The sequence below is a fragment of the Oryx dammah genome, unplaced genomic scaffold (assembly GCF_014754425.2).
Source record: "Oryx dammah isolate SB20612 unplaced genomic scaffold, SCBI_Odam_1.1 HiC_scaffold_2, whole genome shotgun sequence".
NCBI lineage: Eukaryota > Metazoa > Chordata > Mammalia > Artiodactyla > Bovidae > Oryx > Oryx dammah.
In genome coordinates, this window is record NW_024070186.1 from 12,484,266 (window position 1) to 12,547,429 (window position 63,164).

At 53.4% G+C, this 63,164-nt stretch overlaps 2 protein-coding genes across 5 annotated transcripts in view; one reads left to right on the forward strand and one right to left on the reverse strand.

Annotated features, from left to right (window-relative positions):
- FAM207A (family with sequence similarity 207 member A) overlaps window positions 1-7,739 on the reverse strand; it is a 25,282-nt gene extending 17,543 nt beyond the window's left edge. For 2 of the 4 annotated variants that reach the window (XM_040264976.1, XM_040264968.1), the window contains exons 1-2: window positions 6,703-7,321; window positions 3,842-3,950 (exon numbers count right to left, since the gene is read on the reverse strand). In XM_040264976.1, coding sequence (XP_040120910.1) covers window positions 3,842-3,950; window positions 6,703-6,891 — 298 coding nt within the window. In that variant the 5' untranslated portion in view covers window positions 6,892-7,321. Of the gene's footprint in view, window positions 1-3,841; window positions 3,951-6,702; window positions 7,322-7,443 lie in introns of those variants that run through there. The other 2 variants (XM_040264987.1, XM_040264981.1) reach the window with 2 other exon arrangements.
- Window positions 7,740-29,239: 21,500 nt separating this feature from the next.
- Window positions 29,240-60,107, forward strand: ITGB2 (integrin subunit beta 2). The gene is made up of 16 exons (XM_040265000.1): window positions 29,240-29,435; window positions 42,342-42,402; window positions 42,740-42,828; window positions 48,209-48,389; window positions 49,379-49,549; window positions 49,709-49,950; window positions 50,790-50,945; window positions 51,951-52,046; window positions 53,806-53,895; window positions 54,605-54,745; window positions 56,201-56,388; window positions 56,474-56,718; window positions 56,914-57,133; window positions 57,317-57,519; window positions 59,278-59,444; window positions 59,631-60,107. The coding sequence occupies exons 2-16, from the start codon at window positions 42,345-42,347 to the stop codon at window positions 59,691-59,693; spliced, it is 2,310 nt and encodes a 769-aa protein (XP_040120934.1). The 5' UTR covers window positions 29,240-29,435; window positions 42,342-42,344; the 3' UTR covers window positions 59,694-60,107.
- Window positions 60,108-63,164: the final 3,057 nt, after the last annotated feature.

Genomic DNA, 63,164 nt, shown 5'->3' on the forward strand with positions numbered 1-63,164 from the left:
GCTGAGTCACTGGACACCACGTTCCCCACGACCTGTGTCTGCCCTGGCCACCAGTCCAGCTCAAACCCGGGGGGCTGCCAGGCCCAGCGCCCAAGGGAGCCAGGGCACGGGCCAATGCAGAGGCAAGTGGGCATGGTGACAGACACCTGCCACTGGGAACCGGGCGCCTCAGACAGCAGAGAGGGGGTCCACTCAACGGGACACGTGGGCAGTCAAGCCCACAGCTTCACCATCCTAAGGCCAGGCCCAGGCACCATTCCCAATATTCCATTGTTACAAACTTGTCTGAACCCCAACACAGCAAGTAAGGCCTGTTGTTACCCCGACCCCCAGCGGGAGGCTCCTCAGCACGCGGCCTCAGGCCACCCACCCACCTTCTCCACCCTCAGCACTGGGGCTCTCGGGGCTCTGCCAGCCGCAAGGCCACAGGCACAGAGCCCACTGCTCTGAGCTCCAAGCTCTGAGCCCTCTCCTCCTGTCATTCTCCTTTAGCTTTCTGAACATTATGACATTTTTTTTTTTTTGGAGAGACTGCTTTCCAAGAGCCGGCCAGTCCCCATCTTCTGCCTCCTGGCCCTGCATGCCAGCCCCTCGGACTAGAAGAGAAATTCTCAGTGCTCCTTCTCCTGACCAGCCCATAGAAGAAAACACCTTCCCTTCTTCTCTCCCTGCCCCTCACGCACCCCTGTGCTTTTTAGGCCACGCCACTCAGATTTTAGTGTCCCCTCCACCTCGAAGTGACACCTCACCCTTTCTGATCAGCCATGCTCCCCGGGCACCCCACGCTATCTGTGACGGCCTTTCCGACAACCCCTCAGACTCAGTGTGAAGGCTCAGGGTAACTGAGTGTCTCCCGCACACAGAGATGGTTCTATGAGCACAGGCTCTCATGCCCACAGGCACGCGCCAAGGCACTGCCACCTCAGAGACAGCAACCAGGACCACGAGGACTGCTCAGGAGACCTGATAACAGCCCATCACAGCTCAAGACCAAGAGGACCCTGGGGCTGGGAGGAGATGGGCACTTCTGTGCTCCCACAGATGAGAGGTGGGACCCGCCAGGCTGTGGGCCAGTATCCTAAACCTGGCACCATCAGAGACTCCTGGAGGGGTGTGTGAAAACAAGGTTCAGCAGGTCTGGGATGGGCCCCAGTAGTCCTGGTGCCAGCCCAGGACTCCCCGAACTGGGTGCAAAGCCTCAGACCCACCCCACCCATACGGTGCATGGGGGAATGACAGCAAGAGCTGAGACAGCACCGCAGCTGTGCCAGGGGCAGGCCCGCAGTCACTCCCAGGGCGGGCTGCGTGCCTCTGAGCTCGGCCACGTCGCCTCCCCCACCCCCAGGTACCGCAGCCTCGTCTGCACAGGAGACAGTGCGTGTGCATCAGTCCCTCACCAGCATGAGGCTTAAGGGGCCTGGACGAGTCCCGAGCAGGCCCACAGCACACCTGCCCAGCAGATGCCACGCTCGCCTGATGGATGCAGTCAACAAACGCTCAAAATCCAGCAGCCAGTGGAGCACGGCCCTGTGTCCCCTCCACTCCCTGCACACCTCAGGGACACCAGTGGCAGCACGGCTTCTCTGCTGGGTCCCCTGAGCCCCACGTGGAGGTCCCGCTACAGGGAGGTCAGAGGCAGGCCCTGGGTTGCGGGCTGTTCCCTGCGGGACCTGCCCTCTCGGGTAAGCGGGGAACCATGCGCGCTGTGCCCTTGTGGACATGGCTCACAGCGAGGGGACGTCTGTCAGCTGCCGCAGGAATGCAAGCCTCCCGCTCAGCAGCCCCTCCCCTGAGCCCCGGACAGGTGAGATGTCCAAGTGCCATGCTGAGCACCAAGTGCCCAGCACTTGCCAACGGACAGAGAGTGAGAGAGACAGAGGCATGCAAGAGGCCAGGGACGGCAGCACCCATCAGCTCCCTGGAGGACTAGCTCCCTCAGCAACTCAAAACTCTGGAAGTTTTTGCCCAAAATGATAAAGAGCTGCCCTTCACAACACATAAGAATTCTTCAGGATTAAGAAAAGCGATCAACACTGCCCAGTACACAAACCACAGGAGAACCATTTACCACGCAAAACTGCTGGGTCGTGTGGGTCACCAAAGGGGCCTGAGTGGCTGCGACTCCAGACCCTTCCTGCCCTCCCGACGGCAAGTCCCCATGGTGCCCCCCGATCCCACCCCTGAGCACGGGAAAGTACTCGGGCAGGACGCAGCCAGAGCTCTGCAGGATCCAGCCCAAGAAGCAGCAGGAGGGTCTGGGGGCGAGAAGATGGTGCTGAAAACACACTGCTCTGGGTGCCTGGATTACTCCGGGCTGGAGCCAATGGAGCCGGCAGGTTGCGACTCCCCTCATCTGACCCAAGCCGGGAGCTTCTGAGATGAGGACTGCCTGGGTCCCCTCCTCCAGGGAAGTTTAACACCATGAGGACGCCAGAATCCGGAGCACAGGGAGCTGCACACACGAACCTTCCCCCACGTGTTCACCGCCCACAGCACTACTGCTCCCCGCTGAGACACTCCAGAGGCCCAGGTTCTCACCACGCCTCTGAGCTGTCACTGAGGCTTGGGAGAAGCCTGCACACGGTCACGGGATGTGACCTGCACACAGCAGTTTTTCTGTTTTTCTCTTGTTAATCTGTCTTCTCTTAGTCTAACCTGCAGGGTCCTAGCCAAGAATCTAGGAGGGCATAGACGAGGCTTCCCTCCCTACAGTCTCAATGTACAAAGAATAGCAAGGAGATTCGGATAAACTCTCCAGTGAAATTAAAAAAAAAAAAATCCAAACCAAGCTGCGAACATCATGATCTCATGGGAAACACTCGACATAGGCATACCTGTGAAATAACTACAACTTACAACTCCAGCAGCAGTTCACAGACTGTACACAGAAATTCAGAAAACTTATGCTGAACACTGGAAGCCCTGCCCTGAAGGCCAGAGTGCTTCAACAGGACTGAGGATGCTTCTGCTCTCAGTCGCTCAGCCATAAACACGCAGCTAGCATAGGCGGCATGAAAGTTTCACCGGCCAAGAGCAGATGAGGTGTGGCTGCCCAGGGCTGGAGAGCCGCCCCCTGCTCCAGGACCAGCCCAGACGGGACACCGGGCCAACAGTGTCACAAAGCCCGAAATAGGGGGCGTGCTGTCGGAAAGAAGACCTGTCCGCATGGTACAAAAGTGAAGGAAGAGGGGTTTGGGGGCCACAGTGCACCCTTGATCCTGACTGAGGCAGCAGGAAGATGGGGGCTCCTTCTACACTGCTCACTGGAAATAAGGTTATTACAACCGATGCGTTCAGGTGTGCTAACAGCCCTGTAGGCGTGCACGTCTTTTTTTTCTAAGAGCCCTAAGAAATTCAGACTAAAAGATTCCTGATGAAAATGCTGTTTGCCTCAAAATAGCCCAGCGCTGTGTGCTAAAGGCAGGAGATGAGCACACGGAATGTTTCATACCATCGGAAGGCAGGAGATGGGCACACGGAATGTTTTATACCATCGGAAGGCAGGAGATGGGCACACAGAATGTTTTATACCATCTTTCTGTTCAGCACATCTTTAAAACTTTCCACTAATAAAAAAACACCTCTTGGGCTTCCCTGGTTGTCCAGTGGCTAAGACTCTGCGTCCCCAATGCAGGAGGCCTGGGTTCCATCCCTGGTCAGGGAACCAGATCCCACATGCCACAACTAACACCACAGCAGCCAAATAAATAAATAAAAATACCTATAAGGTGCACAGGCCGACTTGAGCTGTGCTCTGGCCTGTGCCTATGAGCATGTGGAAGCTGGCTTGCACTGAAAGCTCCCCACCCCAAGGTCCACCCTGTCCGCTCTCAGCTCTCACCTCTCCTGACGGAGGTTACGCTCCTCGTCTCCAGATCCAGCTTCTGCACCAAGGCACTGGGTTCTATCGTGGTCCCAGCAAACACATTAGCGTGCACGCAAGCCAACTCCTGAAGAGGCAAGAGGGGAGACTTAAAACTCGCTCTGCAGCTTCAGAGACCTCTCAGCGAGGGCCAGACCCTGGCTTCTCCAGAGCAGGAGTTGGAGAGGAACCCGAGCCCCCACCCCCAACCCCAGGCCCCAGGACTCTCAGGTCACATACTCCTTGCAGCCTCAGCTCATCCTCCACCCTGCAACCCCCGCCCCTGGCCTGGCTCCAGCCTCAGGATCATCTGAGACCAGACCCAGGATCAGTAACAATTACAAATCACAATCTCAACATTCAGGAGCCCCCATGAGGGGACCCAGGTTTCCTCCCAAACCTCCCACCATCTTACTCTTCCTGTCATTCATGGCTGTGCCTCTACCTCCATACTCTCCCAGCAATCTCTGGGTCTCTGACCACATTCATCCCACACCAAGGTCTTACAACCCTCCAGGTCACTCTGCCCAGCACACCATGCTACCCCAGACCCTGCCTCCAAGGCCTGGCCGCCTCATTCAGGTCCAAGCTCCAGGACGGGGGCCTTGGAAGGGGCGTCAGTAACCCAGCAACTTAGGCACAACCTCTGAGCAGACACTGGCCAGGCATCACACTGCCCTGGCCTGGGGGCAGCTTCTAGGAAGCAGCATGACGGCAGGTTGGAGGCAGTGTGAGCTCCAGGCTGCACTGGCTCAGGAGTGACCAGCTGGACTTGCAAAGCCTCCAGTCCCTGCTGAAGGTGGGACGGGACTGTGAAGGCAGCCTCCCAGCACACAGGCACATCCAGCGGTAAAGGGCAAAGGTTTCTATGGCCACGGGGGCTGAAGCACAATCTGACAGTGAGAGGCTTGCGCCGACCCAGGCTGCCAGGCTACAACACAAAAACAAGAAAACATAATGGGCAGACAGGAGGGTGCACACTGGTGCGGAATGGACTCAGTTACATGGGAGCTGAGCCAGGCCAGGAAACAACCGAAATGACCTGCAAACGTCAGCCCAGTCAGTGCTGACATGCACGACCGAAGACAGCCAGCTTTCAAGAACAACAGAGCATGACGCACACAGAGAGACTGGGAACAAGACCTAGGCAACAGAAGCTGTGTCCGAGGGGCCCACGTGTTGGACTTGGCAATGGCCTCATCTCAGCCACAGGACTGAAAGACAGCATGTCTAAAGAACCAGGAAGTATGATGACAATGTCTCATCAGAGAATACCAACAAAGAGACAGAGCCTTAACCAAACTGCTCAGACTCCCCTGAGATTTTCAACTAAACCCTGACATCTCACAACACCCAAAGGACAAGCAACAAGGGAAAACAAGAGAAACTGATGTTACAAAAATTAAAAACTCTGTGCTTCCAAGGGCAATTTCAAGAAAATAAAGACAACCCACTGAAGTGGAAAAAATATTTGCAAACCGTATTTATCTGATAAAGTTTAGTATCCGGAATATATCTCTTGACAACTCAACAGAAAGAGAAAACAACGACTTTTAAGTGAGCAAACGACTTCAAAAGACATTTCTCCAAAGATAAACAGCTAACAAGCCCAGAAAAAAAATAATCAACATTACTCATTATCCGTTAGGGAAATGCAAATTGAAAGAGTGAAATACCACCTGACATCCAGCAGGATGGGTATAATCAAAAAGACAGACAACAACAATTGCTGGTGAGGATGCGGAGAAATTGGAGCACTAGTGTATTGCTGGTGGGAATGTAAAATGGTGCCACCATTGTGGAAAGTAAACTGGCAATTCCTCAAAAAGCTCAACTTAGAATTCTGTACATCCTAGCAATTTCATTCCATGAATCCACAGGAAAATTAGTACAGAGCAGTAGCATGACAGCCAAAAACTGGAAACAATCTATCCACCAACTTATGAATGGATAAACAAAATGCAGTGTGGTATGGTTTATTCACACAATGGCATATTTTTCAGCCATAAAAAGAATGAGGACAACAGAGAAATAAGTGCTACAAAAATAATGCTATAAGAACAAACCTCAAAAACATGCTCAGTGAAAAAACCCTGACACAAAAGGCCACATATCATATTAATTCCATTTATATGAAATGCCCACGAGAGGCAAATATATAGAGACAGAAAGCAGATTTGTGGTTGCCAGAATGACTGATAGTAAGTATGAGATTTCCTTTTGCGGTGACAAAAACGTTCAGAAATTGGTAGTGATGGTTGCACAAATCTGTGAATATTCTTTTTAAAATGCTCAATGAATTGTACACTTTAAATGGATGAATTTTATGACATGAATTCTATCCCAATAAAGTTTTATGAAAGCCAGGGCACTGATGCCAGATCCTGGGATCACACATCAGCTCCTCCATCAGCAGCTGAATGCCCCTGGTAGTTCATTTAAACTCTCAGTTTTTTCCCTGCAAAATGAGGGCTGGGACTGTTACAAAGATGTAAGGTGACTGCTGCTGCTGCTGCTAAGTCGCTTCAGTCATCTCCGACTCTGTGCGACCCCACAGATGGCAGCCCACCAGGCTCCCCGTCCCTGGAATTCTCTAGGCAAGAATACTGGAGTGGGTTGCCATTTCCTTCTCCAATGCATCAAAGTGAAAAGTCAAAGTGAAGTTGCTCAGTCCTGTCCGACTCTTGGCGACCCCATGGACTGCAGCCTACCAGGCTCCTCCATCCATGGGATTTTCCAGGCAACAATACTGCAGTGGGTTGCCATTGCCTTCTCCTGTAAGGTGACTGGCACATAGCAAATGCTTAACAAACATGGTTGTTCTCTTCAGCATTACTGACCCAAAGCCACTGTTCCCACAAACCAAGAGGATTTTGTCCACTGCCCAGGGTTGGCTCCTTGACTACAAACACCAGTAAATGCTTCCAGGCAGCTCCAGGGTCAGCACCTGGATAAACAAAACACGGTCTAACCACACAGTGGAAGGTGATTCCACCATAAAAAAAGAATGAAGCATTGTTAAACATCATACAACCTGCGTGAGCACTGAAAACGCTGTGCTAAGTCCAAAAAATCAAACGCAAAGGCGGAAACCTACACGACCCCATCCATGTGAAATGTACAGACACAGGCAAAGTCGAGCGGCTGCTCAGGGCCGGGAGGGCTGAGGGGACCGCCGAGGCACGGGGTAGGGGAGGAGGAGGGAACAGCTCCAGGGTACAGCGCGATCTCTTCCCTTTTTTCCTTAATCCTGGGAATCCCCTTTCCTTTCCTTGGAGCGCAGCTACGACGTAAAGGAATATTTACCTTTTTCGCGCAGATTTCTACAAGTCGAGGTGGAAGGTTTCTGGTTATCCCTCGCAGAACTCCAGACGCGGAGCAAGTCAACCTCTTGCTCCGAGCCTGACGGTCCACGGAGGCCACGACACTTCGTGCACCGGGAAGGCTCACAGACTGTGCGGCAAAGCCCGCCGAGGGCGGTCCCGGGGCCGCACAGTGTGGCGCCCGACTCCGGCCCGCGGCCCCCTTCTTCCACCCGCTCCCCCTTCCCACCCCTACCGCCCGCAGTATCCTCAGCTTACCTTCCCCGCGACTCCACCAGTCGAGGCCTGCAGAGGGGCTACCTCCTGGGCGGGGGACGCGAGGCCGGGCGCTGCCTCCCCCGTGGGCCTCACGGCAACCTGGTGCACCCGGGCCCTCAGGCTCCTCACTTTCCCCATCTTCCCGGCGAAGACTCACAGCCGGCTAGAAGCCGCGGGGCTCAGGCAGCACACGCTGCCGGAAGTTGGTCCGGCACTCTGCCTGCCGGGCGGAAACCGGAGTCGCGATCCCGCCCGCGCCGGCTGTTAGGCTTCAGAGAGGAGTAGGGCGGGGCCACAGAGGGGCGGGGCTGCGGGGCTGACGGCGGGGTCGTGGGGCGCCTCGGCCCGCCTTCGGCCCGCCTTCGGCCCCGCCCCGCTACCCAGGGCAGCTGTGGTTGGTTAATCGCAGCCTCAGTGTGATCTGGGGAATGATGGGTTAGAACGCTGGAGGGGATCAAGTGTGTTGAAGTACACGAGTGTGTTTGCTTGTGCCTGTCAAAAATGCCCTCGGGGGAGGAAGAGAGCAGAGGACTGAGGACTACAGGCACCTCAGAGACATCATGCCAGGACTTATGGGGCGACTTCACAGCACGGATCTGGACTGGGGCTGGAGAGAAATGTCCCTGGAAGAAGCCCCAGAAGCCAGCCCTCAGGTCCGGCGCTCCCACCCTGTCTGTAGTCCTGCTATCACCGCCTCTGCAGGGCCAGGGTGGGTGTCTGACCTGTGCCTGCTAGACCAGCTTCCTTTGGCTAGAACCTGTTGCCAGGCTGTGACCAAGACTAATGGAACTGCTGGGGAGGCTTCCGGGAGCGTGGAAAAGGTCGAACCCACCACCCAGTCACATCCCCACCCATCTGCTGGCACCTGCAACTTCTTTAAGCTGTGTCAGGAGACATTCTCTGGTTCCGCAGCTGGGCCAGGCCTAAGGAGTGAAAGTGAAAAAGTGCTAGTCGCTCAGTCATGTCCAGCTCTTTACGATTCCATGGACTGCAGCCCGCCAAGCTCCTCTGTCCATGGAATTCTCCAGGCAAGAATACTGGACTGAATCGTCATTCCCTCCTCCAGGGATTTCTGACACAGAGATCTGAGCCAGGGATCGAACCCAAGTCTCCCACATTGCAAGCAGATTCTTTACTATCTGAGCCACCAGGGAAGCCCTGATCTAAGGAAGACAGAGTAATGACTGTTGGGTACACTTAGGGCGGGGGTGCATGCAGACACCATGCTAATCCAGCTGGCATCCAGGAACGACCTCCTGGCAGCCAGTGCCAAGACGCTGGGAGACGCATTCTAGGAGCAGCTCTGTTCTATGGGTCCCAGCATCACTGGACCTGATCATCAACACTTGGATCCTCTGCATCCAATCAGGCTTGTTTCCTGAGCCATCTAGGCAGGGAGGCCCCGGGCTTGGCCCCTGGCCTGGAGGCCTGCTCCCTTGCCTGACCCCCAGTGGCTGGGCCCCTGGCCAGCTCCAGAGGCCTGCAAGGCAGCGTGCATTTCAGGTTTGCTTTTTGCCCTTTCTGTGCAGTCCATGCTTTCTCAATTAAAGGAAAAGACTGTCCAGCTGCTGCAAAATGGATATGTTAGTTTTTAATCCTGGGGTCCCTTCTGTCTCTGCTTTCATCTTCCTGGGTGATGAGGTCACATCCCAATACCCTGACATTGCAGCCTCCACCTCTCTCTGGGTCTCCACCTGAAACTAAGGGAATCTTAAAGTGGACTTCTTGGTTCCCTTCCCAACCTGCCCCACCACCCCCACAGTATATCCCCCTTCAGAAGAAATCACACTAGCACTCACATAGCCACCCAAACCCCAAACCAGGGTGCCACCTTGGCTTACATGTCACCTTGCTTGCATGCAGTCCCCCTGTCACATCAAACCGAGCAGCCTCCATATCAACCCTCCCAGGCTCCACCCCCACTGGGCTTCTGCCCTAGCCACCTCTCTGGAACCTCTTGCCCTCTGCCTCCACCCCTGACCAGGATGGAGCCCCTTCAGCTTAACAGCAGCCTCTGCCTCCCCAGGGGTCGCGGCCATGGTCACCCTGGAAAGCCTATCCCCGGCTTTGCCCTTCCCAGGACGCCCCCCTCCCTCAGCAGATCTACCCTTCCCAGCGCTGAGCCGCAGCTCCTCTGTTTCCTCTGAGGGCCTCCCAGCGGGACCTCGCGGTCTTGATGGTCCCTGGACAGACCCTGCGCCTCGTGCTGGTGGTGCTAGTTAATTCTTCTGTCGCGCGAGGGCGCCCACGGCCCTCATGGGTTTCTGCAGAGGCGTTGGGGCGCGGAGGCCGCAGACGCGGAGATGCTGGGGGTGGGGGGATGGATGGATCCCAGCGCGGGCCCTTCCTCGGCCCCCGAGCGCTCTCAGCCTCCGCAGGACGCGGTCCTCCGAGCGGGTCCAGGGGTCCCACGCAGTCGTGGAAGGATGCGGGGCAAACACCCCGCAGTCCATCCTTGTCCACTGGGTCCTTCGGGGCCCGCCGCAAGGACTTCCTGATGACCTCCAGCCCCTAGCTCTGCCTTCGGGATTCCCAAACCCCACCGGGCTGCACGTGAGAGCGGACGGCGACCTGAGAACAGCCGGGCTGCTGCCAGGCTCTGACCCGCTGCCCCTCCCAGCGCCCAGCTCCCTGCTGCGTGGGCGCCGCCCTGGCCGGCGATCTTGCTGGGACGTGAAGCCCGAGGGCCCAATACATCCGGACGCTGGCCAGTGCCTTGTCCCTACGCGTCTCCACGTGCCCCGTGTCAGGACGTCCGTCCTGGGTGGGCCTGCTGCACCAGCTCCCCGCGTGATACAGATAAGCCTGTCTTAGCCCTGCTGAGCCCCGGGATGCGTCCTCTCTGCCCCCTCCCCGGCCACACTCCTCTCCGCTCAGCCCCTGCCTGGCCTCCCCTCAGAGAGGAGGCCCGGTTCACGCTCCCCCGGGGAGGTGGCCAGTTTCGGAGGTGACCTGAGCAAGGTAGGAGCCTGTCTCCCCATCACTACACTGAGTTGCTGTAGGGGTTCTTTGAGGCCGACGGGTAAAGCACCAGGAAGCACCTGCGGGCGGCCGATGCTCAGATTGCAGGGCCTCGAGCAGGTGCGTAGCACACGCGGCGGAGCGTGAGGCTCAGGGTCTGATTGTCTGCATCCGGCAGGTCGCCCCGCGGCAGGCGGAGGCTCCGCGCGCGGGCCTGGGGACGCCTGAGGCAGGCGGGGTCAAAGAAAAGTCGCGAGTGAACTGCAGACCTTCCTGCCCCGCCCCGAGGGCCCCTAAGGAAGGGGTTCCGGAAGGAGGCTCCAGCGTCCCGGGGCTTGCGGCTGAGACCCGCCCAGGCTGCGGAGGAGTGACTCCCCCCACTGGCTACAGACTGCTAGACTGAGCCCGGCATTGGAGTTGAAAACGGTCGATTTGGGCCTTTGTGGGGCCATTTGTCGTCTGAGCATCCCTGAAAGAGGACGAATCCCTCTTGGCCGGGGCCCCACCAGTGTGCCTCCGCGGGCGGCCACCGCGGGGCTAGAGGGTTGTACCCGTCCACGCCCAGCAACACGACAGGAAGGTCTGATGCAAACTATGGGGGTGGTGGAGTTGCTGCACTGGGAAACTCTTGGGGTAAAATAGTGCGCCCTAAATGTGGTCGCCGGATGGCAACCCACTCCAGTGTTCTTGCCTGGAGAATCCCAGGGACGGGGGAGCCTGGTGGGCTGTTGTCTCTGGGGTCGCACAGAGTCGGACATGACTGAAGCGACTTAGCAGCAGCAGCAGCAGCAAATGTGGTCGCCGGGGTGATCGGAAGGAAGTGGAGAGGGAGGGGCGGGAGGATGAGGCAGGCAGTAGGTTTCCCACCTGACTCCGCGGGGTCCCTGGCCCATCGCCCCCAGGCCCTGGCTTCCAGCTAGGCTCATTTTCCTGCTTCCAGCCCTCCCGCAGCTAGGAAGAGAGCCCGCTGATGGGGAAGAGGGTGGGTCCCTTGGTTTCTCTTTTTCCATTTCATAAACTTGATTTATAGTTGCATGCTTTTCTGATTATAAAATTAATACGTGGCTCTCATAGACAATTTGGAGAATACAGAAATCCATTTCTAAAGTGAAAACCCCTTTAATCCTATTTCCCAGAGGTGCCCATAGTGTCCAGGCGCCTGCAGCCTCTTTCCTCTCCTGCCCCCACCCGCGCGGATAGTGCAGCCTTAGTCAATAGGAATTTTGATAATGGCTGGATGGCATCACCGACTTGATGGAAGTGAGTCTGAGTGAACTCCCGGAGTTGGTGATGGACAGGGAGGCCTGGCGTGCTGCGACTGATGGGATCGCAAAGAGTTGGACATGACTGAGCGACTGAACTGAACTAAATTGAACTGAAGGGATTATATCTCCCTGGTACCCACCCAGCACGTAGCCCAGGGTCGGCTGGCTGGCCTGTCAGCCAGGCCGGCCTCCCACCCACGTGATTCCTAGGGTCACTCCCTGCAGGGCGGTGCCACACCCAGATCTAGGCAAATGTTCCTTCCCTGCTTGCCCTCTGCCTCACCCCAGCGGTGGCTGCCTTCTGGGTGTCACACTCTCCCCTCCTCCCCTCCGCCCTGCCTCCCTCAAAAGCCTGGCTGGGCTGGGACCTGGCCTTGGCCCTGACCTCGCCCAGCCTCCATGTTCCTAGGTTCTGCTGAGAGCTTCCTGCACTTCATCCCAGCTTCCTGAGAGGGGGACCCCACCCTCATTTTACAGATGAAAAAGGGCACCTTTGAGGAACTGGCCTAAGACCCTGCAGCTGCTTGCCCTGGGGGGGAGGGGTGTACCTGGTCCTCCCCCCCCGCGCCCCCCCCCCCCGACCCCGAGCCCCCCACTGCTCACTCACCCTGGACCTCTGGGTGCCAGCAGCAAGGCTAACCTATGGAGCCCATGCAGCTAGTTCCTTGAGCAAGAAAACATAAGCAGAAGTCAGAAAGCAGACTCCCCCCCGCTCCCACTGCCACCCTGAGCTGCAAGGGCTTCCCAGTGATGGAGGGTGCGAGATCTTTCTGGAGAAGTCCTTCTGGGCCAAGAGGCTGCCACTGGGCTGGCACCCAGAACCAGAGAGGAGGGAGGAGGAGGGGGAGGGAAGGAGGAGGAAGCAGGTATGCAGAGGGGGCACATGGCCACTTCCTGGAAGATGCCTGCAAGGGTGCCAGGGGAGCCCAGTGGGCCAGGCACAGCAACATCCACCTTCAGGTTTCAGTGGGAACCGGGGAGCCAGTAAGGTGCTGCAGTGGAGGAAGAGCTGTGTGTGTGCTCAGTCATGTCCGACTCCTTGTGACCCTGTGGACTGTAGCCTGCCAGGCTCCTCTGTCCGTGGAATTCTACAGGCAAGAAGAATACTGGAGAGGGTTGCTGTTTCCTCCTCCAGGGTATCTTCTCGACCCAGGGATCAAACCCTTGTTTCCTGTGTCTCCTGCATTGGCGGGTAGATTCTTTACCACTGGTGCACCCTGGGAGGTTCTGGGTGGAAGAGGAGGAGTCTTGAAATGACAAGGAAAGCCAAGAGAGGTTTCCAAGACAGAAATGACCCTTGGGGTCCGTTCAGTGTCGGGTGGTCTCAGGCTCTGTTCCCACCTCTCCTTCCTCCCCAGTGCCTAGCACCTTCCCATGCAGGCCAGCATGGCATGGGACTCAGGGTCCCATTCGGGCTTGTCCCCCCTGCTGATGACCTGCCACTAGGTTCTGTTACACGGACACCCGGCCCCACACTGAGTCTGATCCAGTGGGTTGGACAAGCATCCACTGCATTCCCAACAGGCACCCAGGTGCTCCTTCCCCAGCCCCTCCCCCAGTGTCCCCACTTCCAGAGAACTGCTGGTCTCTAGTGAGTTCTGGAACCCCAACCCACAGACTGGCCCTCTGCCCATTTTTAAACCCAGTTGCTTCTTCACAGCATGATGGGCTGTGGCTGTCACACCACAGGTCACATGGCCAGCCAGGCCAAAAATAGGTGCTGTATGCTCTTCCCCAGGAAAGTTTGCCCCTTGCCACCCTCCAGACCCACTGCACTTCCTCTGTGACCATGTGGCTTGCAACCCCATGCTGGGTGACAGCACTGTGATCAGTGTTCTCATTGGTGGGCAAGGGTCTGGCTTCAAGTCCGAGTCCCAGGCCACACACCCAAGCCATTGCCCTTCACCTCTGCACAACCAATGTGACACCTGCCTCTAAAGTGCCACTTGGGGCCAGAGGAAGGGACAGCTCCTGACCAGTTAGGAACACAGCAGGGACAAGGGGTCCACAGGCCAGCAGGGTTTAGGTGGGACCCTTCAGGATGGAATGTGTGGGTGGGTGGGGGATGGTCTCATAGCCCACCATGCAGGTGAGACAATATGGATGACTACAAGGATGTGGCAGGTAATCAGACGTGGCTGAAGCCTGGGATCCCCGTGGCGGAGAATGGGTTGAAAGTGGGCTTTCATGGACCTTCCCAGGGATCCTGGCAGGGAGCGGGGAGAGAATTCTTCAGATGTTCCCCCGAAATCTCACAAGTAGGCAGGAGCCAGTGGTGCCACATTCCCGCCCCCCAGGAAGGCCTCAGCTGCCAAGCTTTCCTCTGCCTCCTCCTTAATACCTTCTCTCAGCTCATGGAGCCAGTTTCACCTTTGCACTGCATTTCTGGGAGGGAAGGAATAGAGAATCTGATCCCTGTTATCACATGAAACCAATGCAAAGAAGTTAAATTGTTCCCCCAAGCTCAACGTTAGGAAGTAGAAGCAGGACATTTAATGAGAAATTGCTCTGTAAATCCAGATATAGACCCTCCCCTCAAAAAAAAAAAAAAAATCTGTAATGTTTTCAAAAGCTCCATGAGTGGGACTTCCCTGGTGGTCCAGTGGTTAAGAATCTGCCTGCCATATCATAGAGCAATTATCCTTCAATTAAAAATAAATAAATTAGGACTTCCCTGGTGGTCCACTGGTTACGAATCTACTTGCCATTGCAGCGGACACAAGTTCAAGCCTTGGTCCTCGAAGATTCCACATGCTGCGGGGCAACTAAGTCTGCATGCCACAACCCCTGAGCCTGTGTACTGCAACTCTTGAAGCCCCTGCAGCTGAGAGCCTGTGCTCTGAAACAAGAGAAGCCACCTCAATGAGAAGCCCAGGTACCGCAGCAACAAAGAGGATCCCCCACTTGTGGCAACTAGAGAAAGCCCACGCATAGCAACAAAGACCCAGCATAGCCAAAAATAAATTAACTTAAAATAATTAATTAATTAAAAAAAAAGAATCTGCCTGCAAGTGCAAGGGACATGGGTTCGATCCCTGGTCTGGGAAGATCCCCCATACCAAGAGGCAGCTAAGCCTGTGCACCACAGCTGATGAAGCCCATGTGCCTAGAGCTCGGGAGCTGCAGTTCAAGAAGCGCACATGCCCTAGAGCCCGTGCTCTACAACAAGAGAAGGCATTGCACCGAGAAGCCCAGGCACAGCAACTAGAGAGGAGCCCCTGCTTATGGCGACTAGAGGAAAGCCTGCACAGCAACAAAGACCCAGCACAGCCAAAGTTATTTAATTAATTAAGTTTCAAAAAAGAAAAAAGCTACGTGAGTGCTGGGACCTCGTCTCATTCTTCTCTTTATGATTTAATCTTTACATTTACTGGGCACCTGCTGTGTGCCAGGCCCACTGCAGGACCCTTTCCCATGTCCTCACTTAACGCTCACAACCTGGGGGACAGGGAGATTGTAGGAAACCAAGGCCCAGAGAGAAACATGGCGAGGGGCCTGAGCTTCCACCACTAGTGGCCCAGCTGTTAGACCCCAAGCGCAAGGGCTGCCCTTGCCTCAGCCTCCAGGCCCACAACTGGGCCCCCAGGACAGGAGAAGCCCAAACAACGAATGTAGGAACTGAGCTGCTCCATCCAGGATGGAAGATGCAAAACCTGCTTAGATGGAGGCAACCCAGACTTTCCATGGACATGCATCCACAAAGATGTTCTCAAATGAAAACACAAACTGAACAGGAAATGGTGATGTGACAAGTCCCAGGAAGGAGAAGAATTGATGCCTTCCCCCGACCTGTGGGTGCCCCACAGATCAGCCCGGCCTTTGTGCTGAGGGGAGCGGTATGGGAAAGCACTGTGCCCTTCCTGTTCTAGTAGAGGAGGTGATAGCGCCTCACACCCCCACCCACGCCTCGCCTCTGGCTGGAGCTGTTATCACAGTTTTATTTTTAACCTGGCTCAGTGCTTCCCTTCTTCTGACTGTGTAAATGTGCACTGCTGAGCCAAGTGCACTCACAATAATTACATTTTCATCTTGGCACAGCTTTCTGGTTTTCCCTCAAGTTGATAGTTGCTTAACGTTTCTGCTGGCTCAGTCTCCTTTGAACTTGGAGCCAAGTCTTCCTCTGTCCACCAGGGACTCTTCTCAGTGTGACCTTCCACACCGTCGAACCTGTCAGTTCATCTCTGTGCTTTGAGGAGGGTCCAGCAACCCCTGCCCAGGCCAGCCCCCACCCCAGCCTCCCTGGGGTGCTCAGACACCCTCCTTTCAGGCATGCCAGGGAAAGAGAGAGTCACCTCTTCAACTTCCTCCCACAAACAGAGAAAGCTACAAGGAGGAAAGCAAGGAGAAAGGGCCCTCTGTTTAGATGTGGGAAGTGGGGCCGGCAGTGCTGTGGCCAGTGTTCAGGACAGGAGAGTTAGGAACAGCCCCAGGCTCTCAGACCTCTTCTCCTTTCTAGGTTCACTTGGCTACTCCACCACACACACGTGGCCTGGATTAGACTGGGCATCTCCATCACCCTGGCTGGGTGACTTCTGTCTGTTGGTGTGGATTTGTGGGGATTCAAAGGGGCAGGAATTGTTTAGAGCACCTGCATGGCCAGTTCTATTTCCTGTTCTGCTCTCCGCACCCCCAGTGGCATGTGCCTGCCCCCCCCCACAGCTGCCTCTACCAGCGCCTCCCACCCCCGCCTCCCCACAAAAGAGCAGCAGCTGAATCAACACTCAGAAGGAAGTTACTGGTGGGAAGAAATTTAAAAAGAGAAAAAGCGAAGATGGGGGGAAGGGTTGGAGAAGACGATTTGGAGTGGAGGAGGAGCTGGGGGAACTTGCAGGCCAGTTGGGAGGGGGTTGGCAGAGGGAGGCAAGATGGTGGCACTGCCTGCCAGGAGCTGGGGGCTAGGGAGGGCCTGGGAAAGAGCTGCCAGCAGCCTCGCTGTTCACTTAAATGCCCGCTCATCACATGGGGCTAGTTCTCAAGGGACTGCATTCTGCCTTCTGGGCGCTGGGTGCAGGCTCTTTCTTTCTCCAGGTCTCATGCCTCCTCGTCTGCCCCATGGGCACAGCCTCATGGGCTGCAGTGTCTGATGCCAGCTGCCCCGCCACGGAAACCTCTGCACAGTGAGCCTGGAACCCGTCTCATGGTGCTCCATCATTGAATATTTCTTAACCTACACACTGTCACAAAGGAGCCCGCTTCTTGTGCTCTCGGGGTGTGTGTTATGGGGACGTGACTGGGTGGGAAGGGGGCTGGGGCACCCAGGCTGATGTTCAGGACCTCAAGGGGAAGGCATCTCTCCCTTCTTTCTATACTCACCTGGCTGCCTCCTGCTTGCCCACCTCCAGGCCTGGAACACTGGGGGCCCCCTCATCCTGCTTTGTGTCACCATGACACGCTTGCCTTCTCACAGGCCCTGATGTTCTTAGCGCACAGCCATGGACCTTCTGTGCTTAGAGTCGGGCTCCAGCCCTGGAGTCCTCAATGAGCAGTTGATGAAATAAAGTCAACTGTCTGGAAGGTGAAGGCGAAGGTGCCTGCAGATGGACTTTCTTAGCTGACCTAGGGGAGAAGATCGTTCCCAGAATCCTGCTACAGAAGCTCACTTGTCCCTGGCTCCAGTTTTCCTTACAGTGCAAAGCCCTGTCCCTCTTGGTCGCTCCCCACCAAAGCCAGGGATGTCCTCTGCTCCACGTTGTCAGAGCTCCCTGTCTGCCTTCTTGCTGCCAGCAGTTCAACCACTTCAGTCCCCTAGCACGGATGTGCCCAGGGTTTGCCGAGGCCCCATCCCTGGTACCAGATGGGATTTCATGACACTTCGTGTGAATGCTGCCCCATGAAAACACAGACCCCACAGTCACCCTGTGGGCATCCGGCTGGGGTGCTGCATACCAAACAGGGTGAGCGTTGTACACCTAAATACAGAATGCTGCACCCCATTTCCTCATAGTCTTTGTATTTCAGATCCATCCCTGTGATGGTTGGAAAGGGATTCTCACTGCAGTTTTGATGTTAACCTCCCCTGTGCACACTGAGTCTCTATCCAGCCTTATGTGTTTCCTCCTGGCTTTCTTCACTTAGCACAATGCTTGTGAATCATTCATGTTGTTGGGTCTCATGGATACGTTTACTGCTGTGAATTTCCCTCTACACATTGCTTTTGCTGCATCCTACAAACACAATATGTTGTGTTTCATTTCATTCCATCTGAAATGTTTTCTAATTTCCCTTGAGGCTTCTGTTGATCCATAGATTATTTAGAAGTACATCATTTCTTCTGAGAGTGCCCTGTGTCTTTCTGATGCTTGCTTTCTGGTTCAATTCCAATCAGCAATGCCATACAGCTGGAGAATATACCCCACACGATTCCAGTTCTCTTAAATATCTTCTGCTCTGCTCCATGGCCCTGGACACAGCCTTCCTTGGTGACCGTGTTGTGGACATCTCCTACTGCTCTGGATGAAATGTCCTTTGGGTCCTGATGGTCAGTGGTGTTTTTTAGGTCTTCTGTGTACTTGCTGATCTTATGTCTAATTTTTTAAAAAATTGATTACTGGGAGAAGAGTAATGAAGCCTCCTCTTATAATCATCTATTTTTCTTTTTAGTTCTTTCAGATTTTGCTTCATGTATTAATATTTTGACATTCTGTCATTAGATGTATACACATTTTACAACTGTTGTATTGTCTTCTTAAATAGACCCTTTCCCCAAGTCAGGACCCACCATGCACCTGGTAATGTGCATTGATGTGAAGCGTACTTTGCTTGATATTCACACAGTCATTCTAATTTTCTTTTTACTAGCATATGGTATATCTTTCCCATCCATCTTCTATTAACCTACCTATGCTATCATATTTAAAGTGTGTTTCTCATGAAAAGATGCTCAACATCACTCATTATTAGAGAAATGCAAATCAAAACCACAATGAGGTACCACTTCACACCAGTCAGAATGTCTGCGATCCAAAAATCTGCAAGCAATAAATGCTGGAGAGGATGTGGAGAGAAGGGAACCCTCCTACACTGTTGGTGGGAATGCAAACTAGTACAGCCACTATGGAGAACAGTGTGGAGATTCCTTAAAAAATTGCAAATAGAAATGCCTTATGACCCAGCAATCCCACTGTTGGGCATACACACAGAGGAAACCAGAATTGAAAGAGACACATGTACCCCAATGTTCATTGCAGCACTGTTTATAATAGCCAGGACATGGAAACAACCTAGATGTCCATCAGTAGATGAATGGATAAGAAAGCTGTGGTACATATACACAATGGAGTATTACTCAGCCATTAAAAAGAATACATTTGAATCAGTTCTGCTGAGATGGATGAAACTGGAGCCGATTATACAGAGTGAAATGAGCCAGAAAGAAAAACACCGATACAGTATACTAACACATATATATGGAATTTAGGAAGATGGCAATGATGACCCTGTATGCAGGACAGCAAAAAAGACACAGATGTGTATAGTGGACTTTTGGACTCAGAGGGAGAGGGAGAGGGTGTGATGATTTGGGAGAATGGCATTGAAACATGTATAATATCATGTAAGAATCGAAATGCCAGTCTATGTCTGATGCAGGATGTGACACGCTTGGGGCTGATGCGCGGGGATGACCCAGAGAGATGTTGTGGGGAGGGGGGTGGGAGGGGGGCTCATGTTTGGGAACACATGTACACCTGTGGTGGATTCATGTCAATCTATGCCAAAACCAATACAGAATTGTAAAGTAAAAATTAAAAATAAATAAATTAAAAAAAATAATAAAATAAAATAAAATAAAGTGTGTTTCTCTATTAAATTTAGAATGGATAAAAAAATAAGGTCCTAATGTATAGCACAGGGAACTATATTCAATATCCTATGATAAATCATAATGGTAAAGAATATATTAAAAAAGAATATATGTGTGTATAACTGAGTCACTTTGCTGTACAGGAGAGATTGGCACAACACTGTAAATCAACTATATACTTCAATAAAAAAATTAATCAAGTAAAGTGTGTTTCTTATAGGCAGCATATAGTTGGGCCACATTTTTGGAAACTTCATGTGCCAGAATCTGTCTTGCACCTGGTGTATTCAGATCATTTACACGATGTAATTATTGACATCATTGGATTTAGGTGTTGTTCAGATCTTCATTTTCTTCAACTTTCCTGCTTTGCTTTATTGTATCAGGGTTTTGAGTATTACATTCTAATTTATTAGCTGGGTTTTAACTACATCTTTTTATATAGGTTTTTTAGCAGTTGATCCAGGGATTACAATATATATATACTAAACACCTCATTGTCTACTTGAAGTAGACACTCTACCATTTCAAGTGAAATGAAATGGAATGTTAAAACTGTGTGTTCCTCACTGGTCTCCTTTTGTGATGTAGTTGCATCTATTTTTCATCTGTGTGCACGCTCAGTCACTAAATCGAGTGCAAGTCTTTGTGACTCCATGGACTGTAGCCCACCAGGCTCCTGTCCATGGAATTCTCCAGTCAAGAATACTGGAGTAAGTTGCCATTTCCTTCTCCAGAGGGGATCTTCCCAACCCAGGGATTGAACCTGCATCTCCTGCATTGCAGGCAGATTCTTTACCTCCGCACCTCTACGGAAGTCCATTTTAACATCCATGTACATTGAAAACCCCACCAGACAATGTCATCATCATTACCATCAACATATTGTAAAGACATTAAGAGGGGAAACAGATTCAAGGGATTATATCTGATAGAGTGCCTGAAGAACTGTGGACGGAAGTTCATAACATTGTACAGGAGGCAATGATCAAAACCATTCCCAAGACGAAGAAATGCAAAAAGGCAAAATGGTTGTCTGAGGAGGCCTTACAAATAGCTGAGAAAAGAAGAGAAGTGAAAGGCAAAGGAGAAAAGGAAAGATACCCATCTGAATGCAGAGTTCCAAAGGCTAGAAAGGAGAGATAAGAAAGCCATTCTCAGTTATCAATGCAAAGAAACAGGAAAACAATAAAATGGAAAAGACTAGAGATCTATTCAAGAAAATTCGAAATACCAAGGGAACATTTCATGCAAAGATGGTTACAGTCAAGGACAGAAACAGTATGGACCTAACCGAAGCAGAAGATATTAAGAAAAGGTGGCAAGAATACACAGAACTATACAAAAAAGATCTTCATGACACAGATAACCACTATGGTGTGATCACTCACCTGGAGCCAGACATCCTGGAGTGTGAAGTCAAGTGGGCCTCAGGAAGCATCACTACAAACAAAGCTAGTGGAGGTGATGGAATGCCAGCTGAGATATTTCAAATCCTGAAAGATGATGCTGTGAAAGTGTTGCACTCAACATGCCAGCAAATTTGTAAAACTCAGCAGTGGCCACAGGACTAGAAAAGGTCAGTTTCATTCCAATCCAAAGAAAGTCAATGCCAAAGAATGTTCAAACTACAGCACAACTGCATTCATCTCACACACTAGCAAAGTAATGCTCAAAATTCTCCAAGCTAGGCTTCAACAGTATGTGAACCAAAAACGTCCAGATGTTCAAGCTGGATTTAAAAAAGGCAGAGGAACCAGAGATCAAATTGCCAACATCCGTTGGATCATAGAAAACCAATCCGTTCTAAAGGAGATGAGTCCTGGGTGTTCATTGGAAGGACTGATGCTGAAGCTGAAGTTCTGATACGTTGGCCATTTGATGTGAAGAAATGACTCATTGGAAAAGACCCTGATGCTGGAAAAGATTGAGGGCAGGAGGGGAAGGGGGTGACAGAGGATGAGATGGTTGGGTGGCAGCACCAACTCAATGGACATGAGTTTGAGCAAGCTCTGGGAGTTGGTGATGGACAGGGAAGCCTGGCATGCTGCTTCCCATGGGGTGGCAGAATCGGACGTGACTGAGTGACTGAACTGAACTGAAGAGGGGAAATACTGTACATGTTTACCAGCTATTTACTGGGTCTGTTGTTTTTTCTTCATTTCTAGGTTTCCCAGTTTTCCTCTGATATAATTTCCTCCTGAAATCTCAAGGTTTCTCTTAGAGCTTGTCTGCTGAGCACTAGTTTTCCTACTTTTATCAGAGCGTGTGTTTGTTTCCCCTTCACTGGTGGGAATAGAATTAAGAGCTGAGGGAAAAGACTTCTTTCCTTTCAGAGCTTTTGTACAGGTTGTTCCATTGTCTTCTGGCATCCGTGGACTCTGGAGGGAAATCTGCTGTTATTCCAGCAGAATTCCTCTGCACGTGTCGCGTCATTTTACTCTGGCTGCTTTTGGGACATTTTTCTTTGTCTTTGGTTTTCGGCACTCTGAGTAGGGTGTGTATAGGCTTGATTTTCTTCAGCTTTATCCTGTTAGGGGTTCGCTAAGTTTCTTTAATCTGTAAATGTATATTTTTTCATCAGATTTGGGGCATTTTTCAGCCATTATTTTTTCAAATACTTTTTCCTGGGCCAGCCCTTTACTCCTCTCACCCTGGGGCTCCAGTGACACAAGTGTTAGGTCTCTTGATATTATTCCACAGGTCCCCAGGCTCTCTTCACTTGTTGTCAATCTTTTCTTCTCTCTGTCATTAATATTGGATAATTTCTACTGGTCCCCAAATTCACTCACTCTGCTGTCTTCACTACCCTCCCAGTAAGCCCACTCAGTGAATTTTTTAATATCTATAATCATATTTTTAATACCATTTGTTTCTCTTTATAGCTTTTATATTGCTGCTGAAGTTTTTTTATTTCTGCATTTGTTTCAAGATGTGTTTTTTACATAATAGAGCATATTTTAAGTTATTGATTTTAATGCTTTACGTGATAATTTCAGCGTTTGGATCATCTCAGAGTTGGCACCTAGTATTTTTTTTTTTTCTCTTACAATTTGGTCAGATTTTCTTTGTTGTTATTGTTGTTTGGGAACTTTTGGATTATGTTTTAAACATTTTGGACATTGTTTAATGATCCTCTCAAAATCTTCTCCAGTGTTCTCCAATATTGCTCTTCCCCCAGCCCTGCCCCCACCCCAGCCATCAGCCTGGTTGGATTAGACCTCAAGTTCAGATCTGCCTCCTGTGGGATGTGGTTCCAATGTGAGTTTACTTTTCAGACTCTCTGCAGTGCTATTTGAATCCACTTCGCATCTGCATCCCCTGGTCCAGTTTTCAACCTTGACAGTGGTCTGTCTACACAGTGATTCAACTCTCAAAGGCTTTGACTTGCTCTTTTGGGTCATTTCCATACATTTCCAGCCCAGAGTTGAGTCTGGAACTTCATGTGAAGCAGTATGTGTTCTCCTTCTTGATCTTCTTATTAATTCCTCCCAAACTCTCCAGCTTCCTGAGGCTTCCTTTCCTGTCCTCTGGCTATAAAGCAGGAGCGTCAGCCTCCTGCATTGGTGTGCCTCCTGCTTTCTGTGACTGGGTCGCCTTTGGGTCAAAGTGACCAGAGCTTCTGCTACTGCAGCTGCTGCTACCACTACCACCATCCTGGGAGTGCCGCGTTGGGACAGGAATTTGCCTCCAGGGCAAGACTAGGAAAATGAAACAGGGCATCTCTTTCACTCTGTCTGTCTTTCAGGGCATTGCTCCTCCCAGTCCACTGACCAGAAAGGAAGGGCTCTCTTGGCCATGCCTCCTGTCTCTCCTGGGGTTCAAGCTACCTTGAATCTAACCCGTGGGTGTAGGAGACATCTGCAATGAAATCAGCCTTTCATCAGGTTTTGATTTCTCCCCCTACTCTGTCTGGAAAGTTGCTCCATTTTATCCTGTGTGATATTTTCAGCTGTGGTCACTGTAGAGATGGAGTAAGGTGGGCTTACTCTGTCTCAGCTGGGACTGGAAGCTGTTGGCCCTTTTTTCCTTATTCTTAATCTAAATTCATATTTTACAGCTGCATTAAGACAGAGCTTGCAAGCCAATACTGCTCATATTAAGTGTACGATTTAATGATGATGAATTTTAGCTGGATTTGCAAATTTATTTGGTCACCACCACAGTCCATTTTTAAAGTATTTCCCTTACTCCCAAAAGATCTCCATGCTCATTTGCAGTCACTCCCTGTTAATTCCTTTTTTAAAAAAAAAGAAAGAAAGAAAGAAAAATTATTTGGAGACTTCCCTGGTGGTCCAGTGGTGAAGATCCCACTTTTCAGTGCAAGGGGATGAGGATTCAATCCTGGTTGGGGAACAAAGGTCCCAGTATAACCAAAACTGTAAAAATGATAAATAAAATTTTTGTTTTAAAAATGCTCATTAAAACAGAAAATAAATTATTTTGAGACTATAGAAAAGTGTGGAGATCAGCATAATCAACACCCATATACCCACCATCCAACTTCATCAAACTTAATATTTTGCTTTACTTTGCCCAGAACTTTTCTTCTTTCTTCTTCACAAAACTTTAAAACACAAAACTGAAGCCCTCTGTGTCCATCTCCCAGGACCACTGCCTTCTCACCTGCAGAGGCAGCCGCTGCCCTGGATATGAGTTCCTGAGTGTGTGGGTATTTTTCCTGGGATCGTGTCGAATGTGCATGGTGTAGTAGGAAGCCTGCTTCTGCAGTTTGTTTTTAAATATAACCTCAGTGTTATGGTTTTGGGTGTCTCATGTGGATACAAACAGCTCCAAATCCATACTTTAATTGCTTCCTCTTGTGCATGAAAGGCCACAAGATATCTTTTTATTCCATGTTGGGTTTGGCTCCAGTTTGGGAGTGCTGGGTTTTTCTTTACTGCTATTCTTTGCTTCGGGCTTCCCTAGTGGCTCAGATAGTAGAGAATCTGCCTGCAGTGCAAGAGACCAGGTCTCCATCTCTGGGTCAGGAAGATCCCCTGGAAAAGGGAATGGCTACCCACTCCAGTATTCTTGCCTCGAGAATCCCATGGATGGAGTAGCTTAGGGTCACAAAGTGTCAAACACAACTGAGTGACTAATATACATACACCCTTCTTTGCTTATCATCTACTTTTATTACACTGAATTTGGCCTCCTTATGATCTCTGTGCTTTAGGACAAATAGAAATTTCCTTTGTGGCTTAATAAATGATCTGCTTGTTACTTCCCTCCCTTTTTAACTTTATTGCATACAAGTTAAAGAGTTGTGCGCGTGTGCTAAGTTGCTTCAGTCATGCCCAACTCTGCAACAGTAGCCTGCTGCGCTCCTCTGTCCATGGGATTCTCCAGGCAGGAATACTGGAGTGAGTTGCCATGCCTGCCTCCAGGGATTATATTCCTCAAGTTCTCCATAGACCTAATTTTCTTTGGGATCTATTCATTTCTGAGAGAGGCATATTAAGATGTTTACTGTTTGTGGTTATATCTGTTTACTTATGTATTTGTCAGTTTTTGTTTTTTATGTATTGTGATTTTGTTTAGTATATAAAGATTTAGGATGGCTGAACTTTGTGGATTGGAACTTTCATTCTGCACGTCTTTATTTATTCATTTAATGTGGTTTTTTGCATTTAATTCTATCTTTTAATATTATCTCTATATTGCATCTTTAGTGTTTTTTATGTGATATGTATGTTTTCCAATCCTTTATTTTCAGACTTCAGTGTCACTTTTAACAATTTAGCTAATAGGTAACATTTTTTCTTTCTAATTATGGTAAAATACATAACATCAATTTAGCCATATTTACCATTTTTAAGTGTGAAGTTCACTGTTATTAAGTATATTCGCATTGTCATGCAACTAAACTCTGGAACTTTTTCATTTTGCAAAACTGAACCTCTACCCCCATTAGGCAGCACCCCACTCCAGTACTCTTGCCTGGAAAATTCCATGGAAGGAGGAGCCTGGTAGGCTGCAGTCCATGGGGTCGCTGAGTGTCAGACACAACTGAGCGACTTCACTTTCACTTTTCACTTTCATGCATTGGAGAAGCAAATGGCAACCCACTCCAGTGTTCTTGCCTGGAGAATCCCAGGGACAGGGGAGCCTGGTGGGCTGTTGTCTATGGGGTGGCATAGAGTCGGACACGACTGAAGTGGCTTAGCAGCAGCAGCAGTATGCTTCTTTTTAGAATTAAAAAATTTTACTGCAGAAAATTTTACACATATAGAAATAGACCAGTTTAATGAACCCATGTGTCCTCAGCATCTGCTTCAACAACGACACTTCTCGGCTAATCTTGTCTTATTTACAGCCCTGCCCACTCTCTCCCTGGTGGGCTTTCCTGGTGGCTCAGAGGTTAAAGCGTCTGTCTCCAATGCAGGAGACCCGGGTTCGATCCCTGGGTCAGGAAGATCCCCTGGAGAAGGAAATGGTAACCCACTCCAGTATTCTTGCCTGGAGAATCCTATGGACGGAGAAGCCTGGTAGGCTACAATCCACCAGGTCACACAGAGTCAGACATGACTGAGTGACTTCACTTTCACTTTCCACTCTCTCCCACCTACCCCTCCCCTGATTGTTTGGAAGCAAACCCGAAACATCCTGTGCAAATATCTTAACTTGGGACTCTAAAAGGTGATGATTCTTTAAGATAATCACGAAACCTTTAACACGCCTAAAGCTGTTGACAGTAGTTTGTGAATGTCCTGCGGTCCAGGCGTGGTAAGCGGCTCCTGTCTCTCCAGTCTCTTGTCTTGGGGTTCCCACACCTACTCTTCTCTCATGCAACCTACTCTTGGTCCTGGGGGCTTCTCTCCAGCCTCGATGGTGCTCACTCATCCCTGCCACGCCCACTAGCTCAGCCCTCTGTCCTCCTTGTTCCCAGGCAAAGAGATAAAGGGTTGATGTGATTGGGGTTCAAGAGTAAACATTGTTGCTGCTGCTGCTGCTAAGTCGCTTCAGTCGTGTCCGACTCTGTGCCACCCCATAGACGGCAGCCCACCAGGCTCTTCCGTCCTTGGGATTCTCCAGGCAAGAACGCTGGAGTGGGTTGCCATTTCCTTCTCCAATGCATGAAAGTGAAAAGTGAAAGTGAAGTCGCTCAGTGGTGTCCAACTCTTAGCGACCCCATGGACTGGAGTGGGTTGCTATTGCCTTCTCCGAAACATTGTTATTTTTATTTTATTTCAGTTCAGTTCAATTCTGTCGCTCAGTTGTGTCCGACTCTTTGTGACCCCATGGACTGTAGCACGCCAGGCCTCCCTGTCCATCAACAACTCCCAGAGTTTACCCAAACTCATGTTCACTGAGTTGGTGATGCCATCCAACCATCTCATCCTCTGTCGTCTCCTTCTCCTCCTGCCTTCAATCTTTCCCAGCATCAGGGTCTTTTCCAGTGAATCAGTTCTTCACATCAGGTGGCCAAAGTATTGGAGTTTCAGCTTCAACATCAATTATTTTATTTACTTGAAGATTACCTTAATGTCTGTTGCTACCTTTTCCAAGACCTAGGGCAGCAGGTGACACGTCTGTGAGTGGCAGGGGTGTCTCTGTGACTGGCGTGTCTCTGTGGGGTCACCACCAGGAACAGTCACTGCTGCATCTGGTGAGAGACTGGTGGGCGTGACGCAGGGAAATTCTCAATCTCTCCTTCCTTTTTTGTTGTATTTTCTGGAATAGTTCCATAAAGAGGAAGTTCCATTTATGGAAGACATCTAATTGGAACTTGTTCTTTTTTATTTTTTTTTTTTTTCAAAAAAAGTCACCAAGACTTTATTTGAAGAGGGGGAGAGTGGCCTGTTCATGAGTGCTGCAACCCTGGAACTCTGGGTTCTCTGGAATTTTTGAAACCATTCCTGAAGTCTTACTGCACGCTCTTAGTTCACAATCCTTTCTTGTTGTTCTATTGCTTCTGCCTTTAATTTTTTTTTTCTCAAATTTCCTCCTTCAGCTGTGTACTTCCTATTTCTGTTCTTTTTAAAAAATATTTACTTACTTATTTTATTGACGTTTGGCCACCCTGGGTCTTTGTTGCTGCTCATGGGCTTTCTCTAGTGGTGGCATGCAGGGGCTTCTCTTGTTGTGGAGCACAGGCTCCAGGGTGCACAGGCTCCATAGCTGCAGCACTCAGGTTTAATTGCTCCACAGCATATGGGATCTTAGTTCCCCAGCAGGAATCAAACCCATGTCCCCTGCATTGGCAGGAAGTTTATTAAGCATTGGACCACCAGGGAAGACCTGCCTATTTCTCTTCTTTAAAAGTGTTTTAATAGTTACCACATGTAAAATTAAATGTTTCCCATCTGAGCACCAAAAAATCGACACTTTAGAATTATGATGCTGGAAAAGAGTCTTGAAAATCCTTTGGACAGCAAGGATATCAAACCAGTCAATCCCAAAGGAAATCAACTCTAGATATTCATTGGAAGGACCGATGTTGAAGCTGAAGCTCTAGTACTTTGGCCACCTAATGTGAAGAGCCAATGCATTGGAAAAGACCTGGATGCTGGGAAAGGTTGAGGGCAGGAGAAGTGGGTGACAGAGGATGAGATGGTTGGATGGTATCACTGACTCAGTGGATGTGAGTTTGAGAAAACTCCAGGAGATGGTGAAGGACAGGGAAGCCTGTTGTGCTACAGTCCATGGAGTCGCAAAGAGTCGGACAGGACTTAGCAACTGAACAACAAGTCACGATGTATTATTAAAATTAAATATTAAATTAAAATATTAAACTTTAATTTAAATATTAAATGTTTCCTATCATTAGTTTAGAATCAACAGTTACTTAGGCTTAACAAGTTTTACTTATTTCTTTGGTTACTGTTGCCCCACACACACCCTTGGATTCCTCTTGGATTTCTTCATCTGTCTGTCTTTGAGACTGCATCTTCCAAACAGAGTTAAGGGTAGTTTATGTATCTGAGACTGGGTTCATCTGAAGACCCTGCTTTCTGTTTCTTTGTGGATGGAATCAGTCTGTATCTCCTCTCCACCTCTCTTCCTCCTCATCCTAATCCTCCCCTTTCTCCTGTGTGTTCTCTGTCTCTCTCTCTCCATCTCTGTCTCTCTCTGTCTCTCTGTCTCTGTCTCTCTCCACCTCTGTCTCTCTCTGTCTCTCTCCACCTCTGTCTCTCTGTCTGTCTCTGTCTCTCTGAATCTGTACTGTTTTCTATCATTAATGTTCTGTGATAACATCATATGTTACCCAGTTTGGGGAACTTTTTCCTTCCTCCCATGACAAGCAGCAGCCCCTTCATCTGGATTCTCTCTCTTTTTCTCTTGGATCTGGAGCTTTTCCCCTGCTGATTGAGTCTCTCCCCTCTTGTTCTCTCCTGGAGCTCCTTTGCCCTCTGCCCTGTTCCTTCATCCCCCCAGCTGGCCCCACAGCCTGCTCACTGATTCGCTCTCCACCTTCTCATCTGCCCTTCGGGCCCTGTGATGCTTTTCCATTGCCGTGCTACAAGTCTGCATCCTCTGTGCCTGTCTGCTTCTTGTTTGATGCGGGTGCTCAGTGTGCAGGCTGCCCCTTCCAAGGGTGCAAATTCCTGGGCACTGCCCTCCAGGGTTCCCCTTCCCCTGAGGGCACAGGCGGTGCTGCCAGGGGCCCTGTTCCCACTCCATCCGCTCCCATCCTGTTCCGCTTCCCACCCTGAGCATATATAATCGATGGTGTGTCTGTATGCATGTTGTTCCTCTGACAGCCCTCGGGTTTGAGCTGTGTAGGCAGAGGGGCCGGGGCTGGATGACGGGCCCCATGTGGTGCAGTTGCAATCAATCACATGTAACTACTTCCTCCAAGTTGCTGACTTAGAACAGGAAGCTTCGCGCCTTCACCAGTGGGGCCTCCAGTGGCCAGTGTCTTCCCAGACCCGTGAAGCACCAGCCTGGTGAAGAGCAGAGCCGAAGCCCCTGCCAGTCCAGCTGTGACACCCCTGCCGAGGTCTCCAGGGCATCCAGGGGTGAGTGGACAGAGGCTCCTCTGTGTCCGGGCTAGCTTCTCTGAAGGTGAACTGCTCAGCCTTGAGGCCCTGGCTGCTGTCTTTCCCGAGGGAAGCAGCTCCGAGGAGCCCAGGCTTCCGGGGCCCTGGTGGCCCTGGTCCTCCGCTCCAGGCCCCTTGAGCTGAGACCCCGCGAGGGGAAGTGCTGAGCCCACTGCTGCAGAGCTACTGGCTGCTGGGAGGCACGTAACCAAGGGGATGGGATCAGCATGGCGGAAGGATGCGCTTAGACCTCAGCCTCGGCCCCACTGTGGGAGTCTCTCAACAAGGCCCAGGCACTTGCTGAGCCCCCAATGTGGGGGCCGCGAGGCCCCGCAGAGCCAGAAGGAGGCTGGAGGCAGGCTAGGCCCCTCTGGCGGGTACGGGGTCGGCGTGGCCGGGCTCTGCAGGAGGGTTCCCGGGCCCCCCTCCTCCCCCTGCCCTGTGCCTTCCTCTTCCTGCCCTGGCCTGTCCCCATCCTCTCTTCATGCTTCCACGGTTGGCCGGGCAGGTCTGTCCTCCAGCAGAGCCCCTGTGTGTATGTGGTACCTCTGAGTATGTATGTGTCTGTGTGTCCATGGTGCATTTTGTGTCTGTGTGTGTCTGTGTCTGTGTGTGTGTCTGTGTGCGTGTGGTACTTCTGAGTGTATGTGTCTCTGTGCATATGTGTATGTCCACAGTGCTTTGTGTATGTCTGGCTGTGTGTGTATCCAGGTGCATTGTGTGTGTGTCTGTGTGTGTTTGTGCCTCTGTGTGTGTGTCTGTGTGTCTGTGTGTGTGTGTCCATGGTGCATTGTGTGTGTGTGAGTCTCTGTATGTTTGTATCTGTGTGTGTTCGTGTCTGTGTGTGTGTCTCTGTATGTATCTGTGTGTGTTCGTGTCTATGTCTGTGTGTGTGTGTCCACGGTGCATTGTGTGTGTCTGTGTCTGTGTGTGTGTTTCTGTATGTTTGTATTTGTGTGTGTCTGTGTATGTGTCTGTGTATCTGTGTGTCTATGTGTGTGTGTATGTCCACCATGCATTGTGTGTTTGTGTCTGTGTCTTTGTGTGTCTGTGTCTGTGTGACTTTGTGTCTCTGGGTGTCCATGGTACATTGTGTGTGTGTGTGTGTGTCTGTGTGTGTGTGTGACTGTGTGTCTGGGTGTCCACAGTGCATTGTGTGTCTGTGTGTCTGTGTGTGTGTGTCCATGGTACATTGTGTGTCTGTGTGTCTATGTGTGTGTGTCCATGGTGCATTGTGTGTCTGTGTGTGTGTGTCCATGGTGCATTGTGTGTCTGTGTGTCTGTGTGTGTGTGTCCATGGTACATTGTGTGTGTCTGTGTGTCTATGTATGTGTGTCCATGGTGCATTGTGTGTCTGTGTGTCTATGTATGTGTGTCCATGGTGCATTGTGTGTCTGTGTGTCTGTGTGTGTGTGTCCATGGTGCATTGTGTGTCTGTGTGTGTGTGTCCATGGTGCACTGTGTGTCTTTGTGTCTGTGTCCATGGTACATTGTGTGTCTGTGTGTCTGTGTATGTGTGTCCATGGTACATTGTGTGTGTCTGTGTGTCTATGTATGTGTGTCCATGGTACATTGTGTGTATGTGTGTCTGTGTGTGTGTGTCCATGGTACATTGTGTGTCTGTGTGTCTGTGTATGTGTGTCCATGGTACATTGTGTGTGTCTGTGTGTGTGTGTGTCCATGGTGCATTTTGTTGAAGGCAGGTCTGCTTCTTCTCTCAGGGTCCAGAAGGCTCCTGAGTTCTGGCCTAAAGATGTGAAAATGCAGGGAGACAGTTAAGATTTAGGGTGTCATTGGGTGTGTGACCTAAATCTCCCACAACCAGGACCTTGGAGGCCTGTCCCCCTGGGAGTGGAGGGACAAGGGTCCAAGGACCCAGATGAGTTCAGGGAGAGGGGACTCTTGGCTGCCATGCGATTTGTCCCGACGGGAGTAAATCGAGATATTTCCTGGGGATTTGGCCGGCCAGGCAGCCAGACTCAGCCCCGCCGGCCTCGGGTTTCCGAGCTGAAATCAGCATGGACGTGCCTGCCCACAGCTGTCAGCTTGGACCAAGCCAGTGCAGCCCTGGGGCAGGTCACAGTCAGCTCCTGGAGGTTTCTAAGGGGAGATACCCCAGGCAGTCAGGGACCTCTCCAAAGCTCAGCAGAGGGGGCGCCGCTGTCCAGGGGATAGGAGAGGCCCACCCACACACTGGCCGGACAGGTGGGGCCCAGGCTGGCTGCTCAGACTCCATCTGTGAAATGGGCTAGTAGTTTGCACTCCAGCTGACGATCTAATCAGCTTGTGATTCAAAAACCACTTCCCTGGGAGGTGGCGATGTGGGCCTGTGGGGAAGGCTGGCCTGTGTCCATAGGGCCCCACAAGTTCAGCTCAGGCCACGCCTGGCTGTTTACTGGCCTGTGAAGAGGTCTTCACCCCATGGGTGGGGCAGCGTGGAGCCCGAGGCGGCCCTGTGTGAGTCTAGCCCTGCTGGTCAGGAAGGCATGTGGGGGCGGGGCCCGGTAGCCGGCACACCTGTCACTGCACGTGTCCCTCAGTCCCTCTGGAGCCGACGTCACAGGGGCAGCTACCGGGAGCTAGTGACTAGCCCCCGTGAACAGCGGGGCCAGCTGAGAATGCAGGTTCTGGGAACAGTGAAGTCCCAGTGACACCGCAGGTGGGCGGGGCTACGATGGTAATGTGGCCCCTGTCTATTTCACTTTTCCCCAAACAAGACCTAAAATGGGCTGTTGGTTCTGTCGTCATCTCACCCAATCCCACCTGAGCCAGGAGCTGAGGTCTGAAGGAGGCGCTACCCAAACCCGTCGCCCCTACTGAGCGAGTGGCCAACGGGGTGGGGGGCCAAGCCCCAGGGGCCCCGGGATGCCAAGACCCACCTGTCCCAGCCATGCTGCCACCTGTCACCCGCCTGGCCTCTGGGGCCCTGGACACGGGGTCATGGTCAGGCTAATGGAGTCCATGTCCAGCTACCGCAGTGGGCAGGGAACCTGGACTGTTCAGAAAGAGCCATGTCCCCTACCTTCCCCTCCCCAACCTCCCCTATCATCCCCCGATCCCCCATGCAGACGGCAGCCCTAGGGCAGGCCTGGGGTTTCCAGTTGCTCCCACCACTGGTGAGTGGGCCTCTTGATGAAGCAGCAGGTGCAATTAAGTCCCCAAGCTGCCAATCTGTGACCCGGGCAGGCCTTCCTGCTTGTTCCAGGGTCCCCCCCAATAGCCAGAGGTGTCTAGGCTGCTCACCGTCCCAGCAGTCGAACAGCAGGGCTGGGGGTGCCAGGGAGCCAGCAGACCCAAGTTTCCACGTGAGCCCTGGCATGATCCCTGTTCAGCATGGCACCCCATGAGGCCAGGTCTGCAACCGTGCACATGGACCTGGGGCTGGGGTGCCACCACTGCAGGGCTCTGCTGGGGGCAGAGAGATGTGGGAGCCAGGCACCCTTGCCGCTTCTGAAACACACAGAGCAGGAAGGCACAGCTGTGCCCACCTACCTGGAGGTGCTGTCAAAAAATGCCTCCAGCAGCTTTCCCTGAAACTGGGGTGCTTCTCCTGGGAGCTTTGAAGTGTGGGCTCCCCAGAGAGACAGAGCCAATAGGACATGTGCACATGTGTGTGTGTGTAAACATGTGCACGTGTTTGCGTGTGTTTGTACAGACAGAGAGGTTGGTTTGGTGGAGCTGACCTGTGAAACTATGGAGGCTGGCAGACTACAAGTCTGCAGGACAGGCTGGAGAACCCGCAGAGAGCTGATGCTGCAGCTGGAGTTCCAGGCCATCCAGAGGCAGAGGTCTCTCCTCCTGGGGGACACCATCTTTCCTTTAAGGCCTTCATCTGGTTGGATGAGGCCCAACCACAGCATTGAGGGCCATCTGCTTTACCCAGAGTCCGCTGATTCAGTGTTAACTCCATCTAAGAGACATCTTTGCAGCCACATTCAGAGCAGAGTTTGAGCAAACATCTAGGTCCCTTGGGCCTGTGGACTTGGCACTTGTGACTCACGCTCACGGCACCTCTGGCTCTCTGTGACCAGGAGGAAACCAAGGTCCAGAAGGGGAAGTCACCATGACCTGTCCACAGTCCCTTGGCACTGGCCATAGACTTGGCATATCGACCCTGGGGTCAGGCTGGTGGGGGCCGCAGTCCTGGCATCTGTCCTGGCTGTGGGGCTTAGGGACCCTCAGAGCCACCATCCCCACCCCTGGGAGTGGGGAGCAGGTCTGGCCCTCCACCCCTAGGAATGGGAGCTGGTCTGGTTCCCCCACCTCTGGGAATGGGGAGCAGGTCTGGCCTCCCCACGCCAGGGAGCTATTGACAAATTGAGGCTGTGGGTGTCAGTGGCAGCCAGGCCCACAGGGAGGCTGCTGTGGGCATCACCCAGCCCTGGTCCTCTGGGACCTGGGGTCCTGAGTGGCTATCCAGGCAGGGACCATGCCCGCTGCCTGAGGCTCCCCCTGAAGACTGGCTGTGTCTGCCGTGGTCCGGTCGCTCTGGCCCAGGCCTTTACAGCCTCCGCCCTCGGCCCAGGGGTCACCACAGAGCCCACAGTGTGGGGTCAGATTCCTGGGTGCTCAGATCTGGCCAGTCTGCAATGCAGAGACCTTCACACCCATGCGGCCTGATTCCACCACTCTGGAAGTTTCCAGGCGGGGGTCGTCCGGGGGAGTTGTGCCCTGGGCTATAGCTAGGAGTAGCTGGAAGTGTTCCCTGGATGGATGAGGAGTAAGTCAGGGACTGAGGCCAGCCTCCTTGACGGGCGAGACCTCAGCGGGGCCAGGGCTCCTGCCTGAGCGGCCTCCCCAAGCATGGGACACGCGCCCTCTTCCAGTGCTCCGAGGGCGGGGACACACAGAACGGCAGCCCAGCGGGACCAGTGCTTCTACCAATCTATGTTTTTACTTTGTAAACATGTTTATTTGTATATGGTTACAAAAGACGAAAAGTAAACACTTTATAATTAGTTGCCAGTTGAAACCATTCAACAGTATTCTGGAGGCCCTTGTTGAATATCTAGTGATGGAAATCCACCAATTTTTTTTTAATATTTATTTTTATTTTGCCGTGCCAGTTCTTAGTTGCAGCAAGCAGACTCTTAGTTGTGGCATGCGGGATCTAGTTTCCTGACCAGGGATTGAACCCGGGCCCCCTGCATTGGGAGCACGGAGTCTTAGCCATTGGACCACCAGAGAGGTCCCCAATTCGTTTTATAAACAGCATGGATGTGGCTGTGCGTTGGCTTTGCAGTGGTGAGGGTTTCAGGGTAATGGGAGTTTTGGGGAGGGACAGGGGTCAGCGTACCACAAGGGCTTGGCAGAAGTCAAAATCCTAGAATCGAGAACAGTGCCAGAGACCAGGCAGGTAGCACTTGTTCCGAGAATGAGTGAATGAGTGACTGAGTTGGGAGCCAGAGTCCCAGCAGAGAGTCACTTGCCCTCAGTCTGTGGACTGAGGACTGCCCTCTGTGCTCACTGGGGACAGAAAAACTGACCACTTTGGGAATCCAGAGACATTTTAAAAGCAATGCAACGACCACCACAGAATTGAAATTTTCTTAAATGTGTGAATTTAAAAAAAAAAAATCAGTTTATATATTTATTGTAGAAGTTTGAAAAATACAAACCGGGATAATGAAGAAAATTGAAAACACAATGCTGCCATTCAGCAGAAACGGCCTAGTTTGGTTATTTTTCACTTACTTTTTTTTAACACAGCAACATTTTATTGGAAAAATTGAGCTGGACTCACCGTTCACACATTTTCATGCTGTGTAGGTTTTACTCGAGAGCATCACAGTTGTTAAAAACAGCGTCCAGTTTGATAACTAGACCAGGAATCTAGCTATTTTGATTAGAATACCTGATTATCATCCAGAGCAGCCTTTTCAAATGTTTGATAACAAGTTTCATTTCTTCTCTTCTGAATTTTGTGTTTACAAGAGACTTTTCTATGGGGTATTTGCCTTTTTGCTTTTATCCCTGAGATTTCCTTAGACACAAAAATTACCGTTCACCTTCTGCATGAGACAAATACTGAATGTTTTCATCTACTCAAATTTTTATCTACAGACTTTTTTTAGAGTCAGTCTTTTTTATTTAATGTATTGAAGTGTAGTTGATTTACACTGTTTCAGGTGCACAGCAAATTGATTTGTTTATATATATATATGTATCTATATTAATCCATGTATACTGTCCTTTTCAGTTTCTTTTCTATTATGCGTGCATGCGGGTGTGCTAAGTTGCTTCAGTCGTGTCCAACCCTGTGCAACCCTATGGACCTTAGCTTGCCAGGCTTCTCTGTCCATGGGATTCTCCAGGCAACAATACTGGAGAGGGTTGCCATTTCCTTATCCTTCCCATTATAGGTTATAGGTTATTACAGACATTGAATATGGTTCCCTTCCCTGTGCTCTACAGTAGGTCCTTGTTATTTATCTGTTTTATAATAGCAGTGTGTAAATGTTAATCCCAAACTCCTAATTTATCCTTTCCCACTCTCTCCCCTTTGGTAACCAGAAGTTTGTTTTCTATGTCTGTGAATATGTTTCTGTTTTGTAAATTAATTCATTTGTACCAATTTTCAGATTCTACATGTAAGCGATATGATATGGTTTCATATCATTTGTCTTTCTCTTTTTGACTTACTTCACTCAAATGACAATCTCTGGGTCTATCCATATTGCTGCAAATGGCATTATATCATTCTTTTTATAGCTGAGTAATGTTGTTCAGTCACTCAGTCGGGTCTGATTCTTTCTGACCCCATGGACTGCAGCACAACAGGCTTCCCTGTCCTTCACCATTCCCCAGAGCTTGCTCAAAGTCATGTTCATTGGGTCAGTGATGCCATCCAACCATCTCATCCTCTGTCATCCCCTTCCCTTCCTGCCTTCTATCTTTCTCAGCTTCAGGGTCTTTCCTAATGAGTCAATTCTTCATGTTAAATGGCCAAAGTATTGTAGCTTCAGCATCAGTCCTTCGAAAGAATATTCAGGCTTGATTTCCTTTAGGATTGACTGGTTTGATCTCCTTGCAGTCCAAGGGACTCTCAAGAGTCTTCTCCAACACCACAGTTCAAACGCATCATTTCTTCAGCTCTTAGCCTTTTTGATGGTCAAACTCTCACATGCATACATGAATACTGGAAAAACCATAGCTTTGACCATATGGACCTTTGTTGGCAAAGTAATGTCTCTTCTTTTTAATATGCTGTCTAGGTTGGTCATAGCTTTTCTTCCAAGGAGCAAGTGTCTTTTAATTTCATGGCTGCAGTCACCATCTGCAGTGATTTTGGAGCCCAAGAAAATAGTCTGTCACTGTTTCTATTTCCCCATCTATATACCATGAAGTGATGGGACTGGATACCATGATCTTAGTTTTTTGAATGTTTTTTTAAGCCAGCTTTTTCACTCTCCTCTTTCACCTTCAGTAAAAGGGCTCTTTAGTTCCTCTTCGCTTTCTCCCATAGGGGTGGTATCATTTGCATATCTGAGGTTACTGACTTTTCTCCTGGCTGAGTATTATTCCATTGTATGCTGGTGCTGCTGCTGCTAAGTCGCTTCAGTCGTGTCTGACTCTGAGACCCCATCGATGGCAGCCCACCAGGCTCCCCCATCCCTGGGATTCTCTAGGCAAGAATACTGGAGTGGGTTGCCATTTCCCTCTCCAATGCATGAAAGTGAAAAGTCAAAGTGAAGTAGCTCAGTCGTGTCTGACTCATCGACCCCATGGACTGCAGCCTACCAGGCTCCTCCATCCATGGGATTTTCCAGGCAAGAGTACTGGAGTAGGGTGCCGTTGCCTTCTCCATTCCTTGTTTATCTTCCAACAATTCATGGAATCTATCCTCTGTCTCTGATATATGTTCCAAATCTTCTTTATCCCTTCCTCTATTGATGGACATTTAGGTTGCTTCCATGTCCTGGCTACTACAAACTGCACTGCAATAAACCACTGAGGTGTGTCTTTTCAAATTAGGGTTTTCATCTTAGAGTCTATCTTCTTCACAGTTTCTCCCTTCGTTTTTATGCTCAGCATCCTTACTCTGAAATACACAGTCTCTCACTCCTTTAATCATTTCATTTCCTGAACCTGGGTTGACCTGGCCCGTGATGTGAAGGGAGCGCGTCTCTCCAGGAATGTGCTCTGCCCTGCACCTTCCAAGGCCAGAGTCCTGCCTCTCACTTCTCTCTCCTGGCCACTGGTCTGAGGGCCAGGGCGGCACCAACTCTGTCGCAAAGCTTCTAGATGAGTTTCAGAGGCCACTGCCCAGCTGGCACCCGCCTTGCCCCTTCCCTTTCTAAGCTCCCGGGCAACTGCCACATACACTCTCTTCCAGATGACCTACTGGATTGCTTTTTCCAAAGAAATGGGTTTCGGTGTATTTATCAATTTTAGCTTTTGTGTTTGTTTTCAGACTCTCCAGCTTTTTCTATTGTCTCTTTCCTATCTCCCTCACCCTACTTCCTGAGCCCTTGGCTCTTTCTCTCACCTCGAGCTCTCTGTCCTGCAGGTGTGTGTATCATCACTCCTTTTCATCCGGCACAAAGCCACCTAGGCCCTTGGGCTTCTGTCTCCGCAGGGACAGAGGTTTTCACCGTGTTGATCAGTGAGCACTGTGTGCTCTCTTTCTGACTTGTCTGTAAACATTAAACTTGATTTCCTCTTGGACTTGGCAATATTGAGCCAAGTGCCTTAAAGGTTCCAATTAGCAACTGTATGGGGGGCATCAATTTTTTTTTCCATTTGGCCAGAAACTATGACCCTGAAAATTTCTGCCACGGACAGTGAACTGAGCAGTGATGAACGTATGTGGTGGGTTTTCATGGGCCTGAGAATGTGTGGGTTCGGAGAATCGGTGGGTAGTTTCCTCCTCTTCCCTGGTCTGTCTGAAACTCTAAATCCTGGAGTGGGGGCGGGGGTTCCAGCCACTGTTGCAATCAGCTTCTGTCCAATTCTTTCTTGTCTTTACATAAAGCAGACACAACTACATCTTAACTTTGTCTTTTTGGTTTAAAAGGTTGATACCTGTCTAAAGGTTAATGTAAACACTTTTTCTACATGAAAGAGGCTTGGATCCTCACCTCCCAGGGCGAATTCTGGACCCTGCCTTCTCCTCTTGTAACCTGCTCCCCAGGGCACTGTTGTTCCTCGTCACTTACTGGCCCTGCCTCTGGGTTTATGGCCTGACCTTGGTCAAGAGCAGGCTCTGATGGCAATCGAGGGGCCTCGTCTAGGGGTCTGCACTTTGGCAGAGCCTTTGTCTTTGACAGGAAGCTGATCTGACATCAGCTCTCCCTGCCTCGGATGTGGGCCTCCCACTGCTTCTTGCTCAAATTTTTCTTGCTTTGTTGATGTTTCCTCTTTTTCTTGTCTTTTACCAAATGTGAACTATGGGTGTTGTGGCATGTGTGGGGTTTGAAAAGAATAGATTCAGTTTTTCTTCTGAGTCTCAGTCCCTGAAGCTCAGAGCTCTGTCCACTGTGAATGGTGAGCCTCAGGGCGCCCGGGGTCTCCGGATGAACCACCTCCTGTGGTTGCACTCATTTGCGCCAGCGCCCCCCCGCTGGGCAAGACCAAGCTCAAGGGTGACTCTGATGCAAAACCCTTGCCAGTGGCAGTGGGTTGGGGGGTGGCGGTGGGGTGGGGGTGGCCTTGGGTTTCTGAACCTGCCTGGACTTGGGGTTTTGCACCTTGAGTCCTGGTGCTAGGCTGCCCTTTGATCTGAGGAGAGTAAATCAGGGAGGCACGGCACACCTGGGCTCAGGTGGCCGGAGGGAGCGCCCTCCTCCTTGCTCTTGGACCAGCTGTCCCAGCCGAGTCAGCGCCCCAAGTACATGAGGGCTCTTCAAGCTGGTCCAGGCCCATGAACCCCTCCAGGCACACAGAGAGCTGAGGCAGAGTGTGTCACTGGGGGACCCGGACTGACATTGACCTGAGCCGTCAGCACCTAGAGGGGTCTTGGTCTGCAAAGCCCCATGATGCTGGTTTCAGACATGAAGGCTCTGATAGCCTGTCCTGGCTGCGGGGCGCGGGTGCTGTGACCTCTGCCTGCCGCTGAGAGCAGGGCTGGCTGCAGGCCCTGCCTCTGCCTGCTCCCGGCTGGCCTCCCTTAGCTCCCAGAGCCGCCGTGTGCCCATGTGTCCTGTCCCTGAGGGGCTGTGGACACCAGGGCCAGGGTGGAGCCGTTGGCGTGGCTGTCCCAATGCTTGAGTGAGGAAGCGAGTGGGGACGACACTTGTGGGGACAGACCCCAGCCCCCCACTAGCTTCCTGTGGTCAAGGTCAGGACCTGCGGCCTGTGGGTGATCAGCTGTGATCAGCTCCCCTCCCCTCTCCCCGCCCCCTGCCGTCCCCCCTGTGTGTAAGGGGCTCCAGCTGTGAGCAGCACAGGGTCCGCAGCCTGGTGCTGAGGGGCCTCAGCTTCCCCAGGCCACGATGGGGTTACGGGCCAGCTCCTGACCCTTTGGCTCTCCGTCTGTGGCCACAGGAGCAAGCGTGGAGAGCTGAGGTTATAGCCCCCCTACCAGGCTGTATGCATGGTTGGGGCACTTGTGGGGGGTTCCCCTCCTCTACTTGGAGCCACTTCTGTCTCAGATATGGGGTGCTCTCCTGAGGCCACCCGGATCCGGCAGTGCCCTGGTCAGCCGAGGTCATGGGCACACAGGGCCCCACGGGCCACCTGGCTGTGGAACCTGAAGAGAACGGGAGAACTCTGGGGCAACTCTGGGCTTTCACAAATGGGTGGGCGTGCAGTGAACTGAAACCTTCTTCCCAGATCCACTCTGTGACCCTGGAAGCCAGAGCAGGGCATGAGTTCTGCTTTTGACCTGAACAGGAAGGATCCACGGTTCCATTTTGACACTTCTAGCTCCTGATTGTAAACTTGACAGGGACCAGGGAGCAAGGTCGCCTCCAAAAAGACAGCAGGGTGAGCCTGGGTGGAACTCAAAAGGACTGGGACTTCCCAGGGGCGCCCTGGGGTCCTCCTCCACCCAGAGCCCCTGGGACCCATGCAGAGGTTATGCGAGAGCAGCAGCTAGGGCACGACCCAGCCCCGCAGGCACCCAGAGCCTACAGGCCACAGCAGGGGCCACAGCAGGGACCATGTGGCCCACCACACAGGTACACCTTGGGCCGGAGCCTCTGCGGGCCCACATCTGGGACCCTGAGGCCACCACGCTGGCCAACAGCATCAGCAATGCACTGGGCAAGGTATTCAGGGCAAGCCTGTTCATCTTGGTTTGATTGTGGTTTCTGATAAAACACTCCCACTTCCTGTCCGCTGCCTCTGGTTTGCTGGCTTCTCAGCACCCTCTCCACTCTCTTGGTATCAGATTAAAAGGCCGCAGCCCTACAGGTTTCTCAGACCTGGGAGCTCTTTTGCCCAGGAAGCCCTGCCATCCCTCCTGGAAGCTGAGCTGGAGGAGGTCTGTCACTTTGGGCTGGACCTGGGTCCTGGGGCACTTCCAGGGAGGGGTTGGGCAGCATCTCCCTGAGGGTGGAGTCGGCCGGCTGGGTCCCGCGCAGCAGGCAGTGGGTTTGAAAGTGCCACCTCCACCTCCAAGTCCCAGGGCCAGGACCAGCATACCAGCCTCCTGCCCCGCCCCAACCATCGTGCCTCGGGAGCATCAGGACCAGTCAGCGATGACCCAGCTCCCAGTCCATGCCTCACTCCAGGTGCTGGGTTTTTAAGGACAGCAGGTGCAGAAAAAGAAAAACACGGAAGTGGTGGCCTACAGCTGGCAGCCGCAGGTAGGGCCGGCGGTGGCGCTGCAGGCCTGTGTGCTGGCCACCAGCCCAAGCTCACCGGCCCGATGCACAGTGAGGCCAGACAAATCGAAACACCCAGGAGCATCGAAAAGTCTACTGCAGGGCCGAGCAAAGAGACTGTGGCTCAGCCCCCACCCCCAAATCCCTGAGCATTTCTAAAGGCAAAAGGAGGGAGGGGGCTTAGCAGAGTATGCGATCAGTTTGTGTGCAGTTCTCTGATTGGTTGATGTTGAGGTAATAGGGCAGGATCACAGGGGTTAACATTATCAGTCCTCAGGATCCAGTCGGGCTGGGCCGTGTGTTCATGGTCATCATTCAATCAGCTTCTTCTATTTGGTGGGGATTTTAGCATCTGTAAAACAACCCAGAAAATGTGTCTCGGAGACTGTTATCTAGGTACTTCAGGGAGAAAGTAAACCTTCTGTGACTGCCACATGGCTGAATTACTGTTTAAATTCTTACCAGTTCTCCCAGCCCAATTGCTGCTGTCATTACACATTCACGTCCTTCAGATCATTAATTCTCTGGCCAAGCTTCTGTGACTCAGGGGAGGCCTGGGAGACCACAGCTTTTCTGTAAACAAGAGGCAGGCAGAGGATGGGGTGGGCAGGGTCTGCCCAGTCACACCTCCTCGCCCTGGCGGCAGGTGTCCAGCAGGCAGCCAGCCAGCACAGTCCTGGTGCTGCAGAAGCTGAGTTCGCTTTTCTCCAAATCCTGGTTCTGCCTCCTGCCAGGAGGCCTGGGCACACTGAGTCTCTGCTCCAAGCTCAGCTCAATTCACTGAGGACTCAGGGCCACAAAGGTCACACAGGGCCCTGACCCAGAGCATGCCACCCCTCAGGCACACCTGTGTGGGGTGTGTGTGTGTGTGTGCGTGTGTGTCGCTGGCAGGAGGCCCACTCCCTGCTCATCCTTGGAGGTCCGGATGGCTCAGCGGAGTGGAGCACACGTGACCAGCTGGTCACACAGCCTGGGCCAGGGGGTCGGGGAGACTGACCTGTGTGGGCCCCACCCCACCGCTGAGCAGCCCTCAGTAGCAGGGACCAGGCCTCCCAGCTCTGTGTCTCCAGGCCCAGAGTCTGGAGTTTGAGGCTGTCACTGCCCCTTCCCTCCACAGGACATGCTGTGTCAGCACCTCCAGCTGCTGCTCCTAGTGGGCCTGCTCGCCCTCCCGTCCGGTGAGTCCCACAGGGGCAGCTCCTCCCGGGAAGAGTGGGACCCACCCTCACACCCTCCTGGACAGGGCCTTAGGAAGGGCCCTGCTCTGCCCCTCCCCTGCCCTTCTACCTGGGGCTGACCTGGTGCCCACCCTCCTGAAGACAGCATCCCGTGGGCCCTGGTTTCCTCCCTGCTTCCTGGTCCTCCCATTGGCTCTCCTTCTCCACCACCCCTGCCTGCGGGCTTGGTCATCCATTCACAGCCCTCAGTGCCTCATCGCTGCCCTTGGAGGGCCCACCATCTCTGGGAGAGGGGGGTCGACCAGTGCCAGCTCACCAGCCCGTGTCTCTCTCCCAGTCCTGTCCCAGGAGTGCACCAAGTACAAGGTCAGCACCTGCCGGGACTGCATCGAGTCGGGCCCCGGCTGTGCCTGGTGCCAGAAACTGGTAAGAGCCTCGCTGAATGGTGTCAGCCACCCTGGGGGTCCTCGCACCCAGCCTGCCCTTCCCCTCTTCCCTCCTCCTGGGCTGGAGCCCCTCTCTGCCTCTGACACTGCCAGCCCCCAGGAGCACCGTCACTCGGCTCCCTAGTGGGGCAGGGACAGGCGAGGGACGCAGCGTGGTCAGAGAGGCAGACAGTCAGGCAGACACAGTGGTGTCCCCAAGCAGCCCGGCAGAGGCAGATCTAAGTGAAGCTGCTGGGTCGGGCCAGGTGCAGCTCTATAGGCCCTGGCGGCAGGAAGCCTGGGCCAGACAAGGGAGAGATACATGTGGGCGGAGCTGCTACCCGGAGGAGTGGGGAAGCTCCCTACTGGGTCCGGAACTCTCTGCTCGCCTTACTTCATGTTTTACTTGCAAGACCCTCTGGGGAAAAAGGCAAAGGCCCAGGACAGGATGTAGGGGAGCTCCACCTCCTCCTGGGGAGGACCCCTTCCATGGGGACCCCCGAGATTCTGACCATTGCCTCCTCCTGGAGATCCCTGAGGTTCAGACACTGCAGGTCTGTTTGGAAGCACATGCATGCACACACATTATTATTTTTTCTCAATTGTTTGAGAGTAGGTTGCAGACACAAGCCCCTTTGTCCCTTAAGGTTTCCAGTGATTTTCTCAAAAACAAGGTATTCACTTACAAAACCACAATGCATTTATCAAAGCCTGGAAACTTAACACAGTACTTTACTCTGATCAAATTTACACACCTCGGGGATTCCCTGGTGGCCCAGTGGTTAAGAGTCCACCTGCCAATGCAGAGGACACAGATTCAATCCCTGGTCTGGGAAAATCCCACAGGTCATGGAGCAGCTAAGCCTGTGCACCACAGTTCCTGAAGCCCAAGCCCAGCAAAGGCCCAGTGCAGCCAAAATAATAAATAAGTAAAATAAATAAAAAGACAAACTTATACACCTTGGACAAATTTTGCCAGTTGTTCCAATAATGTCTTTGCTCTCATCCCTGCCTCACTGGTCAATATTATAGTCCAGGATCGCACATTGCATTCGAATGTCTGTTTATCTCCTCAAACCTGGAACTCTCGTCAGATTTCTTTGTCTTTCACATCCTTGACATTTCTCAGGAGTGCAGAACAGCACTTCTGCCGGTCCCGAGTGTGGGTTTGTCTGGCGCTCCCTCTGACACGGCCTGCGGTGGGCCTCTCAGCAGGAAGCCCACGCAGAGTTTCTGCTGTCATTCCGGTGCGGGCGATGACAGCCTAGACCACTCAGCGGAGGGAAAGTCTGCCAGGCGCTCCACCATGATGTCAGTATTTCCCCTTTGCAATTAGTAAGTAATTTGTGGGGAGATACTCTGAAGCCAAGAAGCACTCTACTTCCCTTGAAGCCTACACCCACACTCTACCGTCCATCAGTTGATGGGAGCCTGAATCAGTTATCACTGGGATGGTTGCAGAATGGTGACACTCCTGTTCATGACTCCCTCCAATGGCTCCTAATGTAAGAGGAATATTTCCTTCCTGCAATCTCCGTCTGTCTCTCTTTCTCATCGGTGTGGACGCATAGATGTTTCTGTTACTCTGTAGTTTATAAGGTATCACTTTCACTTTGTCATTTTGAAGCTCAAATTGTTCCCCATTTGGCCATGGGAGCCCCGGGGCTAGCCCTGTGCCCGATTAGCATACCCCAGTATCACTTCCTGAGCCCTCTCTCTGGGATCAGCAGGCGCTCCTGGCCCCTTGGCACTTGCCTGGCCACCACCAGAGGGTTCCTGGTTCCCTTCATGAGAAGCCAGGCTCCCAACATTCACAATACATTTCCCCATTTCCTCCTCCTTTGACTCTGGGGAAGTGGTTACAGAGTTGCTACCCACAGCACTGCAGGGAGGAGATGGGTGTGGTCTGCGTGCTCTTCTGTTACCATCAGGCAGTCACAGTCCTGCTTGCAAAGTCTCTCCTCAGGGTGGGTTTCTCCCTTTCTTCCTGTGAGCTTCTTGTTTGCATCTGAAATGCAGTTAGGTTAAACTGCTTCTGAGCACATTCCATTTTAGGGATTTCTTCCCTCCCCATTCCTGTTAATTTTATTTCCCTAATACTTAAAGTGGGCTTCCCAGGTGACTCAGTGGTAAAGAATCTGCCTGCCAACACAGGAGATGCAAGAGAGGCAGGTTCTATCCCTGGATCAAGAAGATCCCCTGAAGGACAAAATGGCATCCCACTCCAGTGTTCTTGCCTGGAGAACCCCATGGACAGAGAAGCCTGGTGGGCTACAGTCCATAGGGTCGCAAAGAGTCAGACTCGGCTGAGCCACTAAGCATGCTTGCAGGCACGCAGCAATTAAAGCATTACTAGGGCCTCAAAAGATCATGGCATCTGGTCCCATCACTTCATGGGAAATAGATGGGGAAACAGTGGAAACAGTGTCAGACTTTATTTTTTGGGGTTCCAAAATCACTGCAGATGGTGACTGCAGCCGTGAAATTAAAAGACGCTTACTCCTTGGAAGAAAAGTTATGACCAACCTAGATAGCATATTGAAAAGCAGAGACATTACTTGGCCAACAAAGGTCTGTCTAGTCAAGGCTATGGTTTTTCCAGTGGTCATGTATGGATGTGAGAGTTGGACTGTGAAGAAAGCTGAGTGCCGAAGAATTGATGCTTTTGAACTGTGGTGTTGGAGAAGACTCTTGAGAGTCCTTTGGACTGCAAGGAGATCCAACCAGTCCATTCTAAAGGAGATTAGCCCTGGGATTTCTTTGGAGGCAATGATGCTGAAGCTGAAACTCCAGTACTTTGGCCACCTCATGCGAAGAGTTGACTCATTGGAAAAGACTCTGATGCTGGGAGGGATTGGGGGCAGGAGGAGAAGGGGACGACCCAGGATGAGATGGCTGGATGGCATCACCGACTCGATGGACATGAGTCTGAGTGAACTCCGGGAGTTGGTGATGGACAGGGAGGCCTGGTGTGCTGCGATTCATGGGGTCACAAAGAGTCAGACACGACTGAGCGACTGAACTGAACTAACTGAGGGTCTCAAAAGTGAAGACAGTACAGAGGCAGCTCAGGAAGCACCGCCCCTCTAATGGCCACGTCCCTTTAGTCTGGCCCTGCCCCCTGAGCTCTCTGGCCTCCTTGTTGGTTGTTCAGGGGCTCCATCATGTCTGACTCTGTGACCCCATGAACTGCAGCACAACAGGCTTCCCTGTCCTTCACCGTCTCTCAGAGCTTGCTCAAACACATGTCCATTGAGTCTGTGATGCCATCTCGTCCTTTGTCGTCCCCTTCTCCTCCTGTCTTCAATCTTTCCCTGCACCAGGGTCTTTTCTAATGAGTCAGCTCTTTGTATGGACCTTCAGCTTCAGCATCAGTCCTTCCAATGAATATTCAGGGTTGATTTCCTTTAGGATTGACTGGTTTGATCTCCTTGCAGTCGAAGGGACTCTCAAGAGTCTTCTCCAACACCACAGTTCAAAAGCATCAATCCTTCAGCTCTCAGCCTTTTTGATGGTCCAACTCTCACATCCATACATGACTACTGGGAAAACCATAGCTTTGACTATACACAACTTTGTCAGCAAAGTAATGTCTCTACTTTTTACTATGCTATCTAGGTTGGTCATAGCTTTTCTTCCAAGGAGCAAGTGTCTTTTAATTTCATGGCTGCAGTCACCATCTGCAGTGATTTTGGAGCCCATGAAAATAAAGTCTGTCACTGTTTCCCCATCTATTTGCCATGAAATGATGGGACTGGATGCTATGATCTTAGTTTTTTGAATGTTGAGTTTTAAGCCAGCTTTTTCACGTTCCTCTTTCACCTTCATCAAGAGGCTCTTTAGTTCTTCTTCACTTTCTGCCATAAGGGTGGTATCATCTGCATATCTGAGGTTACCGATATTTCTCCTGGCAATCTTGATTCCAGTTTGTGCTTCATCCAGCCTGGCATTTCACATGATGTATTCTGCATATAAGTTAAATAAGCAGGGTCACAGTATATATCCTTGATGTACTCCTTTCCCAATTTGCAACTAGTCCGTTGTTCCATGACTGGTCCTAACTGTTGCTTCTTGACCTGCATACAGACTTCTCAGGAGGCAGGTAAGGTGGCCTGGTATTCTCATCTCTTTAAGAATTTTCCACAGTTGTGATCCCTATACAGTCAAAGGCTTTAGCGTAGTCAATGAAGCAAAAGTAGATATTTTTCTGGAATTCTCTTGCTTTTTCTATGATCCTAGGTATGTTGACAACTTGACCTCTGGTTCCTCTGCCTTTTCTAAATCCAGCTTGAATATCTGGAAGTTCTCAGTTCATGTACTGTTGAAGCGTAGCTTGGAGGATTTGTAGCATTACTTTGCTAGCATGTGCTGCTGCTGCTGTTGCTAAGTTGCTTCAGTCGTGTCTGACTCTGTGCGACCCCATAGACGGCAGCCCACCAGGCTCCCCCATCCCTGGGATTCTCCAGGCAAGAACACTGGAGTGGGTTGCCATTTCCTTCTCCTATGTATGAAAGTGAAAAGTGAAAGTGAAGTCGCTCAGTCATGTCCGACCCTTAGCAACCCTGTAGACTGCAGCCTACCAGGCTCCTCCATCCATGGGAGTTTCCAGGCAAGAGTATTGGAGTGGGTTGTCATTTCCTTCTCCATGCTAGCGTGCGAGATGAGTGCAATTGTGCAGTAGTTTGAACAGTCATTGGCATTGCCTTTTGGGATTGGAATAAAAACTGATCTTCTCCAGTTCTGTGGCCACTGCTGAGTTTTCCAAATTTGCCAGTGTGTTGAGTGCCTCCTATCAGGCCTCCTGTCTGGTTGTTATCCCCTAGTCTCCCCCTGTGGGAGGAACCCGCCGCAGCGACATCCAGGGGGCCTTCATGGGGGCAGAGTGGTCACAAGGAAAATGCCCTGGACCCAGGACACCCACGCTCCCCCATCTTTTCCTTCTGATCTGCTTGGCCCAGAGCCCTGGCCTCTATTCCAGGTTCCCAGGGTGCCTAGGCATTAACTGGTGGGCCAAGAGGGGCACCCGTGTTCCACCAGGAGAGAGCCGCTCCTGCCAGCAAGGCACTGCTGAGGAAGGGGTTGAAAACCTGGGCCAGATGCTCAATTGGCCATGGAGGGTACCCATGGGTCCGCCTGGAGCTGAGATGCTGGCCTTGAGCCGCTTCCACTGCTAGAGACTGTGGGGAGACGCCCACTGGCTCCAGGCTCTCCTGCGACCCCGAGCCTTGTGAAGAGGCTGCCCAGCAACCCCCATCCCCGCCTCCCCACCCAGGGACCTCTTCCTGAACAGCGGGGCAGATGAGGGGGTCAGCCTGGCACGGCACCCACAGTGTAGCCTCCCATATTTCCTCTGTGCTACCCCTGACCCCTGCCTCCCCTAGAACTTCACAGGGCAAGGGGAGCCCGACTCCACTCGCTGTGACACACGGGCGCAGCTGCTGTCAAAGGGCTGCCCAGCTGATGACATCATGGAACCCAAAAGCCTCGCTGAGACCCGGCAGAGCCAGGCGGGCAAACAGAAGCAGCTCTCCCCACAGGAAGTGACGCTCTACCTGAGACCAGGTAGGCTTGGCTGGCTAGGGGTGGGCCAGCCCTGATGGCGTGTGTATCCTCGTGTCCCTGCCCCAGGAGGATGTCCCCAACGCCCCGTCTGCAGCTGGTGCCTAGTCTCGCTTTTAGCGCTGAGTTCTGCGTCCTAAAAAAAGGGAGAATAAACCATCTGGAAAACACTCCTGTATCCCACCCTCAAAAGATGCGGTATTTTTGGCCGAGTGAAGGCTCTAATAGGGCCTGTAAACTAGGAACCCAAGTAAACCTTTGAATCATTGTTGCCCACCTGACTTGACCACAGACCCAGGTTTAGGACACAGCTCCCTGTTAGCACTCCAAGAAACACCCTTCAGGAAGGTGGCTTGGTGGAGCAGCAGGGGGTTATGGTGAATGGGCCTGGGCAGGGCTGGGGCGGCCACATGGGGGAACTGATGCTGGAAGGTGGGCTGGCAGAGGGGGCTTGATTGTCATGGTTTTGTCAAGCACCAGCTGTGTGCCAGGCACTACCTGAGAGCTGGGGACACAGGCTATTTGTATTGACAAGGAAAGAAGTCATTACAAGTGCAGGCAGTATAAGACGACGAGGAGCAGAAACCAGGGCGGCTATGATTGAGGAAGGTGAGGGGGGGTTGTCCCCAGGATGGCCAGGGAGCCCTTTTGGGCACCAGCAGGTTTGCTTAGCTGCTGGTGGTAGAGAAGGCCTTGCCGGGAAGACCCAGAGAGATCCAGGTGGAACTGAATCTCAACAGTGCTGAATAAACAATGAGCACTTCTTCTATCTTCTTGTATCCAGCACACCTTATATCCAGATGGTCTTCTATGTCAGAACGTGAGCTTTACCAGAAATTGGGATCTGAATAGGTGTCCTGCATCTTATCCACCAGCCTCAGAGAATGGGGGAGTCCTGAGGGTTCTGAGACCTGCAGAGGCATCAGTGCCCCCCAAACCCCCCCACCCACAGACCAGGTGGTACAACCTGACTCTCTCCCGAATCCTGGCAGGTCAGGCAGCTGCGTTCAACGTGACCTTCCAGAGGGCCAAGGGCTACCCCATCGACCTGTACTATCTGATGGATCTCTCCTACTCCATGGTGGACGACCTTGCCAACGTCAAGAAGCTGGGGGGTGACCTGCTCCGGGCCCTCAACGACATCACCGAGTCAGGCCGCATCGGTGAGGCAGCTACTCCATCTTCCCCTGAACCCCCAAGCCCCGGTCCCAGGCACCTCTGCACCTCTGCACCCCGAGGGCAGGGTGCCAGGCCCCTCCCCACGTGCCGGGCCTTCCTACCCGGCTCTGGTAAGAGGCTCACGGACCCCCACTGTCCCCCAGGTTTCGGGTCCTTCGTGGACAAGACGGTGCTCCCCTTCGTCAACACGCACCCCGAGAAGCTGAGGAACCCCTGCCCCAACAAGGAGAAGGAGTGCCAGCCCCCGTTCGCCTTCAGGCACGTGTTGAAGCTCACCGACAACTCCAAACAGTTCGAGACAGAAGTCGGGAAGCAGCTGATCTCGGGGAACTTGGACGCCCCTGAGGGTGGGCTGGACGCCATGATGCAGGTGGCCGCGTGCCCGGTGAGGCTCTGTCCTGAGCAAACCTTCTGAAGCCCAAATACGAGGAAATGACCCTGGAAAGCAAGACCCCTTTGCCGCCCGATCCTGGTAGTCCCCCTACTTCCAGAGCCCCTCAGAGAATAAGGGCGTCCTGGCCAGGCTCGCCCACGGTTACATGGTTTGGGTGTCAGTGCCGGCCACTCCCCGGCCACCGCTGACCCCTCCCCACGTGGTCCTGTCCGTGCTGTATCTGTGACGTCAGTGTTACAGTGCATCGATCCCATTTAGCCACGCAGCCCTGTCGCCTTCACAGACGGGATCCCAACCCTCCAGGGTGCTCTGGTCCCTGTGCACACTGCCCTGCCTCACAGACCCACACATTCACGTCTGTGTGATTATCACGGTTCGTGACGCGTGTTGCTGACGTGCCCGCCTCCATCACCCCCTCACTGTGTTGGCAGTGCTTTTCCACTGAGATAATCATTTCTAAGTATTTTTTCTTCTTTGGGAGCATCTCCTTAGGAGGAGATGCTCCCAGATCTGAGCTGACTGGGCATGGAGGATGCAGTGTTCAGATGTGAACGTGCTTTCCTATCCCCTCGGCGTCCCCTCCTGCCCAGGCATCAGGGAGGCTGTCACCCTGCAGACACTTCTCGGGTTCCCCTGGGCGCTGGAATCTGCAGCAGACACGGGGCCCTGAGTCGAGCAGCTGGGACCTTCTGTGGTCCCCGTGCTCCCTAGAAAACCCAGGTGTTGGGGGCACACGAGGCCCCCATAGCAAGCTCAGCCTTGGCTCCTGAAGTCTGTGGGGGCCCCGCTGGGGAAACCAAGGCAAGTCATCCCCACCATCTCCTTGTCAGGAGGAAATCGGCTGGCGCAATGTCACCAGGCTGCTGGTGTTCGCCACAGACGATGGGTTCCATTTTGCGGGCGATGGAAAGCTGGGTGCCATCCTCACCCCCAACGACGGCCGCTGCCACCTGGAAGACAACCTGTACAAAAGCAGCAACGAATTTGTGAGTACAGTGTCTTGGGGTGGGAGGTGGGAGGGTGTGGGTCTGCCCCAGGGGAGCAGGGATGCAGGCTCACTCCCAGCCTGGGGTCCAGAGGGGCGGGAAGGGGCCCTCGCTCCCAGGGAGGTACTTTAATGGCACTGAGAGGGCAGAATTCCCTGGTCTGCTGGCATCATAATCCCTGGAGCTGCAGAGGATTTCAGAGATGGGACCCTTGGGGCCCTCCACCTGCGGCCTGCAGACTTGAGGTGGGAGGTGGTGGCGGCACCTCTCAGGGGCCCACCGACTGGGACAGGATGAACGTGACGTCTGAGGTTCCTGTGAGCTTCTGTCTGAAATTGTACATGAGACGGCTATGAAAATAAGTGCCACTGTGCTGTTCCCCACTGGCTCAGCGGATGAAGAATCCACCTGCAAGGCAGGAGACATAGGAGACATGGGTTCGATCCTTGGGTTGGGAAGATCCCCTGGAGGAGGAAATTGCAACCCACTCTGCCGTCTATGGGGTCGCACAGAGTCGGACACGACTGAAGTGACTTAGCAGCTGGTATCCTTGCCTGGAGAATCCCATGGACAGAGAAGCCTGGCGGCCTACAGTCTATGGGGTCACACAGAGTCAGACACGACTGAGTGACTAAGCGCTTGCTGGGGTGCAGCATCTGTGATCTCGGCCCTGCAGCTCAGACACAGCAAAGTGTTGCTCACTCATCTCCACGCTGAGGGTCTGTGAGCCGTTACTTGCCACTGGACTTCTTTTTTGGTGCATTGATCAAGAAGCATACCACAACTTTTAATATTTTCTTGCGTGTATTTCAGTATTGTCCGTTTCCCTACTAATCCCATTCTCTTACGTGTTTGCAAACATCACTGGGAACAGCCCCATCACAGCGCATGGAGGGCGGAGCCTCTGCACTCTGGGCAGTCACTTCTGCCTGGAGGAGCTGTCGGGCAGCCTGGATGGCTTGTACTCAGCCTCAGGGCCATCTGACCGGGGGGTCTCCTCTCTAGGACTACCCATCGGTGGGCCAGCTGGCACACAAACTGGCAGAAAGCAACATCCAGCCCATCTTCGCGGTAACCAAGAAGATGGTGAAAACGTACGAGGTAAGTGGGCTTGAGCAAACTGGCAGGACAAGGTGTTGCAGCTGAAGAGTGACTAAATCTGGGGTGATCACACTGAGGGCTGCTTCTGCACTGGGTGTGCTGGCCGAGGCCATGTGGGTGTCCCAAGCAGTGAGCACTGTGGAGGAGGAACTGACAGGCCCCTGTGGCTCAGTGATCCTGTTTTTGCTACAACATAGCAAACCCTTTGAGTCTGCAGGTCCCGTTCTTCACATCAGGAAGTTTTGTGTCCACGTACATTTGCACATCAGCACTTCTCCCCTCTGCCCGTCACTGGAGGGCCGTTTTACTTGCTGTCTTGTGTTTCCGTCTGCTGGGCTCAGCGTGGCAGCCTCTCTGGCTGTGACGGGCTGGGGGCACCTCCTGGCCCCTCTCCTCCCCTAAGTCCCAGGCTCCTTCCTCTTGCCTGTGACCTGCTGTGCCTGTGTGGGACACTTGCGGGCCTGACCGTGGGACCAGCGCCACTCGCCGTCAGCATTCGGGGCCCCACCTCGGGCACAGGATGCAGGGGATGCCGAAGGAGGAGGGACAAGCGGCCAGGGACGGGTGGTGGGGGCTGGCCAAGCCACAGGGACAGTGCAGGGCTGATGGCTGGGCGCAGCTGAGAGATCACTGCCCGCACAAGTTGCCTGAGCGCTGGCAGGTCAGTCACCGTGTCCCCAGCTGTATTACTGGATGCGACAGTCTCCCCTCACCGAGTGGCCGCATGGGTCCCGGCACTTTGCTTTGAGGAGCAGGACTCGTGTCCCAGAAGGCAGTGTGGTGAGAAGGCAGGAGCTGGAGATGGACTACACGGACCCCGGACCCTGCTCCCCGACAGCAAGGGCGAGGCCCCGGGCGGTCGCAGGCCTCACTGAGCCTCACCTTCCTGCCCCCATTCCTGGGGCTCCCGGGGGGCTCTAGGAGGCCCAGGGTCTGTGTGGACAGTTTAAGCGGGACCCTCAGTACATGTTTCTGCTCTGAGTGGAGAGCAGGTGGCTGGGAGGACTTCCCGAGCCCCAGTGGGGTCCTGAGCTAGGAGCTAGGAGCATCCCCCGCTCGGTGATGGAGGCCCAAGGTGGGTGGCCAGGTTGTGATGGTCCTCGTGAGCCACAAATGGAGGGGACTGGACTCCATTCCAGGGCATCACAGCAGGGTTGGGGGCAGGGACATGGCCCAGCCCTCCGCTCTGCAAGATAAAGTGATGGTGCAATTTCCTGTGAAAGATACGCTAAGGGGGGCGGGGGGAGGCGGCGGCGGCAGAGGGCACAGATGGTCCTGGAGGCTGGCCCCAGGCTTGCCTGCATGACCCGGTGCTCCGGCCTGCCTACACAGAGGAGTGCCTGGACTGCGTGTGGCCCTGCCTGCCAGTCAACCGGCACGCTGTTGTCTAACGCAGCCATTGTTGAAATTAGCCCGTTCACACGCTCGGTACACGTCGCTTCCTGACTTTATGCCACATTTTACGATGACCTGTGCCCTTGGTTTGTTTGTGCCTGTCACATCTGCGAGGTGGCACGTCTTCCCGGCTCTGCTTTCAGTGACCAGCTTGAAATAACCAGGGGGAAGTAGTTTTACCAAGTCAGTGTCTGCCCACACAGCGCTGACCATGCGCACAGTAAGAAGTCGGGGGTGGGGGGGCTGTCTGGGCCATCTCACCAGCAGGAAGGAGACCCTCAGGGGTGTGAGAGAACCGGGTGGGCCCTGCGGCGCCTTCAGCCCCATGGTTCTGGCCCCGACCACCTGTCTTCTGCCCTGACAGAAGCTGACAGAGATCATCCCCAAGTCTGCAGTCGGGGAGCTGTCTGAAGATTCCAGGAACGTGGTGGAGCTTATCAAGAGTGCCTACAATGTGAGTCCCCCAGGCAGTCAGCGAAGACGGGGTCCCCACCGCAGGTCAACAGGAGGGTGGTCTGGTGCAGAGAGCCCCCGCCTTGTCTGAGCCACCCTTGGGCGCCTCTCCTGGGCAGCAATGTCCTCCCTGGTTAATGGTGCGGTAGGTGCCACCCCAGGCCCCCCTGCACTTGGCTGGAACATGAGTGCCAAGCCCTCTTACAGCCGCAGGGCCTGAGGACCTCACAGGCACAGCTCGCTGGGCACACCAGGAAGCGCTGGCGCCGCTGGGTGAAGTCGGAGCCCCGGGGGGGAGCTCCGTCTGCTGTTCCTGCCCTTTTGGATCCCTAAGCCCCAGCAGGCCCACCCAAACTCCAGATGCTGCCCGGGAGGGGCTGTCTCACCTCTCTATGTCTACCTCTGTGTCTCTCTGTTTTTCTCTCTCTGTGTCTGTCTCTCTCTCATTCACGTAAACAGTTTTTCCAGCTCCTGCCCCGTGCCAGGCACTGGGGTTTCAGTGGTGAGTGGGCAGTTGAGCTTCTGTTCTCATGGGGCTGGGACCCATCTCCACGTCCGTACCCTCCACTGGCCTCTCTTGAGGGGCATGACATGGGTGACCCGGCACCCACAGAGCTCTCCATGGATGCGTGGTGGGTGGTGGGGGAGGTTAGAGGCATGCCATCCGTGGCCTGGAAGATGGGTCTGATGGTGCTACTGTCTCCCCACAGAAACTGTCCTCCAGAGTATTCCTGGATCACAACACCCTCCCTGACACCCTGAAAGTCGCCTACGACTCCTTCTGCAGTAACGGGGTCTCACAGGTGGACCAGCCCAGAGGGGACTGCGACGGCGTCCAGATCAACGTCCCGGTGAGGCTCCCTCCCAGCCTCTGGAAAGGGCTCCCCTGGGACAGCAAGAGGGTGTGCCCTGGCCAACGGCCTACCGAGGATCAGCTAGAGGTTGGGCCTGTCCACCTCCGGTCCAGTTCCTTCGCTTTAAAATCCACAAACGCTGTGGCCTGATGTGGACAGACCCCTGACTGTGAGGACTGCAGCGGCCCCTGGTGGCAGATACTGGGCATAGCACCACACACCTAAAAAGGGCACTCCTTCCCCTCTGGGCATCTGCTTTGGTTTGATTTTCCTGATTTTTGTGGTTTTGTTTACTGTTATTATTGTTATGAATTTATTTATTTGGCTGCATCAGGTCTTCGTTGTGGCACGTGGGCTCTCCAGTTGTGGTGAGCGGGCTTAGTTGCCCCTTGGCATGTGGGATCTTAGTTCTCCAGCCTGGGGTGGAACCCCAAGTCCCCTGCATTGGAAGGCAGATTCTCAACCCCTGGACCACCAGGGAGGTCCCTGTATTCTTGTTTTTTGACAAAGACATTAAAGCAGGGGCCACACAGATGATTACAAGCAGGCAGTGAGTTATTTCTCTAATAGTTTAAATTTGCCATGACCAGGAATGATTAATCATTTCCTTTCACCAGCTGTGAATTAATATTCAGCAAAGTACTTGCTTTTATTTCTGAATGACATTGAAATTATTTCAAATATGTGACTTACTAAATGCATGTGAATTTTGACTGAAATCTCTGCCCCTCTTACTGGGGGATCCATACCCGAATGCACTCAGTGTTGACTGCCTGATTCCTCCCTGATGCTTCCGCTCTGTCTTCATGCACTGGGTGGAGACTCACTTACCTTGACCGGCAGTGAGGCTGAGCGGGTGCTCCCTGAAGCTCCCTGCGGGCTAAGCAGCAGAGCAGTGTGGATGGGGGGGACTCTGTGCTGCCAGCTCAGTTCTCCTGGGGCATTCAGGCTCAAGATACACCCTCACAGGCAGAATCTAGGACTTCCTATGGTATTCTGACATCTTAGCCTCTGGGCTTCAGGACAAAATACCTGGAGAAAATATACATCATTTATTAATACAAAGTCACTTTAAAATCCCTTTAAGAGATGCGTGATTAAAAGAATTCTAAAGACACCTCCGCGCAAGTCCAGGCCACCTGAGGATGGTGGGTGGGGGGAGCTGCGTGGGGGCGCATGTTTCAGCATCTCTGAGTTTCCAGCTGTCATCTTCTCCCTCACCTCCCTTCCTGAGCCCTGGAGCCACCTGGAATGTCCCTGTCCTTCCCCTCTCCCATCTCGATCCACTCCCTCCCTGGCCCAGCAGAGGCAGCACCCTACCAGCCTGGCAGCAGAGGGCGGTGGCCCTTCCTCTTCTAGGCTGTGCCCTTGTCCATGCTGCCCAGGGGAGACTAGAGTAGGGTCATGACCCTGGGGTCCCGCGCTCACCTGAGCTCTGCGTTCCCATGACAGATCACCTTCCAGGTGAAGGTCACGGCCACCGAGTGCATCCAGGAGCAGTCCTTCACCATCCGGGCGCTGGGCTTCACGGACACGGTGACCGTGCGGGTCCTCCCCCAGTGCGAGTGCCGATGCCGGGACGCCAGCAGGGACCGCAGCGTCTGCGGTGGCAGAGGCTCGATGGAGTGCGGCGTCTGCAGGTGAGGCCCCGCCCCGCCCCGCCCCCGGCGCAGGCGCCCGGAAGCAGGGTGCGCTCCGGAGGGCTCTGACCCCGCATTCCCGCAGGTGCGACGCCGGCTACATCGGGAAGAACTGCGAGTGCCAGACGCACGGCCGGAGCAGCCAGGAGCTGGAGGGCAGCTGCCGCAAGGACAACAGCTCCATCATCTGCTCGGGGCTGGGGGACTGCATCTGCGGGCAGTGCGTGTGCCACACGAGCGACGTGCCCAACAAGAAGATCTACGGCCAGTTCTGCGAGTGCGACAACGTCAACTGCGAGCGCTACGACGGCCAAGTCTGCGGGGGCGACAGTGAGCGCCGGGGGCCGCGGGGAGAGCCTCAGCCGCATGGCGCCGGGGGCTTTGGCCAGGGCGGGGCTCGGGAGGGACGGAGTCCGAGGCGGCCTTGTCTTCCAGGGCGGGGAGGGGGGAGTTCCGGCGGGGCTGGGGTTCGGGCGCGGGCGGGGGCTGGGGCGGGACTGAGCCCGCGGCCGCGCTGTCTTCCAGAGAGGGGGCTCTGCTTCTGCGGCACCTGCAGGTGCAACGACCAGTATGAGGGCTCGGCGTGCCAGTGCCTCAAGTCCACTCAGGGCTGCCTCAACCTGGACAGCGTCGAGTGCAGCGGCCGCGGCCGATGCCGCTGCAACGTGTGCCAGTGCGACGCCGGCTACCAGCCGCCCCTGTGCAGCGAGTGCCCGGGCTGCCCCGTGCCCTGCGCGGGCTTCGCGTGAGTGTCCGCCGCCCTGCCGGTCTCGCACCTCCTTGCGGGTGGGGAGAACCACGGCCCGGCCCCGGGCGCGGGGCGGGGGCGCGGGCGGCCCGCCCTACCCAGAAGGCCCTGCACAAACCCGCCGCTCCCGGCGGCCACTCCTCCTAACCCCGCCCGCGCTCACGTCCCGGCTCCCCCCAGCCCCTGCACCGAGTGCCTGAAGTTCGACAAGGGCCCCTTCGCCAAGAACTGCAGCGCAGCGTGCGGGCAGACGAAGCTGCTGTCCAGCCCGGTGCCCGGCCGCAAGTGCAAGGAGCGCGACTCCGAGGGCTGCTGGATGACCTACACCCTGGTGCAGCGCGACGGGCGGAACAGATACGACGTGCACGTGGACGACATGCTCGGTGAGCCCGGGGAGGGGCGTGTCGGGAAGAGTCCTCCCCCGCCCCCACTCCCCACCCCCGGGCCCCGCATCTCTCAGCCCGCCCCCGCCTCACCCCCACCATACCCCGCCCCCACCTCATCTCTCAGCCCGCCCCCGTCGTTGTATCCCCGTTAAGCGGGCTGTCCCACAGTAGCGCTTCCCCAAGCTGAGCGCTTCCGGAGAGCGGGTCCCGAGAGCCGGGCGGAGGGGACAATGGGGACCTCCAGACCCAAGTCCAGCCCTTGCCCTGGAGGGGTCCGCAAAGCTGCTGCTCTCTTCCCCAGATGCCCACTACCCGCCAGTCACCTGGCTCTGCCCAGGACCCAGAGACCAGCGCAGTCCTCATACGTCCCCCAATGACACAGGCTGGGGACATATGAGCAGGTTCTGAGGGGCAAAGACTCCAGCGGAGCCTGTCTCTGAGGTCAGAGGTCAGAGTTCAGAAGGTATCTCTAAGGAGGGCAGTTGCAGATAGTGGAGAAGGTCGGAGGTGCTGGGCTGGGCACTTAGCTCTGAGAGTCCAGGGCAGCCTTAGGTCTCTTCCCAGACATAAAAGGAGGCTGCCAACAGCTTTCAGAGGAGCACATGGCTTTCAGAAGCCAGACATACACCTGGGAAGGGCCACCGCCCGGTCCAGACACTGAGCAGAGCTGGGTTGGGGTCCTGGGGCGGCGGGGACAGAGCCTGCTCTGGAGTGCAGCTCTGGGCAGGATCGGAAGGGACAGGCGATGAGTGGGGGCAGAGGGTGGGTCAGTTTCAAGGAGGCACATTGAGTGATGATGACATTTTGAGTTGGAGGGACTTGGAACAACAGAGCCCTGAGGGGATGGGTGTAAGGGTTGGAGCAGCAGCTCCCAGAGCCATCTGGACCCCAGATCTGAGCACCCCGCCCTTCCCACTCAGAGAGGCTGAGGGTGCGGGCACAGGCTTCCAGGCTGGCCTCCAGGGTGACCGCAGCAGACACATGACAGCTGTCCACCCAGGTTCTTGCAAGACTGGGACCTGCTCCCACTCCCCAGGAAGGCATGTGGGGCCCAGTCCCGTGTGTATCCCCAAGGCTGCAGAGCCCAGCCTGCTGGGGTGGAGGGCTCTCCCGGGGTTTCAGAGCAGATGTGCCGTCAGGTCTGGTTTGGGGCAGCCGTGGCTAAGGTGTTCAGTCTCTAAGGACATGAGGCTCCCTGGAAAGGCCAGGGTGATGAGCGAGGGGGCACCACAGACTCCGGTGCCCTCCGCCAGGCAGACAGGGAGGGGCTCGCACCGAGTGCTGTGCCTTTGTCGGCAGCCAAAGTGGGCATGCGGCAGTCCAGAGACCCCCCCTAAGCTCAGCAGGAGGCTGGGTGCAGCCCTCTTGGGCACTGGGACCCCCCTCCCATTCCCAAGGCTGCTGCTGTGAGTCTCCCCGGGAATGCTTGCACGAGGAGAGTCCCCCCTAAACTCTGATACAGTGTGGTCTGGGTGGGAGGCCAGAGTCTGGCCCTGTTTACTGGCAACTTGGGCCCCCCTTTCCTTCTCTGTAAACAAGGACCCTCTCGACTTCATTGGGAGCCACGGGGCCTGGCCTTGTGCTTAACTCTGAGCTCTCCTGGGCTGGGGGCCAGGGCCAGGGCCAGGGCCAGGGCTGGTTTGCTCACTACCTGCCACAGAGATCTGGCAGTGGAACCTCGACGCGGTGCGGGGACAGGGCCGAAACCTTGGGCCTGGGAGCCAGAGCAGGCTTGATACCCCATTTGTGCCTTAGAGTGTGTGAAGGGCCCCAACATCGCTGCCATCGTGGGGGGCACCGTGGGGGGAGTCGTGCTCATCGGCATCCTCCTGCTGGCCATCTGGAAGGCCCTGACACATCTGAGCGACCTCAGGGAGTACCATCGCTTCGAGAAGGAGAAGCTCAAGTCCCAGTGGAACAACGTGAGTGGCCTCGGGGTCCCTGAGAAGGCCCACCTCCTACCCTCCAAGCCAAGGCGTCCCCACGGGAGTGTGCGCCTGCCCCACTCCCACCCCTGAACCTCGTCCACCCTCAGTGGACACTGTTGTGGCCCAGAGCCCAGCGCCTTCCTGCCTGTGCTGACAGGCCACGTTTGCTTTTCTCACCAGGATAACCCTCTTTTCAAGAGTGCCACCACGACAGTCATGAACCCTAAGTTTGCTGAGAGTTAGGGGTGCCTGGTGAAGACAAGGCCTTCTGCACCACCCAGACGGGAACACGCCCTCTCCTCGTCCCCTCCAGCAGGCTGACCGTGACCCTGCTGCTTCGTGGACGCGGCTGATGATGCTTGACAAGTTCACTGTTAACCAAAAATGCACTGCTTTTCCTGCCCCAGCATGATAGGCGTGGCCGGATTATCTCATGGGCTCAGGGTAAGGGCCAGCCTCCCCCTTCTGATGTGAATGACTTCTGACAGCAAGTCAGAGAAGGAATTGCCTACATTTTGTATAGTTATACACGGGTTCTTTGTAAAAATTAGCACAGCAGTCTGATGAATTATTTATGTGTGAACTTCTCAGGGTATGAAGTTACATCCCCTTGGTTATGCTGCCCCCAATCAATAAAAAAAAAAAAAATCAATAAAATCTGCCTGTGCAGAAGCTTTCATGGGAGCCAGGCTCTGCTCCTCCGCCACTGCACTCTGAGGGTCTGTGTGGCCTCTGGGCCAGGGCATGGGGTTTCTTTTTCTCCTTCGTCACCTGTTGCTCATGCAAGCCTCTCTCTGTCCCTACCTGGGTCCCCCTCATAAGCAGCTTTGAGAAGGAGCAGACCCCCCCCCAAGGGGGTCCCATTGTGGAGCCTGAGTGAGGCCAAGGCAAGATGGGATAGTGGGCACCTGTCCCCCTCTCCGCTGTCTGCACCTGCTCTCGGCTAATGATGGGACAGAGTTTGAGTGTGTTTCTTGTGAGCTGTTTTCTAGAGTGACCTGGAGGTCATGTTGACCCAATGTGTGATGACAGCAGGGGAAAGGTCCCGCCGTGATCGCCAAGACCTGTGTGTATCTGCCAGTCTCAGTACGCTTGGTGTGGCCAGTGAGAGCCAGTGAGGATGGGGCAGTCCTTGGATCCCCAAAGAAAGGGCCATACTCCCGTAAGCTAATATTTTCTGGGACTTCCCTCGTCATGGAGTTGGGAGTCCGCCTGCCATTGCAGGGGACATGGGTTCCTTCCCTGCTTCGGGAGGATCCCACATGCTGAAGGGCAGCTGAGCCCGTGCACCATAACTACCGAAGCCTCGGCACCCTAGAGCCTTTGCTCTGCAACAAGAGAAGCAGGCTCACTGCAGACAGAGAGCAGCCCCTGCTCAGTGCAACCAGAGAAAGCCCTTGGGCCGCAACAACGACCCAGCACAGCCAAAAATGAAAAAGGAAAACAAACAAACAAAAAATACATCCTCTGAAACCCGGCCGGTGCTGGCTCTCTTCATGTTACACAGATCTAAGAGAGGCAGACAGATGTTGAGTATGGAGAGCGTGTTTGGGAATATATATTCAAATGCATAGACATAGTTTCAGATGATATTTGCCCTTATTTTTCCCTAAAAAATATAATTCTTTATTAAAACCCCAGCATAGTGCTTTGTTAAAAAGAACATCAGTTCATTCAAACAGCACTTATGAAGTTCTGCCTTTGCCAGTCACTGCAGAGAAGATTGGGCAAAGGAGAGACGCTCACTGCCTTCACGGAGGTACACGCAGGGTGGCCTCCCTGCCGGTATGAAATGATAATGGATGCACGCTGAGACGGAAGGGCACACGGTCCAGAACTGAGTTCAGTCACTCACTCGGTCAACTCTTCGCAACCCCATGGTCTACAGCACGCCAGTCTTTCCTGTCCTTCACCATCTCTCAGAGCTTGCTTAAACTCACTGTCCGTTGAGTCGGTGATGCCATCCAACCTTCTCGTCCTCTGTCGTCCCCCTCTCCTGCCTTCAATCTTTCCCAGCGTCAGGGTCTTTTCTAATGAGCAAGGTTTAAAGAAATAAAAGTTCCCACGTCGCCCACCAGGTGGCACTAGAGGGAGGTTGCCTGTGTAGGCGCCTTAGTAGACGCTCGTTCGATCCCTGCGTCCGGAAGATCCCCTGCAGGAGGAAACGGCAACCCACTCCAGTATTCTCGCCTGGAGAATCCCTTGGATGGAGGAAACTAGCGGGCTACAGTCCCTGAAGTTGCACAGAGTTGCACGCGACTGAGCACGCACGCACACCACGCCCACTAGGCTACTGCCGCTAGTAACCTGCACTGCCGCCTGTTCTCCTGCAGGGGGAGCTCCCCCCAACCTAGGGCCTCTGCCGCCTTGCCATCCGGTCGCCAATCACAGAACGTGGCCGAGGGCCCAGGCGCGCGGCGATTCAGAAGCCTTCTCTCCAGCGCCCTTCTCCCCTTCCTGCCCTGTTCATAAGTACGCGGGCTTGATACAGAGCAGCCTAAGGTCAACCATCTACCACCTTCGTGCTGCCGCATCCTTCCGCGCCCAGGAGAACCGGGCTGTGGTTTTCCAAAATGTTAAAACCCAATTGAACAACATGGACTCTCTTCCAGACAACGCTGGGCTGCAGGTCATCCGGGCTCCCCACCTGGTTTATGTGGGTGGCTCTGCCTGTGCCTGGTCTTGACCTTACCCTCCCTGCCAGCCTGGCAGGCGAGCCCCTCCTCACACCTGGTCTGCATACGGAGGCGGCCCGAGGCCCTGCAGACGCCCCCACCCCCCACCCCCCAGTGTCAGACAGGCAAGTCCAAGACGCCTGGCATCTCCCCTAAGCGGCTCCTTCCTCTGGGGCCCCCTTGGTGCGGCCCCTGGGTGGGGTCCCTCGACCTTGCTGCGCACTGGCGTCTACGCAGACAGGCAGTTGTGAGCTTATTCCCTGTCTCACAGCAAGGTGCAGTCTTCTCTGCACGCCCTGACCCCTTGTTCCCCAAACCTCCAGCTAAACCTCCTCCTTCTGGCAGCACAAGCCTGCTGGAGCCTCACCCTCCAGATCCTGTCCTGTTCTCCTTCACTCTCTGCTTTAAACATAGGTTTAGAGACTCAGATAGGGTCACAATCCTACCTCACTTATACACACAACTCCTCGAATGTGAGAGGGTAACAGGCAGGAAGGCCAGGGGTCTCCAAAGGGAGGAAATAGCCTGCAAGTGTCAGACATTTTTATCTCCCTTAAGCGGCAGGAGGAAACAAACTAGCGATATTTTTTTCTTCTCTATACAAATTTAAAAGGAGGTTTCTCTTAAAAATATTGTGTTGCCATAATGACACCTGGTTTCACTTGAAGTTCAGTTCAGTCGCTCAGTCGTGTCTGACTCTGTGACCCCATGAATCCCAGCACGCCAGGCCTCCCTGTCCATCACCAACTCCCAGAGTTCACTCAGACTCGCATCCATCGGGTCAGTGATGCCATCCAGCCATCTCATCATCCTCTGTCATCCCCTTCTCCTCCTGCCCCCAATCCCTCCCAGCATCAGAGTCTTTTCCAATGAGTCAACTCTTTGCATGAGGTGGCCAAAGTACTGGAGTTTCAGCCGTAGCATCATTCCCTCCAAAGAAATCCCAGCGCTAATCTCCTTTAGAATGGACTGGTTGGATCTCCTTGCAGTCCAAAGGACTCTCAAGAGTCTTCTCCAACACCACAGTTCAAAAGCATCA

Coding starts and splice junctions, on each gene's coding strand:
- ITGB2 (XM_040265000.1), top strand. CDS start 42,345: ATGCTGTGTCAGCACCTCCAGCTGCTGCTCCTAGTGGGCCTGCTCGCC. Junction 50,946..51,950: donor ACAAAAGCAGCAACGAATTT/GTGAGTACAGTG, acceptor TCTCCTCTCTAG/GACTACCCATCGGTGGGCCA. Junction 57,134..57,316: donor GTGCCCTGCGCGGGCTTCGC/GTGAGTGTCCGC, acceptor GGCTCCCCCCAG/CCCCTGCACCGAGTGCCTGA.